Here is a 61,403-nt window from a genome sequence, read left to right as displayed (position 1 = left end):
GGCTGTTTTCTACAAGTGTGAAGTCTATTTCCAATGCACTGAGTGCAAGAGAAAAAGATCAGCTTTACAAACATAGAGAAGCGGTGATATTAGTTGAAATTAACATGGCAACCTCTGTGACGATTCTGTGGAATTCAGTTCAGAGGTGGTTGGCAATTGAAATCAATGGCAATTTGAGAGCAATGCCTATTTTTTCATGACACTATTGGCTTATTGGAGACATGCAACATTGGGCCCAGCTAATCAATAAAGTGCATTCGGAAAGTATTCAGGCCCCTCCACTTTTCCACATTTTGATACGTTACAGCCTTAACCTAAAATGGATTCAATATGTTTTTTCTCATCAAGCTACACACAATACCCCATAATGGCAAAGCGAAAACAGGATTTAAGAAAATGTTGCACATTTATTAAGCGAAAACTCAAATAATATATATATATCCCATTTAGCAGACGCTTTTGTCCAAAGAAAACTTTTACATATGGGTGGTCCCAGCAAATTGCAAGCGCCATGCTCTACCGACTGAGCCACACAGGACCACTTATTTACATACAGTGGGGCAAAAAAGTATTTAGTCAGCCACCAATTGTGCAAGTTCTCCCACTTAAAAAGATGAGAGGCCTGCAATTTTCATCATAGGTACACTTCAACTATGACAGACAAAATGAGGAAAAAGAAATCCAGATAATCACATTGTAGGATTTTTAATGAATTTATTTGCAAATTATGGTGGAAAATAAGTATTTGGTCAATAACAAAAGTTTATCTCAATACTTTGTTATATACCCTTTGTTGGCAATGACAGAGGTCAAACGTTTTCTGTAAGTCTTCACAAGGCTTTCACACACTGTTGCTGGTATTTTGGCCCATTCCTCCATGCAGATCTCCTCTGGAGCAGTGATGTTTTTGGGCTGTTGCTGGGCAACACGGACTTTCAACTCCCTCCAAAGATTTTCTATGGGGTTGAGATCTGGAGACTGGCTAGGCCACTCCAGGACCTTGAAATGCTTCTTACGAAGCCACTCCTTCGTTGCCCGGGCGGTGTGTTTGGGATCATTGTCATGCTGAAAGACCCAGCCACGTTTCATCTTCAATGCCCTTGCTGATGGAAGGTTTTCACTCAAAATTTCACGATACATGGCCCCATTCATTCTTTCCTTTACACGGATCAGTCGTCCTGGTCCCTTTGCAGAAAAACAGCCCCAAAGCATGATGTTTCCACCCCCATGCTTCACAGTAGGTATGGTGTTCTTTGGATGCAAATCAGCATTCTTTGTCCTCCAAACACGACAAGTTGAGTTTTTACCAAAAAGTTATATTTTGGTTTCATCTGACCATATGACATTCTCCCAATCTTCTTCTGGATCATCCAAATGCTCTCTAGCAAACTTCAGACGGGCCTGGACATGTACTGGCTTAAGCAGGGGGACCCGTCTGGCACTGCAGGATTTGAGTCCCTGGCGGCGTAGTGTGTTACTGATGGTAGGCTTTGTTACTTTGGTCCCAGCTCTCTGCAGGTCATTCACTATGTCCCCCCGTGTGGTTCTGGGATTTTTGCTCACCGTTCTTGTGATCATTTTGACCCCACGGGGTGAGATCTTGCATGGAGCCCCAGATCGAGGGAGATTATCAGTGGTCTTGTATGTCTTCCATTTCCTAATAACTGCTCACACAGTTGATTTCTTCAAACCAAGCTGCTTACCTATTGCAGATTCAGTCTTCCCAGCCTGGTGCAGGTCTACAATTTTGTTTCTGGTGTCCTTTGACAGTTCTTTGGTCTTGGCCATAGTGGAGTTTGGAGTGTGACTGTTTGAGGTTGTGGACAGGTGTCTTTTATACTGATAACAAGTTCAAACAGGTGCCATTAATACAGGTAACGAGTGGGGGACAGAGGAGCCTCTTAAAGAAGAATTTACAGGTCTGTGAGAGCCAGAAATCTTGCTTGTTTGTAGGTGACCAAATACTTATTTTCCACCATAATTTGCAAATAAATTAATTAAAAATCCTACAATGTGATTATCTGGATTTCTTTTTCCTCATTTTGTCTGTCATAGTTGAAGTGTACCTATGATGAAAATTACAGGCCTCTCATCTTTTTAAGTGGGAGAACTTGCACAATTGGTGGCTGACTAAATACGTTTTTGCCCCACTGTAAGTATGCAGACCCTATGCTATGAGACTCAAAATTGAGCTCGGGTGCATCCTGTTTCCATTGATCATCCTTGAGATGTTTCTTGATTGGAGTCCACCTGTGGTAAATTCCGTTGATTGGACATGATTTGGAACAGTGCACACCTGTCTATATAATGCTCTACAGTTCACAGTGCATATCAGAGCAAAAACCAAGCCATGAGGACAAAATAATTGTCCAAAGAGCCAAGACAGCCCAAGCATGGCTTTGGAACAAGTCTCTGAATGTACTTGAGTGGCCCAGCCATAGCCCGGACTTGAACCCGATCGAACATCTCTGGAGAGACCTGAAAATAGCTTTGCAGCGATGCTCCCCATACAACCTGACAGAGCTTGAGAGGATCTGCAGAGAAGAATGGGAGAATCTCCCCAAATACAGGTTTGCCAAGCTTGTAGCGTCATACCCAAGAAGACTCAAGGCTGTAATCAACAAACTACTGAGTAAAGGGTCTCAATACTTATGTAAATGTGATATTTCAGTTTTTAATTTTTGTATACATTTCAAAAAATCTGTTTTTGCTTGGTCATTATGGGATATTGTGTGTAGATTGATGTGGGATTTTTTTTTTTATATATTTTTTTAGAATAAGGCTGTGGCGTAACAAAATGTGGAAAAAGTAAAGGGGTCTGAATACTTTCCAAATGCACTGTGTATCCATTGGAAAATGTTATAAAGTCTCCCACATGAAAAAATACTATTGTGTATAATATGGTAGGAATTAGTGTAGTATTCACTGTAGTATATTTGCGGAGTGAATTCTGAAAAAACACTACAGCGAATACTGTAGTATTTAAAGTTTAGTACACTGATCAAAAATATACACTCAACAATTTCAAAGATGTTACAATTAAATCAGTCAATTGAAATAAATTCATTAGGCTCTAATCTATGGTTTTTACATGACTGGGAATACAGATGTGCATTTGTTGGTCACAAAAACCTTTAAAAAAAAGGTAGGGCATGGATCAGAAAATCAGTCAGTATCTGCTGTGACCACCATTTGCTTTATGGCGTGTGACAGATTTCCTTCGCATAGAGTTGATCAGGCTGATTGTGGCCTGTGGAATGTTGTCCCAGTCCTGTTCAATGCTGGATATTGGCGGAAACTGGAACACGCCATCATACATGTCGATCCAGAGCATCCCAAACATGCTCAATGGGCGACATCCCTGGTGAGTATGCAGACCATGGAAGAACTTGGAAATGTTCAGCTTCCAGGAATTGTGTACAGAACCTTGCAACTAGGGGCTGTGCAATATCATGCTGAAACATGTGGTGGTGGATGAATGGCACGACAATGGGCCTCAGAATATCGCCATGGTATCTCTGTGCATTCAAATTACAATTGATAAAATGCAATTGTGTTTGTTGTCCGTAGCTTATGACTGCCCATCCGCCACCATGCATCTGCTTACAACGTTGACATCAGCAAACTGCTCACCCACCCAACGCCATACACGCTACCATCTGCCTGGTACAGTTGAAACCGGAATTCATCCGTGAAGAGTAGACTTCAGTGACCCTCGAAGGTGAGCATTTGCCCAATGAAGTCGGTTACGACGCCAAACTGCAGTCAGGTCAAGACCCTGGTTAGGATGATAAGGTGAACTTCCTTGAGACGGTTTTTGACAGTATGTGCAGAAATTCTTTGGTTGTGCAAACCCACAGTTTCATCAGCTGTCCAGGTGGTTGGTCTCAGACCATCCCGCAGGTGAAGAAGAAGAATGTGGAGTTTCTGGGCTGGTGTCGTTACACCTGGTTTGTGAGGCCGATTGGATGTACTGCCAATTTCTCTAAAACGGCATTGGCTTATGGTAGATAAATAACCATTCAATTCTCTGGCAACAGCTCTGGTGGACATTACTGCAGTTAACATGTCAATTGCACACTCCCTCAAAACTTGAGACATCTGTTGCATTGTGTGACTAAACTGCACATTTTAGAGTGGCCTTTTATTGTCCCCAGCAGAAGGTACACCTGTGTAATGATCATGCTGTTTAATCAGCTTCTTGATATGCCACACCTGACAGGTGGATGAATTATTATCTTGGCAAAGGAGAAATGCTCACTAAATGGGATGAAAAACAAAATTGGGCACAAAATTTGAAAGAAATGCATTTGGAAATTTCTGGGATATTTTATTTCAGCTCATTAAACATGAGACCAACCCTTCATATGTTCTGTTCATATTTTTGTTCATGGTAGAAAAAAAAGAGCAACATATACTATAGTAATTACTGTAGTGTTTTTGCAGACTGTAGTATACAGTAGTATCCACTGTAGTGTTTTTGCAAACTGTAGTATACTGTAGTATTTATTGTAATTTTTTTGTTTTATCTTTGACAGAAGTGGGGGACTTTATACTTGAGGAAACCTACTGGAGAAATACTAAAATAGCACATTTTCCATAACCTGTAGGTAGATAGGTAGGTAGGTACAGTAGGTAGGACTGGGTTCTGAACAGAAAGTTCAGCAGTTCTGTTCTTTTCTCTAACCTGTAGAAACACAGCATGAGGGCATATTTGGCATGTAGGTTTCTCACTCACATGTGGCACAAATTGGGATATGGGGAGAGGAATGGGCAGGGTATATGCAAATTGAGAAGTGGCGAACCTATAGGCCTTCAGAGTGTGACAGGTTGGTGTCAACCTGTCACACACTGAAGGCCTACCGGTAGGGTAGGAAAGACGTTTAAATTTGATATCCAATTAAGGCAACATTGTAATGAAAACGTTTAGCCCGAAGTGTTAGTTAGTAGGCTATTTGTGATACGCAATTGATATCATGCACTGTTTGCATCTGGGGTGTAGACATGGATGGGCCTGGGTGGACAGAGGCCCACCCACTGGGGAGCCAGGCCCTGACAGATTGACGTGGTTTAAGCATTGTTGTACACTTAGACCATCAAATTGGTGTATTTTTTCTATAAACAAAAAAAAGTGTGTTGGAAAATATAGGATTTTTCACACAGGTTGCTGTTCCTGCGCAAATGTATGTCTTTGTCAAAAAAGAAACAGGAAAAAAGTATTTTTCAGACATGGTGCCTTTCCTTCGCTGGGCGGGCCATTTGGGAACTTTTTGGGGAAATGTTCCCACTTCTCCAGGCACCACGACTGCAAAGGGTCGATGGAAAGAAAGCAGTCACACACAGCATGATGTTAAAGGATAAGCAGTCCATAAACTCGGACATAATAAGCCAGGAGGTCCCAATCATAAGAATACAGAAACACAACATTAAGCATTTCCCAATCAAAATGTACAACTATTACTTCCCATTGCAAAAAAAAAAAACATTTCACGTTTAGCACACAAAGTAACCGGTGACCTAAAGTTTACAGTGGAACTGACAGTGTTTTAACTACTTTGCAGTGTTTCAGATTCAATGACTCAATATTCTGGACAAAAATGTATGTATGTAACTAAGGCTGGGAATGTCAACACAATAAAACTAGCAATGATCACAAGTCTGTCATAATGTGGTTAATAGGCTAGCATATCCATTTATAGCTAGCGCTCTGCTAGGATGATGTCATGCCATGGGAAGAGTGGTGAGTGACTGACGTTTTCCCCTCATATCATCTTTCGGTGGCTATTCACAGCTAGAGATGCAGGTTTAATTTGGTTAACTACTCCGATTTCATGGCACTCTCGTTTGAGTGTGCAATACAAATGATGAATTTACGAATGCGCAAAACACGCTGAATATGACCGGTGTCAGTAAACGTAGGCAAAAACAAGTTATAGTTAGTCAAGAATGCATGTTAAAAGTTAAAGTTACTCTAAATAACACCTAACCAGTTCTGCTACGGCGAGTAAAATGGTCAGAGTGAGGTGTCTCATTTGTGTCTGGAAGCAAGCTAGCCAGCTTTAGCCAGTTAACTTGGGTGCTTGGTTGGTATAAGCATGCATTGGCAGGCAAGCTGCAGAAGGACGAGGAGGCTACAATTCCCCACTGTTTGTCAGTGCAATTGTGACGGCCAACTAGCTGGAAAAGTTTGTTGTTCCTTCGTTAGATTTAAGCTCATCTTGCTCTGGCTATCATTAGTTATTGATCTTGTTGTTGTTGATATGCTCTCTCTCCCTCAGTTATGCACACCTTTCCATGGTTGTTTGATCAATTGGACTGTAAAGTTCCCAAATAGAAGAGGACTCCTATGGTGTTTACTAATGTGCAGAATCTATTCAGGTGTATTTTGTGACTTTTGGCGAATGCGTTCTAATGATCTCAAGTCGCTCTGTTGCAACTGCCTGTAAACACACAGTCCAGTTCAAAGTGAATGATGGTAGGCCCGTGCCGCAATTTGCTTGTTTGTTTAAAGGCCTACTATAGCTCTGATTGGGTATAGCGCACCGGTCTATGTAGACTCCTGGTCCTGGACAAGACAGATGTTTTTAATTCTGTTTTATTTACTGCAGTGTCTATTAATTGTCCAAACGCACAGCCGTGTGCACTATAGCCGTAATTCCCAAACATTTTAAGAATTTATGAAAATAATGAAAATGACCCCAAGTGGTTGCTTGTCAGAAAATGTTTTTTAAAAGTGTCATATTGTCCCTGGAGGCATATATGAACACATTTTCTATAAGATTTCAGGTTACTAAAATGCTTTCATTTCCACTTTAAATGTAACATTGTTTCACACACAAGTTATTTTCAAAGAGATGGCTAACAACCTTAAGCATGCTTCAATAAAAAAAACACAGTTCCACTCACAAGATGATGATAATTTGAAAATTAACTTGAAAAGGGAGAAGCTAAAAAATTAGCAACATCCTCTTTGATAATACATGCTGCAAACTTGACGACAACAAAAGCTAGCTGGGTTAACTACAGCTGGCTATTGCACAGTGGCCTGTTGGCCTTCAAGAAGGCAGAAGTTTCCATTAGTTTTTGTAAAAACGGTCCCACCCATTAAGTCAAAATGTGATTGGTTGATTCCACTGTCACTCCAACATTTTGCCCTAATACAGTTGAATGGCAGATGCTTGCTTCTGATGGCCTAGCCAATGGTTGACTTAGCTAGCTAGATTTATCTACCCAGAGACCAGAAAAGAAAAATCCTGATTGGATCTTTTTTTCTCTTGTGTTAACCCTTTCTTTTCCAACAAAAATGGAAGAGATTAAATCAGAACATCATTCAAAATAATAATATAAGTATCATATTTATTATATAAATCCTTAGCCCTTCTCTGAAGGCGTATAAGGACCATTGTTCCTCACTGTGTTTGGGTTAGTAATAATATGTAGAGTAGCTCTATTTTCCCTCAGTATGTCTTTTTACACCATTCTGAATGTCTAAAGAATCCATGTTGTTCTGAAACATGAATACAGAAATACTGGACATTTTGAACTGTTATTATGTTATTAGGTGATTTGACACATTTACAATAATGGCCTGGAATTGGACTCACATTTTTCTGGTCTTGGTCTTGACTCAGTATCGACCCCCCTCCGGTCTTTGTCTTGAATTGGTCTCGCTTTAGGTGGTCTCGAACACAACACTGGTAAGTACTGTAGTATTCTATAGTAAACTGTAGTATTTTTTTTTAATGTGGGTTAGGATGAAATCTATTTTATTGGAGAGATCAAGAGAGATTTAGTGAGACTCGACTTTGAATTGTTTAAAGCTCGGACTGAAAATGAAATCCAGGAAATCTGAATACCACTGAAGTTTGTGGGCAGAGAATATTTTCTTCCCTCTTCTGAGGCCAATATAAAGTAGAATACGGAATAGATGTCATATGAGGTTTGGGTTAAGCACAGGGAGAGGTAAACAGTAGTTTATATTTAGGCCAATAGATAAATTCCTTTGAAGTCTTCATAATATACATATTTTTTGGTATCATCAAAGAACACAAAAGCACAACCCCCATATAAACAAAGAAGAAAGTAAAGTTGAATTCATCAAGCTCTTGCTGGAGCAATCAACAATGGGTTCTTGTAATTCATAAAGGGCCTGATTCTGACTAAAGGAAATGATGCTTTTCTTATGCACGCCTTTCCTATGCACTTCTCAGTAGTTGGTATTCAGACTCACTTCATGAAGGTGCGTAACACGCTTTGCAGGCGTGGTTCTCATTCCATGGGGTATTCAGTTTTCATTCCATAGGGTTTTCAGTACATTTATCTTAAGCCAGACCTTTAAATACGGTGTACCTTTTAGTTTGAATTTTGTCAACACTCAGTGGAATATATTGAGAGACCAGTTCAGAATATTAGGGATCAGTGAAAGAAAGCCATCTAAATATACGCATATTCTTCTCTGTTTCAACACTAGTTGGTAGATACTCTGATATTGTACACTATTTAGGGTTAGGAAAGTATTTATGAAACATAAACAGGTTTGGAGAGCCTTCACACATGAAATAAAGAAAACATTGTCTTGATTCATGTGGGAAATTTCCACATTCAATTCTTGAAACCATGGAAATGTTGGAAGATTAGTGTACATAGAATTATAATAGGGAGAATAGTGCACAATTGCTTGCACTAACGATGGATCTGTGTGATGACACAGCCAAGTATTACGCCATGCATCGGGACCAAACTGTTACGGCTTGGTCTGCGCTCCGCTCCATAATGATTCAATTAGCCTACATTTCTTTATTCTATCAACTGTTACTAATTATCCCCTGACCTTATTCATGATTTCCTTGCGCATAAAGATGGTGGAATTATTAGGGAATGAATTCAAGGTCAGAATATGGAATGTCTGTAGACACACCACTGCCACACCTTCATTTATTCAAACTCCACCCAGAAACAAATAGCAGGTGAATAGCATGCTATTCTCATGCTTAAGTTCGAGGTCAGAATACGCATAGAGAGAAAAGTGCATAAAAAGGGAATTACGTTCCATTTATGTGCATTTAACTCAAAATGACTGCCTGACTGCCTGTTCACTGTGTTATTTAGAACTGCAATTGGATTAGAAACAGAAGCGATTTCCTTCCAAATAGATTTCTCTCTCCCAGAACAATTTAGAGAGATTATGGCAATGGCGTACAATGCATGTCCCTCCAATAAGTTCATAAAGAAATAGTGTCACTCAAACTTGGATATATTGTGTTAAACACACTTTTATTGTTTGGGTGCCTAATGAAACAGTGTCACCATTCATTTAGGGAGGGAGAAAGAGTAAATGGTCACATAAAAAAATATAAAATTAACAATGAAAAATGGTAACCCAGGGAAGGTCTGGTTCCCCGTGGCAACAACGACATACAGTTGAGACAGTGTCCAGACCCAGACGTGTATGTGTTTGGTTTCCACAGTCTATTATAATCTCAAACGATGAAGTCCTTTTTTAAATTTACTAGCCATGCATACAGTTGACAATTCCACATGTGTTGAGTCAGTGTCTTCCTAGGAGCTGGCACTTTCCATACAAAATATTTACACTACCGTTAATTATAATTGTTATTCATCATCATCATCATCATCACTATTATTAGCCTACTATGAATTTCAATACTCTGAATACATAAAGAGTGGGATGTTGAGACAACGTCGCATCCCATTTCATTGTGATACCCAACCAAAAAAATGATGAGTGATGACATCTTCATTCCTGAAAAGAAGACCGTTTCTAGAGACAAGAGTCTGTTGAGATATTCAAACACTGAAAGATGGAGTCCTCCTTGTCCCATCTGAATGAAACGGTTACAATATTCAGGAATCTGTTGTCAGAACTTCCTGAAACCAAAACAAATCACAGGATATGTGACAGACACCTCTGCTACACTTATCAAAACAAAATAGGAAGAAGAAGACAACATTGTTTCAAGAATGACACTGACTTTTCCACCATTTTCTTTCCATTCCTCAAAACAACTAAAAAGGAAATAAGGGGAAAAAATGGAGGCGCTTTCAAGTCACCTCTTTGGTTCTGTCCTAGTGATGTGCAACAACAAAAAACGTCCCCTTGGATGAAGGTAGGTAGGCCCTCTCTTTCTCTGTACAGGAAAATTTAGGACGCAAATCAATTACTCATCAATGTTTCAAACAAGTTGATCAGAGGGTTTATCTCCTCCCCTCTATCTGCCGCTCTGCGCTGTCATGGTAACTTAAAATGGAGAAAGAAGGCTCCAGCTTGATGTGCTCAGAGAAACTGGGTCATATCAACAAGACCAAAACAATGTCAAATAAACATTACCGAAGCCGATCGCAGAAAACATAGACTACAAAACCTGTAATTCTGCACGGACGACTCAAGACATATTTTTTTTCTCCGCCAGAGAAAACAGGATAACATAAGGCGAGTGCACTTTTCTTTAGTCCGGTTTCTCTTGCGCAAATCCTTTGCATTCCTCATTTCATTCTATTAATTATTAACATATCATTATTATCAATTACATCATGACTGATTTTATGCACCAATGAGTTAAAATCCACCACAGTTCTACCATGAGTTTATTAATCATCCATGTTGTTGGTGTGAGTATAATCCTCCTCTCGGTGTACAGTATCTTGGTGTATGCAGACTTCCTCTCTCCCCTGGCCCCTGGCGTCCCCTAGGCTCTGGGGCTATTGTATATTGCAGGAGGAGCAGCATGGGTCATCCTTGTCTGGCTGGGCGGCGTAGTCCATCTGCCGAACTATCTCGGCGAACAGTTCGTCCACCATGGTTTTGCTCTTGGCCGAGGTCTCCATAAAGGGGCAGCCCCACTCCTCGGCCAGAGCCTGGCCCTCGCTGGCCGACACCTCCCTCTCACTCTCCAGGTCCACCTTGTTCCCCACCAGGATCACTGGGACTTTCTCGTACCTGCAGACGACACACACAAACAGATGGAGAAAATGATCAGAAACCATCTTGTGACATGAATATATGGACAGTCGCTGACTGTCACGGCAGATCGGAATGACACATGAGGAGATGTGATTTGCTAAAATGTTTAACTGAGATTTAGGGGTTGCCGTCCATGAAGAGCTGACTAGTTGTAACTGTACCTGACATCCTCTCTGCACTCTCCTAAATGTACAGTTGATAGGCATAATTGCAATCTAGAATGAAAGCTTCATTGGCACATCAAGATGTTGTCAATAAATCATGCCAGTCATAAATAATTACATTAAATCCGTGTGGCACATTTCCCTGAAATATATAAACTAAAAGGCCTGGCAATCATAGTTCTAAGAGGTGGCTTGTCGAGGAAGAAATCTATACTGCCCACATGCTTTATTCCTATTACTATCAGTGACAACTCGAGAACTTAACAAGGCCAGCAGTCAACAGGAAGTGGGTAAAATCACCCACAATCCCTTAGGGGCAGGAAGAGACAATAATCCAGTGAGCTTTAAACTCTCTTCCAAATTGGTTGAGTGTTCCCACTGAGGAACTGGGCTACTTGCACAAGGGCCAGAAAGACAGTGTTACATCATATTTTTAATGAAGGACCTTAAGTCTTAAACGTTGTATAATACTAACACTCTCAATAAAGAGTACCACACATTTAATGGACATGATTCAAAATGTCTGCATTTATTGGTCAAGCCAAAGAATCTGTTTAATTGACAACATTTCAGTAAATTGGAGACTTGCCGGGAGGATCTGCTGATATTGGCGTGGTGCATCCAAGGAATTAGGCATCTCTATTTTGGACACGTCACAGAGAATAAGGGCTCCGCTTTTATTTCTTATCTGCAACTAGGAGCTCCCTCACTAGTGATAATATTAACCAGCACACACCCGCTATGAACCCCACTCAGAATGCCTCTCTTCTCATGTTATTGAGCACAAACAGATCACAGGAGAATCATGCTCCTTGACACCTTTCAGCATCAAAGGTTAGCCTCCCTGTCTGAAATATTCATGCCTCCTAAATTATTTAACACTATTTGACGGGGAAAAAACACCCGTCCTTGATCGCTATGGTAACAGGTACACAAGGACACTCATAGTGTTAGAGGATGGAGAGAATCAATGACTGTAATACTTTCTTAAGTAGAGGAAACTGAGCTTCTCACGGGGGCCACGGTCTGCAGGCTCCAGTGCTAAATAAGCTTAAACTGGCAAAGAATAAGGAGCTCAATTTGATCTGGTACTGAATATATTATCCAGAGTGAACTCTAATCTCTGCCATCCCCATTCTGTGGGCAAGCCAAGAACTACAGGGATAAAACAGTAGACAACAGGGGTCTGTGAGCTACTGGGTGTGACTGTGAAGCACAAGACAGTTGACTACCAGTTAGTTAGCCACCACACAGCCTTTCACAGTACAGCTGGAAAACAATAGCCTTTTCAACCCAAAACTTACAGTCCGTCTGTTGTTCAAACAGCTGAAGCAGCTGTCGACTGAGAAAAAATGGCATCGATAGCATTCCTGACTCCAACAATTCTTTGGAGGCCCCTGATAGCAATGGTGCTGTTTTGGAACACATCTTTGTGGCGAAAGTAAAAATATGCAGTCAAACTATACACTCCCTCTCCGTGCTCAATGAGGCCCTAATCATAGTGGTGGGCGTGTGGAATGGAGGGCCGGGACAGGCTCTGTGGTGGCTGTACTCGTTAAAGAGAAAACCCACATGGGACATAGAGTTTAGGGAGGTAATGACAGTCCCCTGCATGGGTGGCCGTTTCTATTTTAAACAGGGCTGTGGTCGCACGGCCGTCGCTACTAGCCCCCGCTCATACCGAGGCCTGGGGCCGCCGTCACGAGTTTGCATACTGCCCTGCCACCTCCAATTACAACCTGCTCTCCACACATTCATGGGAAGGCCCCCTTGGGTTGTGCCATGGCGGAGATCTTTGCGGGCTATACTCAGCTTTGTCTCAGGATGGTAAGTTGGTGGTTGAAGATATCCCTCTAGTGGTGTGGGGGCTGTGCTTTGGCAAAGTGGGTGGGGTTATATCCTTCCTGTTTGGCCCTGTCCGGGGGTGTCCTCGGATGGGGCCACAGTGTCACCTGACCCCTCCTGTCTCAGCCTCCAGTATTTATGCTGCAGTAGTTTATGTGTCGGGGGCTGGGGTCAGTTTGTTATATCTGGAGTACTTCTCCTGTCCTATTCGGTATCCTGTGTGAATTTAAGTGTGCATTCTCTAATTCTCTCCTTCTCTCTCTCGGAGTACCTGAGCCCTAGGACCATGCCCCAGGATTACCTGATATGATGACTCCTTGCTGTCCCCAGTCCACCTGGCCGTGCTGCTGCTCCAGTTTCAACTGTTCTACCTTATTATTATTCGACCATGCTGGTCATTTATGAACATTTGAACATCTTGGCCATGTTCTGTTATAATCTCCTGGCCATGTTCTGTTATAATCTCCACCCGGCACAGCCGGAAGAGGACTGGCCACCCCACATATGCTCTCTCTAATTCTCTTTCTTTCTCTCTCTCGGAGGACCTGAGCCCTAAGACCATGCCCCAGGACTACCTGACATGATGACTCCTTGCTGTCCCCAGTCCACCTGGCCGTGCTGCTGCTCCAGTTTCAACTGTTCTACCTTATTATTATTCGACCATGCTGGTCATTTATGAACATTTGAACATCTTGGCCATGTTCTGTTATAATCTCTACCCAGCACAGCCAGAAGAGGACTGGCCACCCCACATAGCCTGGTTCCTCTCTAGGTTTCTTCCTAGGTTTTGGCCTTTCTAGGGAGTTTTTCCTAACCACCGTGCTTCTACACCTGCATTGCTTGCTGTTTGGGGTTTTAGGCTGGGTTTCTGTACAGCACTTTGAGATATCAGCTGATGTACGAAGGGCTATATAAATAAATTTGATTTGATTTTGATTTGAAGGCATGCCCCATGAGGAACCCTGCGGCCCATTCATGGGAAGGCATGCCACATGAGGAACCCTGCGGCCCATTCATGGGAAGGCATGCCCCATGAGGAACCCTGCGGCCCATTCATGGGAAGGCATGCCCCATGAGGAACCCTGCGGCCCATTCATGGGAAGGCATGCCTCAAGAAGAACCCTGCAGGCCCATTCATGGGAAGGCATGCCCCATGAGGAAACCTGCGGCCCATTCATGGGAAGGCATGCCCCATGAGGAACCCTGCGGCCCATTCATGGGAAGGCATGCCCCATGAGGAACCCTGCGATTCCATGCCCCATGAGGAACCCTGCGGCCCATTCATGGGAAGGCATGCCCCATGAGGAACCCTGCGGCCCATTCATGGGAAGGCATGCCCCATGAGGAACCCTGCGGCCCATGGAACATGAGCAAGTTTGTGCGTCTGTGTGCACGGTAAGTGAGCATGTGTGCTTCTGTGTGTGCACTGAGACAAGAGCAAAATTAGCACTATTTCGGTTAGGGATTGAGCCTGGCTCTAAGACTCAGTGAGCTCTGATGGAAAATGATTTCTGATCCTCTGAAGAGCTTATAACACAGCCTCTGTCCTCGGTGCTATTGTCACAGCTGTCTGCTTCTCAGCGCTCTGAAATGAAAATTAAATCCTATAGCAATGGGACTCACTGTAAAATCCACATGAAAACCACCCCAAAGAACCCCAGATGATCGTGACGGATGATGAGCTAGAGAAGAGAGCAGTGACGGGAGAGAAGAAGTCAAATGGAAACATATCCAGCCATCCATTCTATTCAATAACAAAATAACAGACTTGATAGGCTACCTAACTGTCTCACAGCAGAACAGCCACTCTGACTCCGTCATGCAGGAGGAGTGCAGGCAGCACAAAGAAAAAAAAAACTTGTCATCTGGTGCCAAAGGAGGAGAGGGGCTATAAATAGCTGTAATAACAGAGGGGAGACCTGCAATCTCAGGAGGTGTGTGAGGACGGCTGCCACGGATACCAGAGCCTCACAGGGACTTCGCATGAAGGGTGTTGGGCACATTGGCCATTCGGAGTCTGGGCCTGGTGCTGGGCGCAGGAAGTGAGGATGGGAGTGGGCAGAGAAGGTCCAGGGTAGCTTAGCTTATCCTCAACTGAGGTTTGAGCCCGTCGGTTACGCATTCTCCACTCGGAAGTCGTGAGCAGTAGTCATCAACACATATCAGCGGCCCAGCATGCCAACATTCCCTCCCACTGTCTGTATGTCTGTCTGTCAGTCTGACTACAAGCATGTGGCTGAAACATTCTCGACTCAAAAACAACCAGCACATTTCTCCTAGACACCCCTATGTATAATGCACGATGCATCCACTGATAGAGATCTGGGCCTAGCTGAGGGAGGCAGGGAAGCAGAGTGGGAGCTGCCTGGTGGTATCTGGGCCTGGCCGCTGGGTTTATCGTGCCCTACCTGAGAGACAGTCAGCCAGCCTGGCCTACATGGTGAAAGAGGTCTAGCCAGGTCCCCCCACAGTGAGATGGAGTCTGTCCTGAGTCTCCTGTACCTCAGGCTGATGGTGTATCTGTGTCTCAGTGAGTCCACACACTGCTGAGGGCTGGGTCTGACTGGAGCTGACTCGGGAGGCTGGATAAAGCTGAGTCAGGGGTATAAATTAGCTCCACCACAGTCCGAGGGAGAAGACGTTTAAACACATCTCCAGCTCCTGATCTCAGGAAGGCTGCATCGTCCTAATGTCAGGATGTGCCAAAAGGATCCCTCTGCTATTTGGGAGGATGACTCATAAATGACAAAAGCAGACAACAGCTGAGATATTACTTTGGGCTCCTTGAAACAATCTCCTTGGATCCTTCCGACTGTCTCAAGGAAGCAAAAGGATATCCACTCCTTCCCGTTTCCTGTAAAGCTTCCCTGATACTATTCTCAGAATATGACAAGACGAGTTTGTCAAAAACAGAAAACATTCCAGTTAGAAATGAAGGGAGTGACAAATGCGAGACATGCATTATTGTCATTGCTAGATTGGAGATATTAGACAGCCCACTTATGCCCCTGTCTGCAGACTGCAGTTTTATGGGTGATATGGTGCTTTTCTGCAGAGGACAAAAATACACCCACATTAGGACCCCCTCAAACATTCGGTCATGGTCTGATGAATGAGCTTGTTCCTCTTCCTGGAGGAAGAGGGCGAAGAAATTAACCAAACAATCCTACAAATTATATGAAATATCATCATCACGAAATCTGAAATGAACACTGACTGTGTTTAATCTGAAATCCCCCCCCCCCCCCCCCCATGCTGGCTGAAGAGAGGGGAGAGGAGAAGTGCAGTAGCTAAGATTAGATTGGGCTAATTTATGGGTTTTATAAATAGAAACTGGGGCTCAGAGTGACACAGTCAGTCAGTTTCACCCTCTCTTCCCTGACCTCTGGGTCTACATGAAGATTACAGTGGCTCACGCTATGGAGCATGAGCCCATGTACATCATAATGAAAGTGAATGAAGCTCTCTTCAGCTCTCCATGGACACGCACATGAAGATTGCCTGCATCCTATATCTAGTATCACCCATTTACCACAAACAGTGGCAGGATAACCGTCTGTAATTGGAAATTGTCACCAATAAAACGTATTAAACGCAGCAAACACATGACTTTTTATTTGGTAAAACACGTCCTCGTCCTGTGGCTCTATCACTTATTTTCAGGATACGCAGAAATGTAAGCTTAAAACAACAGAAAGAAGAAATGTGTGCTTGAGGCTGCTTGTTTCTCTGTTGCTCTAGTCATCGCATGTTCTTTTCTCTCCCCCTCAGTCGTAATCAACAATAACAGCTTCAGCATCAAACATTAATGTCACTCTTAACAACAGTGCAATTATGTATATTGTCACTCTGCTACACACTGCCTGGCTGCCAATGCAGACTGGCATTATTTTTGATTGCCTTGCCCTTTATGCTCGGAGTAGCTCTGCTTGATGATGCTCAAGCCAGGCTTAGACAAATAGACAAAGAAAGAGTTCCCTGCGTAAGTATTTATAAAAGGCCCTGCTGCACGTGATCTGGGTGAAACAAATATGTGGGGGGTCTTGACAGGGGGAACATTGCTATTGAAATTCACATGAAAATGATGCATCTGTGGGTTTTTGACAAGTTGACTTTCTATCAAATAGGATAGTCCCCCATCTAATCACACGGGTGTTATAGAAATGTGCAGCCTGCAGGACAGAATTCATGGCATGTTAGTCTGTGACTTTGAGCAAGGGCTTTGACAATAACATAAAGATAAAGACCAAAGTAATTCACCCGAATGCTGTGCAAGGAGAAATTAGGACTAGGCTTGGGTCGTATAGCGTATATACCATATACCGGGGTATTTTAAAATAGCCACGGGATGTTTTTTCAATAACATCAATACCGAAGGACACTATTTCCTTTTCTTTCCCGCTACTTTTTTAAGTAAACACCTGCAGTCAACTTGTGCAATGTGTTAAGAGATACAGAAGATCGCATATTTCACTTTACCTGTCACATCATTTTTCATTATAGCAGTTACTAGTGGTACCCAGTCACGTGGTGTTTGCTCACAAGCACACAACAACGAGAGATCGCAGCCTTGTAAATCACTCACTGTTGTCCAGCATGCTCCAGGTGATCTAGTTACAGTATGGAAGTCACAGCTAAATGTTTGCCAGCTAGATCTTATATAACTATTAAGTTAACAGTCTAAAATGTGCTAAATGCTCTGCAATTGTGCGTTCGGTTTGCTAATTTAGTAGCTAGTTAGCTACCTAGCTAAGTGGTTAGCTTCTTCCAAAATCACACTTCGCTTGGCGGTAACAGCAGAGAATTCCCTCCTTGATCAAGTGCCTTAATGTTTAATATTTGTTCTGTGTGTGTAGCAAACTTTGAGTAGTTTTTTTGTTGTTACTTGTATACCTTTATGAGCTGGGATGTCTGTCCTGCAAATAGTTTTGGTCAGAGAATGTATAACATTTTTTGCAATTTGCTCATTATCATCTAGTTAGCATTCTCTTTGGGATTTTACATGTTCTTGTTAGCATTGCTAATCATCAGATTACAAAGGCTCAGAGGGGTTTGAAAATAGCGCCCCGTGTGTTCAGTGCCGGTATTATCAAACATCCCGGTATGGCACACGGTCGGTATGAAGATATGACAATCTGGATACTGCCAAAGCCTAATTAGGACACTATTGGACAACCATATACCCAAGGTAATTTTAACCAATCGACATTCGGCACATGGCAAACTCCTTTAAGGTTGTCCTGATTGGTATGTTCTGCAGTACTAGATCACTGCAACATAGGATAAGTCTCGCCTTCCACCATGGAAATACTGTGCGAACTACATAACCCTCTGTGATAGTCTCATTCTGACCCTGTGACCACAGCATAGGCTAAAAAGATGATGGCCCTCAAACCATCAAACCATCACGGTCACCTAATAATCCCCAGTTTACAATTGGCTCATTCATCCCTCTCCTTTCCCCTGTAACTATTCCCCAGGTCGTTGCTGTAAATGAGAACGTGTTCTCAGTCAACTTACCTCGTAAAATAACGGATAAATAAATAAGAATAAAAAACAATGTCACCCAGTAGGTAAATCATCCCCGTTCCTCCTCCCTTGCCATGCTCTTCATCATATCTGGGTGCACTGGCACATCCTGTGCCACCCATCAGTCAGCATCACCTGTGCATGGCTAACTGTTGCTGAAGCAAGGTGATGAGCCCCCCGGCCATCATGGGGGGGCAGGGGGCGAGTGGAACTAATAATTTGCCCCAGTGCCTTCTGTTACTGCCGCCCTGTGCCACTGACAGGTGGAAGACACTGATGCGCCCTGACAGGTCTCGGGACAGGCGCGACACACACCAGCGCCTCTGACCTGGGCGGGCGCCGGGACGGCTCCTGTGTGAGACAGTAACGAGGACAGGAGAGGCTAAGTGAACAGCAGTGACAGCTGCATAATCCACAGGGCAGCGTGGAGCCCTGGAGGAGAGACATTGGGCATTGGGCCTCCTCGGCCATGGAGCCCTGGAGGAGAGACATTGGGAATTGGGCCTCCTTGGCCATGGAGCCCTGGAGGAGAGACATTGGGCATTGGGCCTCCTTGGCCATGAAGCCCTGGAGGAGAGACATTGGGCATTGGGTCTCCTCCTTGGATGAGAGACCATGGGCCTCCTTGCCCTGGAGGAGGGACATTGGGCATTGGGCCTCCTTGGCCATGGAGCCCTGGAGGAGGGACATTGGGCATTGGGCCTCCTTGGCCATGGAGCCCTGGAGGAGGGACATTGGGCATTGGGCCTCCTTGGCCATGAAGCCCTGGAGGAGAGACATTGGGCATTGGGCCTCCTTGGCCATGGAGCCCTGGAGGAGGGACATTGGGCATTAGGCCTCCTTGGCCATGGAGCCCTGGAGGAGGGACATTGGGCATTGGACCTCCTTGGCCATGGGGTCCTGAGAAGTCAAGGCTGCTGGCTGGGCTATGCGCCAGAGCCCCATCCCACTTTCACCCCTCTGCAGGTTGGGAGGGTGTAGTGACATTTAGCAGTGCCCTAAAACGTATTTTAATATATTCTTCACTCTTATTAATACAGTCTTAAATATTGTTATACTCTTCAGTAAAACAACTGACTTGACTGCTCTAAATCATTCAACTAGACTCTTTGACAGCATTATCTTCCTTTACAAAATTATGGTACATTTCCTGGTTTACTGCTTGGACCTGAATGTAAGTGTAGACAGCTCTAGTGTAAACCACCAGTGGATTGTAAGTTTGTAAACATTTACCTAAGTGAAGAGAGCATGTTTTTTTAAACCCTAAACAAAGAGTGGACAGTCAACACCATCTGTGGATACGGTGTTCTTCGTTTTAGTGGTGCCGTCATACCTGCAGATAGATAGCGTCAGAGGAGGCCATGGGAAGAGCTGGCCATGGCTACGGTCTGGTCTAGACTCCCCAGCACTCCAACTGAACCGCTACACTACCCACATTAACTGTAAACACACTGTTCAACTTCAGAGAACATGGTTCCCATGCTCTTCTCTTCAAAATGTTTGGGATGGGAGAGATTTAGTCACCACTGGGTCCCCACAATCTCAGAGGTAGGACTGGAGGACATCGCACTAGCCCATCAACCGTAACTCCATAGTACGATCATTAAAGTAGAAATTGCAATACGGTACATGTGTGCTCGCTACCCTTTACTGTTGTTAAACCTGTGTAATAACATTGCAAATACCCAGTAACAACCTTTTATTCACGTGTTGTTGTTGCTTAGTAATGGAGAGCAGAGGTTTTTGTTACACAAGAAGAAATGCAATATAATTACAAAGTCATAACATGTTGATAAATGTGTAATTACAGCGTGATTACACACTGTATAGGGGAAACTATCATGCAAAGTGTTTATCGTGATTTATTGTACATGTCGCCATAAACGTGCATTGCCTTTGTTCCTGTGGGGCTGTGATGAGGTATTGGATAGTCTGACAGTATAATAGGTAACATGGGTGTCTAAAGGCATCCGCATGCTCCCCAGCCAAAACAGTTCGGAAGAGGGCGTTCATAATGTTATTAGGACATTTTGTGACGTTTTTGTTCGTTTTGGACTTCGGGTAGGGTTTTTTCGGGCTGTTCGGGCACTCAGCATTATTTCTGGATACAAGCCGAAGTCTAAGCCCCTTCGTGGAAGATTGGTCAACAGTAGGGATTCTTCAATAAAGTCTTTGTTGTCGTTCCACAACAGACGACCTGTTTTCATGCAAAAATAAAATATTGAGAAATACTGCACCAAAACATCTCAGAAGTAAAATTTTCCCCGGGAAAAACGTCAAAATGAAAGACAGATTTCTTCAGTTATCTTAGGTTAATTCGGACTGTTTTGAGGAAGTGTATACTGGCTACGGCATCTCAAAACGGGCAAAACAGTACCGCTTTTTTCTTGTTTTTCAAGCAAAGGTCTTTTAAGGGAGTATTGCGAGAACACTCGTTCACATGCTGACGCCTTTAGGGAATTGACACCAGACTTGAGGAGAGAGGAGGCAGTCCCTAGGTGTGTGTCTGATTCCACACACCACAGCTGGCCCACACCTGGTGCACACACACCCTAGGGGATGACGCCCCGCCAGCTAGGCAGCATCGCTCCCTCCCCTCCAGATTCCCTCACATACCTCTCCCTGTACTCACATTTTTATGGGGGAAACACATGCTGACCTCATTCTTTCATCTGGAGTCGTACATTTATTTGAATGGCTTTAAATGCAATCCAAACTCCAAGCGATCGTGAATTTTTTGAAACAAACACACACAAGATAGCTAGGAAAAGGAACGTATGAATTGGTAAGATAGCCAGGAAAAGGAACTTTTGTGAATTGGTAAGATGGCCAGGAAGAAGAAGAACTGAATTGGTAATGACGATAGTAAATATTAGAGAGAATGCAATTTCAGCTACAGAGATTTCTACTTATTTGAAGTCAGATCACTTGAGAGGCCATGTTCATACGGAGCGATGGATGGCGCTGTGCAACATGTCAATGGGAGGATCCAACTGAAAGGTTGAGGAGTAATTTGGTAGTTTTGTGTTGTTAATCTATTGCTCCATTGTGAGGTTTCTCAGTGAGCAGAGAGCCTTGTCTCTCTGTGGCTCATCAGACTTCCTCCATTCACCCAGGCAGATACACTGACACCTCCAATGAGTGATGAACCCACACTGTCACAGCTCAGTGTATAGTGGAGTCCCACTTCACATCAACTCTAGAAGAGGGAGTCACAAACATGTGAATGTAGCCAAGGTTTGACGATAATATAGCATTTATATGGCTGAGTGTGGGGTCTTAACCAGGTCACCAGGTCTTGAGTGTGAATGACTCATTCATGTTGTCACTTTTTAAATCTGCCATAAATTAGGCCACTGCACACTCGACCTATATGAATTACTTTGGTATGCTAAGGGATAACCAAGATGTCTGGATAGCATGTCACATTGTTGTAACTTGATTCTAAACATGTTAGGACAATGCTGGGACAATGAGAGATGCGGCCACTAAAGATGACCTCATGTCTGGAGCATCCCTATAATAACAGTGCTTATCATACGTATCATTCCTGTTTGTTCTGTTTTTTTCTTCCTTTCCAAACAGATTGCATGTTTCCAATTAAAAACATCACTTCCTCTCTTCAGAAACCGACTTCTCAGTGTGCTCCTCCAAATTTAGCAACTCCTGCCAGCCCCCCTTGCTTTAGCTGTATTTTGAGGGTTTGTCTGTCTATTAGAATCAGGCCTTTGTTTCTCTCCGCAGAGTCACTGGAGCTGTGAATCCTGGGTATTCCAGCTGTCTGTTTCACTGGGGTTGCAGCATCTAAGCTCAGCCAGCATACAGTCTTGTGGACAGCCCATCAAACACACAGAACAGAGCTGCATCCAAGGTAGCCAGACAGATAGTGTCTATCTCTCCACTGTAATAAAGTGCAGGGGAAAGCTGGTCTCACATCTACTGATGGACAAGGCCTGATGTGGTACAGTAGTACAGTAGAGTCTAACTGAGGAGAAATAGCACAATGGCCTTGAAACTAAAATGGCTGTAGAGCTACAGGCAAAAATAGCAGATGACCAACCAACCATATGTCTCCTATCATGCTGAATAAGACACAGGCATGCCGTAAAGACAACGCTGAATATATCATTTATATTGTTTGAAGAACCCAGTTGCATTGCCTTTAGAGAGATGGATATCGGCTAGTGTTGGATGATACAGGACCACTTGGTTGGATTTAGCAGTAGTAGGCCTATGCAGGGTCAGAATGCTTGATTAGGCTAAAGTAGGCACTGTGCCTGTGTGTGGTGTATCAACACAGGACACATCCTCAAAATGATTGTTATGTGAGTGTAGATTCTGCACAAAGGTGCTTCTTCATATATTGTGTAGTAGGCCTACCATTACATAGATCAATTGTGTTTTCTGTCAATGGGGTATATGATAGGAGTCAGATTAGATGTGCTCGTGGGAAAATGCAAGCAGGAATTATCATCCACGTCTATGTATGTTTACAATGAGACGTTGCAGTTCTGACATAGGCCTACTGTAGGCCTTCCATAATACACGGATTTGATCCAAAATCACTCACCTTTTCACTCTGATGATCTGGTCCCTCATGGGTTTGATGTCTTGGAAGCTCTGCTGGTTGACAAGACTGTAGACCAGTATGAAGCCTTGGCCATTTTTTATGTAAAGGTCCCGCATGGATGCGAACTGTTCGGTACCAGCAGTGTCAAGAATCTCCAGAACAGAGGGTGAGGAATCCACCTCGATTTCTTTGCGGTAAAAATCTTCTATGGTCGGGTCGTACTTCTCAATAAACGTCCCGGTCACAAACTGAACAGTGAGGGCGGATTTCCCGACCCCACCGCTGCCGAGGACCACCACTTTGTACTCGCGCATTGCTCCCTTGTTATTTGATGATTTCAAGAGATTGTCGAAAGCTATCACTCTCCGCGCGACATAGAATAAAATATATCCGTGCAAATGGCATTCATTCGTGTCCCATTTTGAACGGATATAAAAAATACAGCCTTGTTTACCACCGCTCGGCAATGGCAAATAAAACGCTGAGCACAAAGACTCGCTGCCCGAAGATGGATTTCATTGTAGAAATTCCCACAGGCACACCAGACATTGATTACTAGGCTATGCGCATCGAAACGACTGCAATTTTTTTAATGTGCATTAAAAGGTATCAAAACGCTGGACAATGTGAAACGTGTGGTTTTTCATCTGCTTAGCTCACCATTCTATGCATCACAAAAAAACAAAACTTGCTCCAGCGAAGACATTGGAGAAAAGGACGGTTCCTGATGGATTCTGCAAGACTTGCGCGTTTTATCTCAATAAATGTTGATAAATAAATAAATACAAATTTAAGAGTTAAGCCTATTAATATAAGTTTCCTTGCTTTTCCACCATATCTTTCGTCTCCCCGTTCCTTATGCGTTCACGAATACAATCCTGACCGCCATACTCTCGGGTGGAGACCCACCGCCGCCGTGTAATCAACCGGTCCCCTCTCGGCTTCCGTACCAACGAAAATGAGACGGGTCTTTCCCACCAGACAGATGTGCAAGGAGTCCAATGGCTACCAATATTTGCTGTTAACCTCACTCATGACTATCTGAATGCCATACGGAAACAGCCAGTAAAATAAAGGGTTGGATTTCCGTTCATGTGCAAAATTTCCCATCATTCGGTAACCGAAGTGACATCCTCTGAGCGCTCACCCAATCACAGAAGCAGCTTGAGGATGTGTATCCAAGAGGAGGAAAGTGCGCGCAGATGCTGTTGCTATGGTAACGCTGCCAGCAGTGTAGCAGCATCACTTGCATAAGGAGAGTATAAAAGCAGATTATAAACTAGCCTGGTTGCCTTCTCTGGTTAGCTATTAGATTCCACGCCTCTCTTTGGCAAATGATAAGAGTGGCAAGGTGGTGGTATATTAGTTGAAGACTGGTACCCAGACTACTTATAAACTGTCATTTAAACAAACAGCAACACAATGTGCGATCAGAGGAACCTCTTCTAGCAAAATAACTTATTGGACTAGACTGTATAGGCCTATACATAACAAGACACAACGATGTGTATGAGTCAATGTCTTTGCAATATATGCTTGTGTTATCAGATGCAGATGTGCATAAACAGACTATTCAATAAAAATTGAATATATTCAAAAATTGAATATTTTTTTTGCAACAATTTACCATATTCATAACAAAATATCCAATAATTCATGATATTTCCAAAGAATGGGATAAGACTAAAACTAACACGTGCATTGCATTCCTGAGATGGTGCTTTTTTATTATGTAGGCCTTTGAAATCATGTCCTCTGCATATATAAATCACCAAAACAAAGGCATCACAAACTTGGCATTTACTTAAACTTTTATTTGTTGTTTTTTTTACATTAGATTTTACACAAAACAAAACTACTGTATATATATATATATATATATATATATATATCATAAAAGAGCACATAATTATGCACAAATAAAACATAAAAAAATTGCCACATGAACAGATTCAAAATGAGTAAGGGTTTGTACTTTTCCCCTCTGTTAAAGAGTACGGCATTACCGATGGAACCATATGTGGCACTGGCACAGCAGTTTAAACACAACTCTGCAGTAACTGTACCACAGCCATTTAGAATGGCACCCGCCAGTTTTCTCATCATCAAGCTTTTCTCAGTAAAGTGTTTGACTGCACTCTTTACAATCTACCATTTTGGCCTCAAAATGAAAATGTCTGTAGTGAGAATTAAAACAGCATATTTCACTAATTGCAATAGACTAAATACAATCCTTATATTTAATGAACCCTAACACATAACAACTTAAGAACAATACATCAAAGGTAAGGCAATGTTCACTAATAAGTTTGTCTGCTCAGTTTACCAACTGTTCAGAAAGTGCTTACCCACAGGGCACACACTGGTTAAATCCCCGTTGTTTCCACATAATTTCAACAAAATTACGTTGAACCAACATGGAATATACGTTCAATTGAAGTCTGTGCCCAGTGGGTAGGAATCATGTTACCATTGGGTCAGTAAAAGTGAACACATTCTGACTTTTCAACTCTGATTGGGTGGTCTAAAACTTTGATTGGGTGGTCTAAAATCTCAACTAACTTTCAGGTACAGCTGTATCTAGCTATAATAACATTGGAAACATTTAGCAGAACTTGAGTTGAAATTACCATTAAAATTAACATCCGTTTTCAAAGAGCATTTTTTGTTGTTGTGAAAGATGCCTTCGGTGAACAATTGAAATAATTTAAGAGTATCACTGCCAGACTAGCCATACCCATGACTACATGTTTAACATACTTTTTCTGCAGTGTAAAAATAACTTTATTCTGGGAACAAAGTGCAATTCTAAACAGCTGAACAACCATCAAAACACATCTTTTTGAGTTTCCCCTTGCCTTTATGAGTCTAGGGATGCTTTGTAAGAGAACTTTAGAGAGCTCATTTTTGGTAGAATAGATTAGAGCATGTATTTAGGGACATTTAAGTGTCATGGGTAGGCTGTCAAATGCAAAAGGAATATACTACTGTAATACAAAGGCATTATGATACTGAAAATATTGTTGTATATAATTTTGCCATAAAATAGGAAATGTTCAGATTCTGGCAATACAATCTAGTGTGTTACAGTGCTCTAGAAAACGTAACAATTACATCATTTACAAAAATACAGAGCTTCTGTCATTGCAACTTTAGGTTGCCACAGAGACAAATTAATATAGTTATGAAATTATACCGTACTACAATGAAAAGTAAATTTACTTAAATGTTATTTTTTTTGGTAGACTGTGACCTATACAATAAACTGTTTTTATACATAATAAAAGCAATTCTACAGCCTTGCTCGTACTGCAGTGTGTTGTCCTGTATAGGTGACAAGGCAGTGACAAGGATGAGATGTGGAAGCTTGCCATTGGTAGCTCCAACATTCCATCCCTGGTCACAGACGGCTTTTCATAGGCTAACGTGACAGGACAGGTCATTTGAATAACCGCCAGCAGAGCAAAACTCAGCTTAATAAATTACATTCATTTTAAAATAGAATACAACATTGTTCTATAACTAATGTTAAACAAATAAGTAAATTCCATATATTTCCATCAAACAGAACATAAAAATTAACTTTTCTGAAAAGAAAATGAAAAGTAATGAAATAGGACAAAGATGGTAAGAACATGGGTCATTTTAGTTTTCTGTGGATTGTCTGAGTTGATCAAACACCATGACAATATCACGATACTGATGAGATTTTTTACACATACTGATTTCACTCACACAGAAAATGAAAAGGGAGAATGAAAGACTGTGGGAAAGATTTAGTTTGCACCTGTGTGAAGTTTTTAACGGTTATTTTCAAGAGCAAATAAAACATAAAAGGTTAAGCAAAATGTAAAATAATGTTACATGTTGATCATTGTAAATAGTTCCATGTTCCTAGCTTAGTTTGGCCTTTTATATCCTACTGTAAATAACTGGTGTAGACTTTGCACAGGTGCATTGGTGGGTCAATCTGTCTGTGTTTGTAAGTGCAGTTTGTATATACAATGAAGCTTTGACAAAAACACATGTAGAGTTATATGAGTTTCATTGCACAATGTGATTAGTTATGTGACTACGTCCTACTACTAAAACATTTACTGTGATACATTCTACTCGAAAGACGTTAGACAGACTATGATAACAACGCATTTAACACGAGGATATGGTTGTAAAGACAGTTGTATATAAAGACAAATGAGTTACCAACATAGAACCACAACACATATCCGGTTCTCCAAACTCATCTCCAATCACTTTTTAGTTGCAAACTACTTTCAACTCATTAAGAATTAAGCTAAACCATTTTACACAATGAACAATCACTGAACTTCATGCCAAAGCAGCCATGTTCCGATCTGCCAGATATTGAAACTTGAAAGTAAATGAAAGGTTAAAGCACTAAAACTAACCCAGTGTACAAAGACTACCAATGCACTGAATTCACCTCACACAAACAGTTGTTCATTGTATTTATCGAGGCCATGGAGTACGTTGAGAAACTGCAGGGTTTTCTACTCAAATTTGAATATTTCTCACACAGAGCCTTTTCAAGATGCTTGTTATGTACATTACTTTAGGCACTTCTACAGTTCAAATAAGACAGGATTAATAAGTGACCTCGAGCCACCGCAAAGTTTCCTTGCACGTGTACGTCAGCCTTTTTAACAAAGGATCACCACGTCTTTCCTTTTGAAGTCTTATCATTCTGCTCCCTCTTTAATGTCTGTGGCCTCTGCACTTTGACCACCTAACCCCTCACATGTCTGTGACAGCTTGGCAGACACTCACTCAGCTTTTCAGTTCCTCTAAGGTGGCTTATTTTCAGCCCACCCATCACTCTGCTAGGTCATTGGCACAACATCTGGTATATGGTGTTTATTTGATGGATGCCAAGACGAGGCTCAACTAAAACCTTGACCGAAGAGACATAGAGAAAACAGTGCACCACAGACAGACACTTGGAAACCGTGGTAGCTAGATTCCGTTCTCATTTCTGGAATTAGTGGCTGATTATATCACTGCCATAAGGTACATTAATTCATTTTCTGCTATTATCATTGGGTTTGCTGAGGCTCACTCAATTGGTTATTCCTCCGTAGAGAGGCCAAGGCACACCAGGAGGGGGAGCAGTGATCCTGTACTCAGAGAATAACCACAAGGTAAACAACAACATGCTATCCTCTGTCACATTCGTCCTTTACAAGAGCAAGAAGGACACTCACAAGCCAAATGCAATTTGTATACGGTGTATAAACAAGAGCGCTTTCCAATGGTGTTTGTTTTAAATACAAGCAATCAAGCACTTAGATGCACAATCATTTTCTGCTAAAAAAATTACATTTGAATTAGATGAGTGTTGTGCACTTTTAACAAAACATTAAAAAGGAAATAAAAGTCATCGTTGAATACCTTTACGATTAAATCTTCAATCTCCAATCATGTGTGTATACATATAATAAATCAGTCATTTACATATCAGTAACGATATTAGTCCTAGCAATACAGGTATATAATTTGTATATTTTAACATAGCTCAATGTTCTACATTTCCTCAGTAATCTTCTTCTCATCATGCAGGTTGCTGTAGTTCTCGTGTGGAGCAAAAGTAGTATTTACAGAAGGGCTGTTTAGGGCCTCTAAGGGGAGCGTCTTGACACTCTGTTCCTTTCTTGTAGGTTACTTGAGGATGATCTGTTTTAGAAGCAGAGATTGAGAAAGACATCATGTTACTCAATGGTGGCATTCACAATGAACATGACCGATTGCCCTTAGGTCCAAGCAACAGTGCCAGTACATTCTTGGATGACAAACACAATACAATATAGTGTTGTTGAAGAGTCATGGCGGTAAATGATTAAAGAATAAGGGTTCTTATTTGCAGAAGTAGAACAGTCGCAAAACTGTGACCAGTATAATCATATAATGCTGAAGAAACAAAGAAACTATTAAAAATACATTTGAATCCCACATGTAAAACAAAGAGAATTTGGTTGATGTTAGGAACCTTTCAGATAAGACTCAGAGCTGAGGCAGTGGTCTACATACCAAAGTTATTGCTAAAGCTAAAATGCTGCAAATCTCAATGACAAAAACAAACTGAAATAGTACACTATGCATTCCATGTTAATACCTGGGAGAAATAAAAGACAAATAAATCAAGCAGAATAAGCTGCAGGAGAAGGCTAGTGGTCGGCAAGTATGTTTTTCCCGACCCAAACCACAGCCCCCTCCTCTCCTGCTGGAAAGAAAGAAGCACATCACCTGACCTGCCCCCCAGGTAGAAGAGTCTAAAAGGGGCAACAGAGGGCAGTCACAGGCACAAAGCTGTCACAAAATCACACACATCCATAAAGACATACAGTATGACCTTCCTGTGATAATAACAGCCATGTATGAGCTTCATTGGTCTTTCATTCATTCAGTTGATCTCTTTAGTCTGAGGTGCTAATTTAGGCTGCTTCAAATCAATATATTTAGTTTTCTTCTTTCCCTTGCTTGACAGAATTATAGTAACGCCTGAATTAAATTAGGGGCACTTGAAACTAAATAAAGCAAAAACATGCAAAAAACAATGAAGGAAATTATGCAACACAACACAACTACTATTTGCAGATGGGGGATCTCTAAATAAGTGCTTTCTGTCATTACTATATTTAATACAGCATCTACAAGAATGATAGTTAAGCTTGCTAATAAAGGCAGCAGGCAGGAGAGAAATATGCTATGATGATAACGGTCTCCTGCTGCCATGACGAGCACTTATTTAGAGCTCAGGGATTCATGAAAGAAAGCTTTAAAAGGAGCAAACCTGATTGGCTGGTGCTGTTGCTGCGTAGGGGACACTTGTGGCAGGAGTAGTTGCTGCAGAGACAGTAGCAGGCGTAGCACTGTACATCATGGGTACTTTTTCAGGAAGGGAACCATGGAAGCAATGAACAGGTAGGTGGAGCATTATGGTAACCATAGCAACGTTTTTTTTTTTGTCTATATATTTTTTTGCATGGTGAATACAGTAAAACATTAGTAGCAAGCCATCATTAGGTTAGACCAGCAGATGGCATGCAATCACAGCGCAAAGCAAGAAAGCATTGGATAAATAATAGAGGAAAGCTGATTTAGTTTAGGAAATTTGTCCGATATTTGTCCGATTCCCAGAGAAGATTGTCATTTGATACTAAAGGTGTCCAATTACGACATTCAAAAAGTATGTTTTACATACCCTACAGTATCTCATCATTAGAATGGCAATTTTCACCGTCGTGTTAGAAATAAGTTCCTTATTTTATACAAATAAAGGACACGTCATTTGATGTATTTGATCTTTAGGAAAGACCAAGACACTTTAGATAACATCTCTGGGAAACGAATCAAATGTCCTATTCCACAGAGCAGCAAAGAACTATAAATATCAACCAGCAGTGATGTCCTGTGTTTTGAATATCTGTATTATTTACAACGGTGAGAATATCACTGCAGAGAACAAAGGACATTCAAAAAAACAAATGAAATCCAAAGTAGGTCAATGGGTGATGATGAAGAGTATAAATTGAAGCCTTGAGCTTTGTCAGGGACATGGCTAACAGAAAAAAATGCCGAAACATACTATAAAATACACTTTCTCACATGTGATTTCAAATGTGCCGGTACCTAACATATATAAACCACCCTTACCCCCTGACCCAGAGACTGTTTATCCAAGGGCACATTGGAATAACAAGAATCTTTTAAATGAACAGCGAGAGCATTTCACCCATATTCTCCATTCATTACAGGTGATATCAGAAAAAAAGAAGCAAGGGACCTACCAATGCCGGTAGCAGGAGACATGCAAAACACTGACCCTGTGTGATTATGCAGTGGAAAGTGAGTAGAGGACAATAAGGGAGGAAAAACAGGTTAGCTAGAGTTTTCAGCATGCTTTTACACATTCTAAACCAAATACAAGCAAGACATGAACCTCTCAATGGAAACCAAGTTTTTTTTGTTTTGTTGCTTGGTGAGCACACACAGAAACAAGCCCATGAGAAACGATGTGTCTTAGGGAGTGTAGTGTGTGGGTGTACGTGTAGAGTGTGGATAGATTACTGTTTTCCAAGGAGGGAGGCACATGCTGAATAAAATAGCTCTAATCGACTGACATGGGCATCAGCGCTAGGGCAACCAGGCAGTACAGTAGTTAACTCAGCAGTGAGACAAAGCATCTAACAAGAGTGCATAGTGGCTGTTGCTGTTTGATTATGGCTGTCAGAGGAAGGCCATGTTGAGAGAAAGAGCTAATGGTATAATAATCCAGTGTCCTACTTAGCCATGTACTGTATCACAGCAATGTAGGCCAATGGCCTGAATTTAATAGATTTGATTAAAGCAGGTCTCCTTCAACTAACCTGGATGATGTAATCTGGAAGCACTGATATATCTGCCTGCCAGGACATTGAGCTATTAAGTATGTGACAGCGGCATCAAACGTGCATCATTTTCAAAAATGAACAGCTCAAATTACAAGGTGCTGCATTAAATCATCATAGCTAGCTAGCTACATAGGGCCACGAGGAAAGCACAAAAGAAAACAAGGAAAGACACCTGACTGACAATACGCTACTTTTTAGGCTACATGATAAATAACCAACCAAACATTATCAGGGAGGGAATTACAAAGGACAAGTCATATAGGGGCAGTTGGCCTACTCAGAGCTGGGCTGTACCTGGGGGATAGAACGCAGACGTCTGCTGGAGCTGTGCATTGGCCAGAGCCTGCTGGTAGTGCAACATACTGGGGTTGAAGAAGGAGCTGGCCCCGTTGCTCTTCTCCAGTGCTTGTCTCTTTGGTAGGGGCTGCAGGCAACCATGGGGGAACGCCTGCCGAGTACAAACGACACGTTAACACAACCAAAACACTTATCAGTAGTTCTATTATAAACATCCACTGGCTATGAGCTTTATATGTAGATTATAGTACAATCATTGCCAAACAGTAGAGCAAAACTGTATACAACTACTACATGACAAAATAAAGGTATTTATGATGAAATTAGTAAATGGCTAAAACTTCATACTGTTAATTTAAACACATTTTAAATAGCTATTCAATTACTGAAAGATAACTGATGGTGAAGGATTTTGTACACATACTAGATGAGTCTTAAGAGGTTGTAAAAACAAAAATGCCAAATTAAATTATGTGAGTTGCTACAGTACAATTAATAGCTACATGCAAAGCAAAAGGTGAAAGGTCAAAGTACCAGGTCTACAGTTGCCTCGAGGGGTCGCTTCATTGCTTTGGCAGTCGACTGAGTCTTTTAATAGCAGGCAGCGAGCACATGATGGCAGTGGGCCAATGGGATTCAAGCGTATTAACATACAGGTAACAGCAAGCAGAGGTGCGTCATGGGGACAGCATTGCATTGTGGATAGGTGAGAAGGAGAAAACAAAACAAAATAATCGGAATGCAGTTTACCACCACATACAAAACAATAGGCATGCACAATAAACAAAATTAACTGATTCAAGGAAATATACGACTGACTCCTGAATTAGTATGTAAGCGTCTACTATACTCGTTAATAGCTTAATCTAATAGGATTTACAATTACAACAATACTGTGCAACAACATTGGGACTAAGGTTATTTGCTATGTAGGAAACACAACAGTAGTTAATCAATAGTTGTTCATCATTATCAATACATTATCAATTTGAATATACAGTGTGGACTACTAAATAAATGTTGTAATAATGCATTCATTGACCTACAATTGCTTTAAAGGACCAGAATTGTACATGACACACGTCAATATGAAATGGAGACAGAAGGTAACGCTAAAGGGCATTAGCTAGGCTACTGTGAGAGGTCATCCTTGGGAAATGTATCTCTACCGAGAGCTAGGCGTGATTCATGTCATCTTGTGCGTTTTAATGACATACTAAATAGGGAGCAGAGAGAGAATGTTATAACCACTGCATTGATGATAACCTATACACAGAATGTGGAGCTCTGTTTATTATGATATTAGGCATCGAATTTGCCATTTTTGTTTCTTGGCACATATGTCACAAGAACACATTTTCCTGTTCAAAGTATACCTTCACTACACTACAAAATCCCTCAGCATTACAGACGTATCAAGGCCCTAACGTATTTACCAACTCTCTAGCAATAATATCACTGTAAAACCATGCAAAAAATGACCACACAACTGATGATAAAAATACATGGAGGAATGGAAAGTAGCAGAGCTAGGGTGGAAGATACAGCACATTCTAAGAAAGGCCATGCATGTTGTTGTTTTTTAAGTGCAAAAATAAAAGTCTAAATGTGCTATTACGGGAATTGCGTACATTTGATTTGAGTAATGTTAAATGTTGAATCAGCTGTTCGAAGGTTGCTGGTGAATCTATGGACGTTTTTCTTAACCCATAGTAATTAGCAGATCCTTTATTCTTAGACTTGTTGGAAGTTTAAGATAAAGGCAAAACCAACAGTAGGCAATAGATGGCAATGAAACAAGACAGTAGCTATAGAAACAGGGTTAACTTTGCAGTAGCTGGCAATTTGAAAATATATTTTCAAATACATGGGAAGCAAAAGGAGAGGGCCAAAGCGAATCTTTAGTTAAACAGCTAGCTAGGTAAAGGTTAGCGTCACATGTCACATAAGGAGATATACAGTGGGGTCCGAAATTATTGAAACCCTTGATAAAGATGAGCAAAAATGACTATAAAATAAATAATTCAAATACTGAGCTACACTGTATGCTCAAAAAGTATAGGCATTCTATTGTTTTACACTAATGCTCAGAAAAAAATGTATTTAGTTTAACAATTAATACATTTTTTTTCTCAAAAAGGTAGGGGTAAAAATGATTGACACCCCTGTTTTCAGTACCATTCAAAACCTCACCTTGCCAGGGTAATGACACTGAGCCTCTTTCAGAAAATGTTTTATGAGTTGCAGAACATATGGTAGGGATAACCATTCCTCCACAGAAAGATCTTACAGATCATTGATATCCTTTGTCTGAGCTTATGTGCTGCCCTGTTTCCAGTTCGGAGACTGAGATGGCCATTGCAAAATGTTCATTTTGTGGTCAATTAACAACTTTTGTCGATTTGAATGTGTGCTTGGGGTTTTTGTCTTACTGTAAGATCTACTTGCGGCCAAGTTTCAGCATCCTAGCAGAGGCAACCAGATTTTTGGCAAAAATATCCTGTTACTCGGTAAAGTTTATAATGCCGATGACCTTTACAAGGGCCCCAGGACCAGTGGAAGCAAAATAGCCCCATAACATCAAAGATCCACCACCATATTTTGCAGTAGGTATGGGGCTATTTTCTGCTCATGTACTCTCATTTCAACGCCTAACCCACCACTGGTGTGCGTGGTCACAAATGTAGCAAATGTAAATGCCTGGAGTTTGCTAAATGACATCGGCACTTGGATTGGAACCGGTGCTTTGGTCAGATGACATGAAAATGGAGCTCTTTGGCCATGCATACCAACAAGCCAATAACCCCAAGCACACATGAAAATGGAGCTCTTTGGCCATGCATACCAGCAAGCCAATAACCCCAAACACACATGAAAATGGAGCTCTTTGGCCATGCATACCAACAAGCCAATAACCCCAAGCACACATGAAAATGGAGCTCTTTGGCCATGCACATCAGCAAGCCAATAACCCCAAGCACACATGAAAATGGAGCTCTTTGGCCATGCATACCAGCAAGCCAATAACCCCAAGCACACATGAAAATGGAGCTCTTTGGCCATGCATACCAACAAGCCAATAACCCCAAGCACACATGAAAATGGAGCTCTTTGGCCATGCATACCAGCAAGCCAATAACCCCAAGCACACATGAAAATGGAGCTCTTTGGCCATGCATACCAACAAGCCAATAACCCCAAGCACACATGAAAATGGAGCTCTTTGGCCATGCACATCAGCAAGCCAATAACCCCAAGCACACATGAAAATGGAGCTCTTTGGCCATGCATACCAGCAAGCCAATAACCCAAAGCACACATGAAAATGGAGCTCTTTGGCCATGCATACCAACAAGCCAATAACCCCAAGCACACATGAAAATGGAGCTTTTTGGCCATGCATACCAACAAGCCAATAACCCCAAGCACACATGAAAATGGAGCTCTTTGGCCACGCATACCAGCAAGCCAATAACCCCAAGCACACATGAAAATGGAGCTCTTTGGCCATGCATACCAGCAAGCCAATAACCCCAAGCACACATGAAAATGGAGCTCTTTGGCCATGCATACCAGCAAGCCAATAACCCCAAGCACACATGAAAATGGAGCTCTTTGGCCATGCATACCAGCAAGCCAATAACCCCAAGCACACATGAAAATGGAGCTCTTTGGCCATGCATACCAGCAAGCCAATAACCCCAAGCACACATGAAAATCCACAAAGAAATGGTTAATTGGCCACAAAATCCACATTTTTTCAGTCTCCGGACTTGAACCCTATTGAAAACCTGCGGTGCAGTCCATAAGCGCAGACAAATGATATCAAGGATCTGGAAGGATTCTGTAAGAAGGAATGGTCTAAGATCACTCCCAATGTGTTTTCTTAAACAATTTAGAAAAAGGCTCAGTTCCGTTATCCTGGCAAGGTGAGGTATTGAAAGAAATTGAAAACAGGGTTGTCAATCATTTTGACCTCTACCTTTTTGAGAGAAAACAAATTATTACTTGTTAAACAAAATCTCTTTCTCTGAGCAATTGTATTAGTATAGAATAATATAATTTCCCAATATTTTTAGCATAGAATATAGCTCAGTGTTTGAATGACTTTTGCGCATCTTTATTAAGGATGTCAATAATTTCGGACCCCATAGTACGCAAATGAATGGTTATGCTATGTGACTGTTTAAAGGCAACTTGAGGGCTACTGCATCCTGGGCAACTGTCATTTCGAGTCTTAAGAGCGTATATTAGATGTAACAGTCTTTAATGTTTAATGAAGCTACTTAATACATAAAAAATAAAGCGGTGCTCCACATTCTATGATGTTGGTTAATCAATCAACTCAGGGTAATGGAATAGGATTAAGATAGTAAGCCTACTGCTGTGAATGTAGAATACATTGTATTGAAAATAAATAGGACAAGTTGCCCTTAAGTAAGAAGTACAGTAGCTATACTAGCCAATAGTGTGTGTTCTAAGCTGCTGTCCACGCGTCTGGAGGGAAGCATCTTACCATGGCTGCAGCTGCTGCCTGGGCTGCCACGGCCGATTGGTTGACCTGGTGTTGAGAGGCTTTGATTTTGGCCTGTAAGTGTGCAGGGGGGTGGAAGTACTTGCACTTCTCCCTGGAGCAGCGCGACTTGATGTAGTCCATGCAGACGGTGACCGTGTTGTCGCTGGTGTCGATCATGGGGCTGTCGCTGGGGTGGGCGAAGCGGCAGTCAGTCTCGCCTCGCGCACAGTTCCCCCGCTGGAACTCGCGACACACCTACAGCACGACAACCACACAGGGAGGGAGGTTGAGGACGGTAGAGCACCCTGGCAATGGACCCTGTTTGACCCACTCAACGGGTATTCCATGACGAATGTATATATACAGCATATATCAGACAATAATATGTCCTTGATCTTGTTTGTGTGAAAGTGACTCGATACCTCCAGTTTGTCGGTGCGCAGCAGCTTCTGTGAGGGGGAAGAGGAGGACGAGTTGGAGCTCTGGATTGTGACACCGGGGCTTCCAGGGACCATCACTGGGGTACTGGGGAGCATCTCGGTGGGCATCAGGCTCATCCCATGGCTCATAGAGGTCATGGGTGTAAGATATGGAGAGTAGCTGAGACCAGGGCTTGTACCAAGCCCCTGGTTCATATTGAACGTAGGCTGTGAAATAGAAGGGACAACAGTCAGTAAAAACACTACTACACACCTGAAATGAAGGATCTGAGTTTTGTGTATAATAAACTGTACTTACTACTGAATATGAGTAACTTACTACAGGCTGCATGCTCGTGCCTGGGATCATGAAGTGCATCTGCTGGGCCAGCATGGCTGCTGCCGTCTTCTGCTGGATGAGGTTGTTGCGGCCGTTAATCTCTAGCTGGGTTTTTAAATGCGAAGGTGGATGAAGGTACTTACAGTTTTCTCTTGAACATCGACCCTAGAGTAAGAACACAAAAAAAGCCAACTATTAGATAAAGAAAAATTCCCTGAACCTTTTACTGCAGTGGGCTAAATCAGGGTCACACAAGTGTTCCTAGGTAGTCTTAAACAAATCTACTTTGAAACAAAAGTATACACCTCTCACACATGGTTATGGGCTTAAAAAAAGAAGACATCTGTACCATGTCAAATATAGAGTTCAAATGTATTACATTTTGAGTTTGCGTCCCAATATTACACTTCATATACATCACAGAAGACTGAAATATAACAAAATTGTTTGACATAGAAATACCAGATTTTCAGCTTAAAAAAAAATCTTTGTTAATTATGAAAAATATTAATAACATTCCCCCCATGAGGCCACTAGGTCATTTGACTGCAGGAAAGGGCTACCCTAAGCCTAACATGAGTATGCACAGGTTTATTTGATTATAAATATGTAGGCCTATTCTTCATAAATGAAGCATTAATACTGGACAGGGTCACTAGAATTCATTGACAACCAAGGAAAGCATCAAAGACATCCAGTACAAAATGACACAAAAGACCACTGCTGGAAGGAACATGGCCTTCATGAAAGTTTCTTCTTGAGGGTCAACAATTTCCATGTCCTGACCGTGCATTACCCCACTCCTCTCAGACCAAGACCATTCAGCTCACAGGACAGGACACCGCGATAACAGGGGAACACAATCACGGTGACATGAATCACGCCTTCACACTCAATATCTTTTTCTGTGGGGACAGGTAGTGAGGTCGTTTTGATCATGCTATTGTTATGGCATAGAGGCAGTACGATTGACGGAGAGGATAACATTGTTCCCTATGACAAAAGCACACAGGGGATGGATGCCCGCAGTGTAATGGAACAGAAAACTGTTTGAAACACTTTTTTGTCAGAAGTGCTTCATAAATGCTTCTATGATCAGGAGGTAATCCACAGACACACTATGAGTCATTTATGAGAATAATAACGTACAAAGTTGATAGATAGGCCAAAACATTAAATTGAGCAGGAAATCAGTGCCTACAGCCTACACATTAAGAGGTGGTCACTGATCAAGTAAGCCTAGTAGTAGGCTCGTGTTCAATAGGCTAATTTTACCTAATGAAGGATGGTTGTGTAGGATGATGAACAGAGGACAAGAAAGCTAGCTGTGACCCATTGCACTATTGCTAACTAGCCATAGGCTTTAAACCTACCAGCTAAAAGAGGCTTACGGGAAAAGCTGAATGGCCAGAAAATGTCTCTGAGCTTGCCAATGTAGGGAATCTCTTCACACTGACATCCCATCCTCTTTGTTATGGAACAGTAGAATCCAAAGTCCATTCACAACAATTTAGATGTCAGCCTGATAGCGTCCTCTACTCCGCTCTGCTCACTTGACCCGGCAGTGATTTTTAGCCCGACCTCAAACCCATTGCAAAAAAAAAAATTCACACAAGTAGAGTAGCTCACTTCTGAGTAGCAGGGACCTGAAATAGACAGCAATCTGAACTTGAATTACACTAAAGAATATTTTGCTGGCAAATCATTAAAGCAGTGATATCACTGTCAGTCAAAAGAGTGAATTAATGAGAGATTAGCTGTCTATGTCCTACATATTCAAATGAGGAAATCCTTCAATAATTCATGTCAATGGAACTAATTTCATAAACAGATTAGAGCTACTGAACTCATTTGTGACTCTCCCCTGAGATTTATATCAATTATTACCAGGGAACGCCCATATGGACTGCCACATAAGGGAATGACAAACCCTTTTGGAAAGTTGCCATATATCAAAGTCAGGGTGTGGATCAGGGTTAAAGTCGAGCTATTGCGTAATGCAATTTGGCCTGACCTCTTTGCCTACCAGTCCTGATCGATTGTGGCTCCCAGACGAGATCATTCGAATAACAACATTTAGCTAAAGTAAAACACAGCATAGTCTACTGCAAACTCTGCATTTCCTGTGCTAACTGAGTCATGCTGCTTATTCAATGAATGGGAAGCAGACAGTGCTTTTGTCAGCTTTCGCTGTGGACACACACACACACACACACACACACACACACACACACACACACACACACACACACACACACACACACACACACACACACACACACACACACACACACACACACACACACACACACACACACACTTCCATTATATCAATGGAAGTCTATTCCACATTAATGAGACGCAGATGAACTGTTTATTCAGCCAACAAAAGAGCTAAAACACAGTTCTGTGTTCTTCATTAACAAAGGTTCCAAGTCCTTTAGGGATGCATGAGTTCAAATTGGCTTTCTTACCCAGGCCCCTCATCTACGTGTCTTCCATTCATGGCAAATGAGAGGGTCTGAATTATTTAGAGATGTGAAGAGCATACATGCAGCTGTGACAAACAACACAGGCTCCCTGTTCACCGCTCACAAAACACAGCCATGCATCTAGTCTCTGAAGAAGAGATAATGTCATCAGTTTGACAAATAGGATTTTTTAATCACTCACACCCACAGCATCTTCAATAGATACTTTTGAACAATCAGTATAAACGGAGTAGGCAGGTACACTTAAAGAGATCTGTGGAACTACAACCATTAGCCCAATTCCTTCGCCTTGAAGGTAGGTACAGTAATAGCCTTTATTCCTAGGTGCACAACTCAAAAAGAGCTTTAGTCTGTACTCTGGCCTGTCCCAGATAGCTCATGTTATCTATCAACTTAAGGCTCTATTTAAGCCACAATATCCTGATACCCCAGCCTTGTACTCAGTTCTTTCTGCTGGCTGCTATAAGGTTCTGGTCGCCCCAGACATCCTGGAGTCTGATGCCAGGCCAGGAAGCTGGCAAAGTGGTAACAATTGCTTTCTGACAAGAGAGCAGAACCCACACACTGGTCTCTTATCTGCGCTTAAAGGAGCGTAATATCCTTCTCAGGTGTGAGAGGATGATAGTTGTTCCTTGGCCAGAATTGGAGACCGCCAGACATCAGAATGGTTTAAGGTTTACAGAGAGCTGCAGGTAGCCTAGCTCGAAGTGTTGGGTTTAAGTCTCGAATCACAGGTTAGGCTATTTCAGAGGCTATTTCACGTGACAACATTTAACGACAGTAACCTATATGAAGACTAGAAATTATCCCAACAAAATAGTGAGACATAGAAATGGGATCTACACTTATACTCTTTGTGCAATTCACAATCAGCAGTTAGAATGTTCTATGGCTCTATAGAGTAATGGGCTGATTCATTAGCGTAGCACTTAAATGAAGGAAAATGCTTTGTGTCGGTGTAACGTTCCGTTTCGAACGCAGCCAGAGGAGGTGTGAATACTGCAGCAGGATAAAAGGATCATTGTTCAGTGAGTGTTAAATGCCTCATGGGAATGGTTGTGGTGGGAGAGCTGCATTTTGTCCTCCAAGCATGTGGAGTCGTTTGGTTGAGAGCTCATCGATGTGTCAGGTAGCCTAAGTTGACACAATGAGAAACAATAATGGGAAATCCTCCACTGGCTCCATAAGTTCTGTTTATATCCGTTTGTGGGACACTTATCTGGAGCTGATCGGATTTATATTTAATAAAAGACAACATTTGGGACAACATTTCAAAGTCAACATGTAGGCCTATTTAGAATGGTCTGTGTTTCACTTTCACAATCTCTCTCACATGGCTACTCCTTGTCAATAAACACACAGCCTCAGACCATTCATTGTTTACTTACCTCATATTCCCCGGGGTAATTAAGTAGCCCATTTGTGTCTCCTCTAATAATCCTACAGATGGGCTATAACAAAAACTGCTGAGAAACTAGAAATTAATATGCTAATATACATAGCTGAGCTGTTGTCTCTTAAGCCTGGCTTTCCACTGCAGCGAGAGTGCTAATTCCAAACACACACACACACACACACACACACACACACACACACACACACACACACACACACACACACGCACTCTCCCCTTTCCCTCCTCCTGTTTTCCTGCTCTCCCACATCATATCATCTGCAGTGAGCTCCTGCAGCTAGGCCACACGCTCACCCACCCAGCTCTCACACTAACCCAATACTGCACAGCCCACAGCCTAACCCACATCAGGGGGGGGCAAAGGCCCACAGCGCACTGTGTGCCACTTCAGCAAACATCAACAGCAACCTACACCACCAACTGCCATACACCGTAATGTAAAAGAGCACGAGAGGCTCTTGCTGCTTCACTGAATCTGATCTTGAGCTGCAGAGCAGCTTCCTATCAGCTATTCTCTGGCTGCTATAGCCCTGCTCAGCTCCAGCTCTCTCTCCAGGTGGTAGTGGTGAGGGCTTTGATGTCATGAACAGGATGCTGGATGAGCCTGGAATGTGAAAACCGTGTGAGTGTAGCACCTGAACCAACAATCACCAACTGTTCATACTCACATGCATGAAGGCATCTGCACTCTTAAAAACCCTGAAGGGTTCTGCGGCTGTCCCCACAGGAGAACCCTTGGAAGAACCCTTTTGGTTCCACATAGAATCCTTTTCACATAGGGTTCTACATGGAACCAAAAAGAGTCTACCTGGAACCAAAAAGGGTTCTCCTATGGGGACAGCCGCAGAATGCACAACATGCTGGCTTGTGGAGTCTAAATATGGTTCCAACTCCTCACTAATCAGCCAGATGTTGAACCCATTATTTACACTTGAACTTAGGATATGTCCATTCTCATTGTGGTTTAATGTAATGAAAGGTCTGGTATAATTTTCAGCTTTTCTGAAGAAGGCATATTGATCCTCTGAGTGCCTAAAACGAACATCTTACCATAAACTATTTTACACACATAGAGTGGAGAGTGGAATAGGCACAATGTTATCCAAGATCCATTTACAAGTGTGTGTGCCGTATTCCTTTCCAAGAAATGCTTTAATTGACACGAATAATATTGACGTGAATATACATTATTCAGGTTAAGAGGAAATGTTGAATCAATAATCAGTGCTTAGGCTAGTAGGGAGTATAAATAACCAATGATAATGACGTTAGCAGCACAGAAAGGTCTTTAGGAGACGCATGCAAATGGTAAGCATACCATACTAGCCTATAGATTTATGTAAATTGAGTGAGTATAGGGAACAGAGGAGGTACTGTCGATGTCTGGGGGAATTCTGGGTCTGAAGCCATTAGGCTTAATACTCTAGTGTTTTCATCTGTACAATGCATGGCCTTTCATGGCATTTAGATCTTCTGCTCATGTATTTCCTGGTCCTCAACACACTAAAAGGGAGCACATGGTTCTATGGGGCACGGCAGGCTCAGCTGCTGTTTAAACACTAACAAAACTGCCGTGAATGAGGGGGGAATACAGGAAATCAGAAATAATGACCCTGGGTGATGAACAGGAGCATCAATTCACTTTACTTCTCAAAGGAAGGTGGAGCAGGTGCCGACTGCTGAGGGAACGGGGTGAATAGGGGTGTGGGTGTGATGTAGCCCCCCCTCATTAGAAGAAAGGAGTGTAGAGATCTCATGTACTGTAGCTCTGATCTCTTCATGAGGTGTAGAGTAGTTCTCTCTGCCCGTCTTTGGTTCTGTTACTTTCACCTGGTGGGTTGGTGTGACAGCCGTGTTCCTACTGTGAAATGTTAAGCATTGGTGGAGTTCCATTCCCTTTCACACGTGGACTCGACCCCTGGTCCACCCCCCTGTTGGCCTTGGCTCTAGCCCTCAATGCACAGCTGTTCTAGAAGAATGGCAATGGTGGAGGCCTTCTTAATACAAGAGGGCAGTGCTGGATTTACAGGGGTAGAAAAAACTTATAAAAGTTATACCACTGTTTAGAAATAATTCCAGCTCTATTAACAGAATAGGATTTACACCGGCTTTAGAGAATTTAATTTCACAATGATGCATTATTCATGTTTCACCCACCTAATGCCAAAGTCACCCTTAATATGAGGCAGATGTTCAGTGATCAATTTACATAATATAATATTAATATGTCATATCACACATTGTCTCAGGTTACATTGTGAGAGGAGAATAAATAGTTGCCTTCAATGTTAGGCTATTTGGAAGAGATATCACAGAATAACAAGAGAAGATTTGATGTTTTCCATTGGAGTAGCCTAAACCCTCCACATCAAAAACAGGAAACACAATACATGATCTACCGGCTAATAAAAGTACAAGCTCACGAAACAGAGTGGCCATTTTTGTGATGTACTGTATCTGGTGGCAGCTCGGTTCATAAATCTTTGTTAGAGCGGCAGCAGACATGGAGCGGATAAATTAGACTAATCCCAGTATAACAGCATGTGCTGTGCTATGCTGGCCACCCCACCCACACACTGAATGTTAAACACCACGCAATAAACAAAACAGCCCGAAATGCTGGGGAGTGGCCTGAGCACAAAAGATACAATTCATATTTGCTCCTCAGTACTGTTTGGGATACAGGTTAAGGGGATTAAAAGTGATTCTGAGGACAGTGTGTGTTTTGTCTTTTTGACATGTTATAAGCCTATAAGCTTTTGTCCCGTACCCAGAAGCAGAATAAACATTTGTATTGCTCACCATACTTCACCATTCTGGTGTCAGCCTTGTTTAACCACCTGAAACATGAAGTCTTCAAGTCTCATTTCCTCCCAAATGTGTCAGGAGGGAATTAGGACTAGATTCAGTTTCACACTCTGAGCTATGTTGACAGCCATTCAGTAGGCATGGAATGCGTGTTCCATTAATATTCCTGCTGCTGCTTTCAATATCTCTCAGGGATGTCATCTAGGGCTGATTGATATGGCCAAAAAAATAATATTTCGAGTTTTTCAAAATTATGGTCAATTTACGATATAATGCTTTCTCTAAATAATCTTTATTGTACAATTAAAATATAAAATACACTGCATGTAAAACAATCAGCAATAATGTAATGAATTTAGAACTTGTGAAATTATAAGCAAAATATAGCCTTCCACAATAATAAGACCTACTGATATTTTAATTATTTCATCAAAATAGTTTAACCTGCTTTAAAAAAAAAAATCCATGATCTGGATTTTAAGTTAGTCTATGAAAATGCCCTTTTTGTTACAAATTTAACCAGAACCACGCATAATGCACTTTCACTAATAATGACTAACTTCTTGTAGCGTTCTCTGGAGTGATGAATTACGCTTCACCATCTGGCAGTCCGACGGACTAATCTGGATTTGGTGGATGCCAAGAGAACGCTACCTGCCCCAATGCATAGTGCCAACTGTAAAGTTTGTTGGTGGAAGAATAATGGTCTGGGCTGTTTTAATGGTTCAGGCCCCTTAGTTCCAGTGAGGGGAAATCTTAATGCTATAGCATACAATGACATTCTAGATGATTCTGTGCTTCCAACATTTTGGCAACAGTTTGGGGAAGGCCCTTTTCTGTTTCAACGTGACAATGCAAAGCGAGGTCCATACAGATATGGTTTGTCGAGATCGGTGTGGAAGAACTTGACTGGCCTGCACAGACCTCAACCCCATCGAACACATTTTGGATGAATTGGAAGGCCGACTGCAAGCCAGGCCTAATCGCCCAACATCAGTGCCCGACCTCACTAACGCTCTTGTGGCTGAATGGAAGCAAGTCCCTGCAGCATTGTTCCAACATCTAGTGGAAGGTATTCACAGAAGAGTGGAGGCTGTTGTAGAAGGGACCAACTCCATATTAATACCCATGATTTACCCATGATTTTGGAATGAGTTGTTCGATGAGCAGGCAAGCAGGTGTCCACATACTTTTGGGCATGTGGTGTATTTCAAGTTTAGCAAACTTGGATCTATTTGCTAGTTAACAAGGCAGAACAGTTAAATTGTTATGAACACACCCTTCTCTCCAATTCCAATTGTTTGTACAGCGTGCTAGCCTATCCACTTTGTTCAGATGTTGAAATCAAGTGACCTACTTTATTTCTCAGAATGAGAATGAGTTGCCAATTGCTTATACAATTGTGTTTTATGCTTATTGCACATTTATAAAACACAGACTAGACAGCGAGTATAGCGGTACGTGGTATCGCAATGCCATTCGCCAGAATTAATGTTCATTGATACTCCTGTTTTAGTAGGGTCCGTGCAATCCGGGATTATTGGGATGTCACTACCCCATTGAAGTTGACATTTAAAATGGTTAAGGTTAGGGTTAAGTAAGTGTTATGGTTAAGATAAGGTTGGGTTTTTGGGCAGGGATGTGCCAAGGATCCAGGAATTGCAATGACCATTTTAGTAGGCTCTGCTCTTCGCACAATCTGAGGAATTGAGACATAAAAAGGGTATAGTTAAAGTTTTTATCTGTATCAAAAGAGGTCTTAGGTGATGGACACCCCCACCTTGGTGGTGTAGAGCAATGTTGGAATTTTTAAGACAATTTTCTACAATTCTACAAATTGGAGCTCCATGGAGCTGAGAAATGTTTGAGGTTTTAAAGCACATTTCCTGCAAATCTACATATTTTGCCATGGAGCTAAGAGAAGAGAAAAAAATGTTATAAAACAAATTTTCTGAAATTCTATACATTTTGCCATAGCTCATGCTATGTTATTTTGCTCAAATATAATATCAAAATCTATACTGCTAAATGTATTGTTTTTGGAATTTTCAATTCTCCCTGACTTTTGGTGATTGTTTTGATAGTTCTCAAAGATGATATTATTTAAAACTATATCTGCATTATCTTTTCTACATAATTTATAGCAGGTTTCAATCATTTAAGTCAACATTGAAAGCATCCCCCCAAATATATATATTTTTACACTGTTTGGACTTAGGCGAACTGAAAAAACTCTTAGGCGGCCAGTCCAAGGATTTCAATGGCAGAATAATCCCTGAATTAGAAAGGTTCTCCTCTACTACAGTAAAATAATGTATCAATGTGTTTCAGTGTCCTATATGACGATTCTGTCAACAAATGGGGCGGGTCAATGCAATAGTCCGCTGGCCATTTGATTAATTGTTCAGCAGTCTTATGGCTTGAGGGTAAAAGCTGTTAAGGAGCCTTTTGGTCCTAGACTTGGAGCTCCGGTACCGCTTGCCGTGCGGTAGCAGAGAAAACAGTCTATGACTTGGGTGACTGGAGTCTCTGACAATTTTATGGGCTTTCCTCTGACACCGCCAAATATGTAGGTCCTAGATTGCATGAAGCTTGGCCCCAGTGATCTACTGGGCCATACGTACTACCCTCTGTAGCACCTTATGATCAGATGCTGAGCAGTTGCCATACCAGGTGGTGATGCCACCGGTCAGGATGCTCTCAATGGTGCAGCTGTAGAACTTTTGGAGGATCTGGGGACCCATGCCAAATCTTTTCAGTCTCCTGAGGGGGAAAGGTGTTGTCGTGCCATCTTCACGGCTGTCTTGGTGTGTTTGGACCATGATAGATTGTTGGTGATGTGGACACCAAGGAACTTGAAACTCTCGACCCGCTCCACTGCAGCCCCGTTGATGTTAATGGGGGCCTGTTCGGCCTGCATTTTCCTGTAGTCCACAATCAGCTCCTTTGTCTTGCTCACATTGATGGAGAGCTTGTTGTCCTGGCACCATACTGCCAGTTCTCTGACCTCCTCCCTATAGGCTGTCTCATTGTTGTCGGAAGTCCAGGATCCAGTTGCAGAGGGAGGTGTTTAGTCCCAGGGTCCTTAGCTTAGTGATGAGCTTTGTGGGCACAATGGTGTTGAACGCTGTGCTGTAGTCATTGAACAGCATTCTCAAATACTGCCCTTCGCTTCCTTGGGCACAATGACTACTATGGAGCTTATTAAGGAGTTAACTCATAGGCTGTCTGCCATCCCTGAGAACCCTGCTTACCTCCTCCGGAGAGATGTTCTGGAGATCCTGGTACCTGTCGGGGCTTTCTTTCTCAGTGCTCGCTTATTTTTGAGCTACAGCCATCTTTGTTCCCTTCGGACCGATCGAAGATAGCGTGTGTTATTACGCTAATGTCGGGAAAGGCGCTCTCCTGGGCTACGGCTGTTTGGGAGGAACAATCCACCCTCTGTTGTCATCTGGAGGAATTCATGGTGGAGGTGAGAAAGGTATTTGAGTCTCTGGAATTCGGGAGCGAGGCGGCCAGTAAACCTCTTGATTTAACTCAACTCCCATAGTGTGGCAGACTACGAGGTTGATTTTCGCTCGTTGGCCACCAAGAGTTCCTGGAATCCGGAGTCTCTCTTCGATACCTTTCTTCACAGATTATCCGAGGTGGTGAAGGATGAGGTCGGAGAATTGCAGTTGGATCTTGACTCCCTCATCACCCTCACCATTAAAATTGATGGACGCTTAAGGGAACGTAGGAGTGAGAGGAGGCCTGGCCTCGGCTATGGCTCGCTCACTTTTAAAGGAATCCGGAAGTTCCTGAAGGCAGTTTTCCCGAGAGGATTAGAAGCCACCTGAGCTCCCTCGTGAATTATCAACGATGGTTGAGTTGGATTCTCCTGAGCCTATGCAATTAGGAAGGGCTAGGTTATCGGTTGGGTAACGCTCACGTAGGTTGAATTCCAACTGTTGTCTGTACTGTGGAGGGGCAGGACATTACATACCTACCTGCTCTGTTAGGAAACCTTTGTGTCTGGTGGGTACAAGTACTTTGGTGAGTCAGACTGGGAGTTCCCTAATTCCCATCACCCGCACACCTTTCTTTGTGCTTGTGCTGTGGGGAGACCAATCTAAGTCTCTGAGTGCTTATTGACTCTGGGGTGGATGAAAGTTTTATGCATACTACTATTGCTTCTGAGCTCGGTATTCCCATTCAACCGCTCTCGGTTCCCATGGATGCCAGTGCACTGGACGGCCGCTCAATAGGTGGAGTCACGGATTTCCAGTAACCACAGTGAGACCATACAGTTCCTCCTCATTGCATCTCCCTATGTTCCTGTTGTCTTGGGATTTAACTGGCTTCAAACACATAACCCTGTTATTGACTGGACCACAAGCTCCATCATGGGTTGGAGCCCATTTTGCCATTCCCACTGTCTTCAAGCAGCACAGCCTTTCCCCAGACGTCTACCTCAGGGCGTCAGCAAGGCTTTGGATGTTTCTGTAATTTCCACTGAGTACCAGTGGGATCTTCACTCAGGCACCACACCACCTCGGGGTCGACTATATTATCTATACGGGCCGGAGACCAAGACTATGGAGGAGTACATAGAGGAGTCTCTGGCTACTGGGGCTGTCTGTCCGTCTGCATCTCCTGCAGACGCAGGGTTTTTCTTTGTGGAGAAGAAGGACAAGACCCTGTGTCAGTGCATTGACTACCGGGGACTGAATGACATTACTGTCAAAAATCGTTACCCACTACCACTTTGGCATTTGAACCTCTCCAGGGGGCCACCATTTTTCCCAAGTTGGACCTTCGGAATGCCTACCACCTGGTTCAGATACACGAAGGGGATGAGTGGAAGACAGCCTTCAACCGTTTGGACTCACCAACACCCCTGCTGTCTTTCAGGCTTTGGTAAACAATGTGCTCCGGGACATGCTCAACCGTTTTGTGTTCGTCTACCTTGATGACATCGTTTTTTTCCCGGTCTACCCAAGAACATGTTCTACACGGGCAGGCCCTTCAGCGCCTCCTGGAGAACCAACTGTTTGTGAAAGCTGAGAAGTGTGAGTTCCACCGCTCTACAATCGCTTTTCTAGGATATGTCATTGCTGAGGGTAATGTCCAGATGGATCCTGGAACGGTGAAAGCAGTGGTGGATTGGCATCAACCTACGTCCAGGGTGCAGTTGCAACGTTTCCTAGGATTTGCAAACTTCATTCGGGTTTACAGCACCCTGACGGCGCTCCTCTCGGCACTCACTTCTCCCAAAGTACCGTTCAGAGGGTCTCCTGCTGTCAACAAAGCCTTTGTGGACCTGAAGCATCGGTTCACAACAGCACCCATCCTCATCCATCCGGATCGCATCAATTTGTGGTTGAGGTGGATGTTGGAGTTGGGGGTATCCTGCCCCAGCGATCTGCCCAGGACCAAAAGCTTCATCCCCGTGCCCTTCCTGTCTCATCGTCTCAATTCTGCAGAGAGGAACTACGATGTAGGCAACCGAGAACTCCTGGTGGTCAAGATGGCATTGGAAGAGTGGAGGCACTGGCTGGAAGGAGCAGAACAGCCATTCTTGGTCTGGACTGACCATAAAAATCTGGAATATCTCCTTACAGCAAGCGCCTTAACTCCAGGCAGGCCCGGTGGACTCTGTTGTTTACCAGATTCAACTTCACCATTATCTACCGCCCATGGTCCAAAAATGTGAAGCCTGACACTCTCTCTCACCTATACAGTTCCTCTGCCACACCCTCGGTCACCGAAACCATTCTCCCCAACTCATGCCTAGCAACCACTGTGAATTGGGGTATTGAGACCCTGGTTCACAAGGCAAAATGCTCCCAGCCTTGACATGAAAGGGGCCCGGCTAACCGGTTGTTTGTCCCCAACTCAGTCGGTCCCGGGTCCTGGAATGGGATCATTCTTCCAGGCTAACCTGTCATCCTGGTTCCCACCGTACCCTAGCCTTCCCTCGACAACGTTTTTGGTGGCCCACAATGGTTCCTGACGTCTCTGCCTTCGTTGCCGCATGCACGGTGTGCGCCCACAACAAGACTCCATGGCAAGTTCCTTCTGGCCTTCTTCAGCCACTACCGGTCCCTCCTCATCCCTGGTCCCATATCTCTCTGGACTTTGTCACTGGGCTTCCCCCATCTGATGGCAACACCGTAATTCTGACAGTGGTGGATCTGTTTTCTAAGGCCGCTCATTTCATCCCTCTCCCTAAACTACCCTCTGTCAAGGAAGGCCCAGCTCATGGTGCAGCACGTCTTCCAGATCCATGGTCTCCCAGTGGACATGGTTTCCGACCGGGGTCCTCAATTCTCATCTCAGTTTTGGAAGGCGTTCTGACCTCTTATTGGGGCATCGGCCAGTCTATCCTCCGGATTCCATCACCAATCGAACGGACAATTGGAGCGAGCAAATCAGGACCTGGAGACCACCTTAAGATGCCTGGTCTCAACTAGAGGTTGACCGATTAATTAGGGCTGATTTCAAGTTTTCATAACAATCGTAAATTGGACGCTGATTTTTCTTTTTACACCTTTATTTAACAAGGCAAGTCAGTTAAGAACACATTCTTATTTTCAATGACGGCCTAGGAACGGTGGGTTAACTGCCTTGTTCAGGGGCAGAACGATTCAATCTTACGGTTAACTAGTCCAACTAGTCCAACGCTCTAACCACCTGCCTCACGAGGAGCCTGCCTGTTACGCAAATGCAGTAAGAAGCCAAGGTAAGTTGCTCGCTAGCAATAAACTTATCTTGTAAAAAACAATCAATCAATCATAATCACTAGTTATAACTACACATGGTTGATGATATTACTAGTTTATCTAGCGTGTCCTGCGTTGCATTTAATCGATGCGGTGCGCATTCGCGAAAAAGGACTGTCGTTGCTCCAATGTGTACCTAACCATAAACATAAATGCCCTTCTTAAAATCAATACACAGAAGTCCAGGTTAGCAGGCAATATTAACCAGGTGAAATTGTGTCACTTCTCTTGCGTTCATTGCACGCAGAGTCAGGGTATATGCAACAGTTTGGGCCACTTGGCTCATTGCAAACTAATTTGCCAGAATATTACGTAAATATGACATAACATCGAAGGTTGTGCAATGTAACAGCAATATTTAGACTTTGGGATGCCATCCGTTAGATAAAATACAGAACGGTTCCGTATTTCACTGAAAGAATAAACGTTTTGTTTTGAAAATGATAGTTTCTGGATTCGACCATATTAATGATCTGAGGCTCGTATTTCTGTGTGTTATTATGTTATGATTAAGTCAATGATTTGAGCAGTCTGACTGAGCGATGGTAGGCACCAGCAGGCTCGTAAGCATTCATTCAAACAGCACTTTCGTGCGTTTTGCCAGCTGCTCTTCACTGTGCTTCAAGCATTGAGCTGTTTATGACTTCAAGCCTATCAACTGTCGAGATTAGGCTGATGTAACCGATGTGAAATGGCTAGCTAGTTAGCGGGTTGCGCGCTAATAGCGTTTCAAACGTTACTCGCTCTGAGACTTGGAGTAGTTGTTCCCCTTGCTCTGCATGGGTAACGCTGCTTTGAGGGTGGCTGTTGTCGATGTGTTCCTGGTTCGAGCCCAGGTAGGAGCGAGGAAAGGGATGGAAGCTATACTGTTACACTGGCAACACTAAAGTGCCTATAAAAACATCCAATAGTCAAAGGTATATGAAATACAAATCGTATAGAGAGAAATAGTCCTATAATTATAATTGTTTTCCCCAGTGTATTTATCCCTGTGTTTCCTGTCTCTCTGTGCCAGTTCGTCTTGTATGTTCCCAAGTCAACCAGCATTTTTTCCCCTTCCCCTGCTTTTTGCTATTCTCCTTTTCCTAATCCTCCCGGTTTTGACCCTTGCCTGTTTCTGGACTGTACCCACCTGCCTGACTGTTCTGCCTGCCTTGACAATGAGCCTGTCTGCCACTCTGTACCTCCTGGACTCTGAACTGGTTTTGACCTTTTGCCTGTCCACGACCATTCTCTTGCCTACTCCTTTTGGATCATTAAACATCTTAAACTCCAACCATCTGCCTCCTGTGTCTGCATCTGGGTCTCGCCTTGTGTAATGATAAAGTGTGAAAAATATATATTTTTGCTCACGTATGATGGGGGTCCCTGGGTCGCCGGTTTGCCTGGGAGGGGGTCCATGGGCAAGAAAAGGTTGAAAACCCCTGCAGTTGACAATGAACGCATGGCCTAGATTTCATGTTTCCAGAAAGTGCCATAGCTAGGCTATTTGGCATATGGTGATTACACCTAGTAGGCTAAACATGTAGGCTAACCTAGGTAAGGCCCAACGAATTAAGTATCCATCCAACTGAATTTGATATTTCCTACTCACTGCCTTTGCATCAAGTGGTGATAATGTAGTGCTGAGCTGAGCTCCTAATCAGCTGAGCTCCTAATCATATGTGATAGCCCACATAATGTCTCACCCTACTTCTCTGTAAGCTAGGAAGCTATTGAGCTTAGCTCCAGGCATCAGCAGCACTGTTCTCTTCACTGCTCTCTCTGTCTTCAGAGGCTTCCTCTGACCCAGCTTCAGCACAGTCTCCTGGGACCAGCCCACAGGAAACAGCTCCTCTCAGCCATATCATGAATGACAGCCAAGCCCCAGCCAGTCAGCCAACACAGCAGTGTTGGTTTAGGCCGAGAGCAGTGGGAGAGACAGGGCCTGACGCCCATCCCTATTTCTGGGGAGGAAATCGGCAGGTCAGTAAGGCAAAGGACAGCTTCTCATGCAGACGATTCGGATAAGATGGGGGAAATCTGTGGACAACACAATTTTCTGTCTGCCTTTCCTCGTCAATTTGCAGCCAGTCATGAGAAAGTAGTTACTGTCATGCATTTGTTGCTGCTGGGGAAAGTGGAATCACATGCACAAAATGAGGTTAGGCATGTTAGGGCAGGAGGGTGAATCAGGAGAACAGACCTGTGACATGCATAAGAGATGCTGCCTCACCAGTTGTTCAGACTTAAGCCTAAGCTCCAGTCAGTGTTTTATTGAAACAGTTCACCTCCAAAAGTACTTTAGCTAGAGGTTGATAAGGGGTACTTATGAAAACAACAGAACAAATCCACAAGCTGAACAAACACGGTTTTTGTTCATATGATATTACATCAAAACTGTAAAAGTGGGCCAACATGGCTAGCCTATCATTCAGTTTACTAAAGAACACATCAATATGTTTTAGGGAAAATGTGGGCTAAATCACAGCGGAAACCACTGTCAAAGTTGAGCCAATAGGAATGTCAGTTACAGACAACACTCGAGGAACTCTTCTTAGACAAGAGGCTATTCAGCAGAACGAATCGTGACATAATCACATGACTGAGGCATTTGTATATTTTCTAACCAGTCTCTTCCCATCCCCCTTCCATCAGCTAACAACAGAGCCTCTCTCATTCTCTCTCCTGCGTGCTCTGAACAGTCCATATAGAAATCATAGGCCTACATGTTTTAGGCTGAGATGTATCACTTAATATCATCACAGATAGTGGTTGATGCAAGCACATGGAAATCCTGATTATGAATCAATATTTCACTTGAACTGCAGCAGGAAATCAATTCACCTTAGAAATGAACAAGTTAGCATGCATTACAGTATCCCCTTTCAGGACAGAGGCTGGACAGACACAGTTGCTATAGTGATGTGTAGAACAGAAGTGATGACATTGAGCCTAGTGTCATTAAAATCAGTTGAAGTGCAGTCTATGAAACCCTATAGTCTAAAAAAACCTCATTACAAGAGCAACTGTGACATAACAATAGAGACAATATTGGGTGAAATGAAGCGTGTGTGGGTGGGTTGAGCCAGAGAGGATTTTAATCCTGTTTGCCGAGGGCATTAATGTATCCTAGCCCACCACAATATTTCAGAATAAACAACTGAAAAGTTAAGCAAATCATTTATTTTTGGAGCAAGAGTATTACACTCAATATACTGCCCCTAGTTGTAAAGCCTCTTCCACATTCACCTCAAACTAAAATCCATTGCATGTCTCTGTTCTGAAGGAACCTATGAGTCTTGAGCAGCCTTTCCCCCCCAGGTTCTAATCACCAGCCTCGTGGTGTGATGGCTCCAGTCTCCGAGGGCCCAGTAAGTAGGCTAAGACATTAGATGCATGGTTGGTAGATACAAGCCTTGGAGGACAAGCAGCTCAATGACTGCACTGTTCTGGAAGGAGCTTGGGCAACAGTGTGTGACTCTTTCTAAGATTAATGGCTGGGCAACTAGTGAGGCCCTAAATGTCCTGCCATCCATAGCAATAACAAAAAGTAACTTGCAACACTATCGCCGTCTCCATTAACGGCTTGAGGTGAAAATTCAATGGGCAAAATCAAAAGCAACCCATTTTCACCCACTCAATAAAGGACTCAAACCTATAGAGGCACTTTGGAAAAATAGGTTCTTTGTATCAATTCCTCTTGATGGTTGTCGGAGCACCAGCCTTGACCGATAGGGACCAGGCCCTTTGGCCAGCTGAGATAAGGAGATGATTAAACATAAGAATAATCCATGGGGGGAGGGGCAGTGAGAGCTTCTCTGTGGATTAACCCAGGCCCAGCCACAGACAGCCAGGGCCACTGAGGTGAGAGGGAGAATGCATCAGCAGTAATCCCACTGGAAGCCAGCACTAGGCTATAGTTTATATACACCCCATGGGGGATGTCAATTGTAGATTAGAATAAACAGAAAAAAACAGTACCTGGCACTGGGATGTCTAGTGGGAATTAAACAGTGGGAATTAGCATTAAACAATGCTACCTAATATACCTAATATACCTAATATAATGTTTACATACCCTACATTATTCATCTCATATGTATACGTATATACTGTACTCTATATCATCTACTGCATCTTTATGTAATACATGTATCACTAGCCACTTTAACTATGCCACTTTGTTTACATACTCATCTCATGTATATACTGTACTCGATACCATCTACTGTATCTTGCCTATGCTGCTCTGTACCATCACTCATTCATATATCTTTATGTACATATTCTTTATCCCCTAACACTTGTGTGTATAAGACAGTAGTTTTGGAATTGTTAGTTAGATTACTTGTTGGTTATTACTGCATTGTCGGAACTAGATGCACAAGCATTTCGCTGCATTTGCATTAACATCTGCTAACCATGTGTATGTGACAAATAAAATTTGATTTGATTTGGGATGAGAGAAATCGCAAACTGCAGAGGTTTTCTGTCTCTATTTCCTAACAATAAACAATTTAGTATCTCTTTATCTGTGTTGGCTCCTAGGTCGGCCTAACACAGTTCTCCCAGCACACAAGGCAAAGAATCATGAATCTAACAGAAGAATGGTGCATGACATTGCTTACCTTTAGCGAGTCAAAGCAGGCAATAACTCTTCCGTTTTCAACCTGGCAGCTCTTTGGTGGGTGTGCAAATTTGCATTCCTCATCACTCCGTGAGCAAGTTCCTCTCTGAAACTGCCGACAAACTTCCAATGTCAGCCATTTTGTGTCTCTTATCGAAGATATATTCAGAGCCATGTTAAGAGGTTCCAATTGAACGCTGCAAGTTCAATATATCGGTTGACTCTAACTCAAAAATGGCCTCACGTAAAAAAGTTCACAACTTTTGGCTCTGTTTTATTTGTGTTTGAAAAGTTCTCAAATCATGTAGCAACTAGACAGGCCCTCGCATCATAAACCGGGAGGAAGGCTAATCGATTAATGATCAATCACTCATCAATCAGATTGCACCTATGGCAGACCTCTGAAAAGGTTGAGGGGCTTGCTCTGTGACACCCCCAAGTGTCTCTCCTCCTCCACTGACAAGAACACTCTCAACAATAGTATTTCAAGGCAATGGAGCGCGTTGATAGAATATTAACGAAGATGTGCTTGGTATTGACTTTGCCAACTTCTAATTTGTCAGCTCTTTGTGCTTTGACAGTTCTCCTCTCCACAATAATGCTTTCCTCTTGGATTTCTTAGTCACTGGAGTTGTTCAGAAATGAATTGGAGGCTACTGAAGATTTGCAGCTGAGGTATCCCCTGTCACAGCTCAGACCTGGCCTTAAAGGGAGCGTTGGCTTTCCATGCACATATGGACCACAGAGCAGGTTCAAGTTGGAGATGTTGTCTGAAAGGCACTTTCTGTTGGTGATCTGGAAGATAGGAAAGAGTTAGGTTAGCCTAGTTCTTTTATAAATAATGTATGTTAGTGCTCTTGTTATTACTATACTATTAGCCTACTTTCATTTTATACTGCTCGAGTTGCTATGGGCTCTTTTCACAAACTGAGGCATGGCAACAGCATAGCTTGGGTTAAAAATATCATGATGAATTGTGTCAAGCAATCAAATGTGTTTTAAAAAATGATGTAGGCTACTCTATGATAGGACCATACAGTATGAGTAAACCACCTCCATTACATCCCATCTAATGGACATACACATCCATCTATATGAACAAAATAATTGTGAAAATCATAAAAAAATAATCATCCACTCAAGGCAGGATCTAATTTCCTTTTCTCCCAAAGGACTTTTGACTTCTATGGAAAGATACGTAATGAATAGGCTAATATCAATTGAGACCTTTTGCAATTAGCCTAGTCCTAACTCATGTTCAGATCTGGTAAAAGGCAAGCCCATTTGGGGAAAGTGAATACAAAAAGGTGTATGAAATGTAATTTGTCCTCCTGAAATAATACCTGTCAACTCTACATATCAATTGCACAATACCATTAATGACATAATTACAGTCGACATCAGTTAGTCTACAATAAGAGCTAAATAAACAGGATGAGTAGAGGGAGGCATGCAAATTTGCAAACGCCAAAATTACATAAGGGCTATTCTTAAAAGGCTTACTATGTCGGACAATATAATATGATCCTTAATGACAGCCTGGGTAAATGTGCGTCTAGGATAACGCTGATGAGGCATGATAGATTATAGGACACAGGTAGGGAGGTGCCTATAACACTCCTGTGACCTCTCCATTAGTCCAGTTCCCCCCTCAAACTGCTACACTGTCATTTGAGGTGGTGGGGTATTGTTCCCGTGGGATATTGTTGGCCTACGCCATAGTCCTGTGCTAAAATCCTATGAGCTAGGCTATTGCAAATGTCAGCCTGTGACGTGGGCCTGTGTCTTAATCGACAGCCACCCGCACAGCAGCCTTCTTCCTACAATCAGAGTGATATATTTGACTGATTAATGCTTCTGACCTTGAATCTGTATTCGGCCTTCGGTTTATGAAATTTTAATTCCATGCACTCTATGTTCGGCACTGTATTTATCCCCGGACAGCCTTTCTATTCAGACAGACAAGTCCAATACGACCACATTATAAATATGCATGGCGGGAGCCAGAGCTGCTGGGGGTACACTAGGAGAAGGACCCCAAACAGTGTGAAGGCCTTGGGGACTGAGTCTAATAATAACATGCAGCGATATCAATTTTGTTGACATCCTGGATGGAAGGACAGAATTCAATTTTAGCCTCAATGTCAGCATGATGCAATGTGGCATTCAACAATTGAAGGGGGACAGAGAGGTTAAGCCTACAGTACAGGGCATGTCTGCCATTCATTTTTACATTGTCCTACACCCACATTTCTGACTCTATTATGTAAGCTTAGACTACTGAATGCATTGTATTACGCTACATCATAAACAAAGGGTTGAAGATAAATTAAATTGATACCTAGGCTACCTACAAGTCCAGTTAATGACTAAAGTGCAGCAACAATATCGTTTAAATTCTAGCTGATGGCCTTGGGGGAAAAAGTAGGACATCACGTCAAAGAAAAAAAAAACAATTTAATTCAACATCCTTTTCTCCAAGGTCAGAAATGCATGTAATTGGGGTAATTGTGATGTCTGGTACTTTGTGAAGCAACTTTAAATAACTTGTAATTAATAAATTAGAAGGTAAACTTGCACATCTCTCATGAGAGGTATTATTCTATTGTAAACAGGAGTCCTACAATCTTCTGTATTTTCTGTATAAATTTCGTAAAAGTGAGCATGGTTTTGTTGTTATTGGCAAAACATATCAGGGCAACAGAAATATAGAAATGCAACACTATCACTCAATAGTTTGCCCTTTAGCTTAGTGTGGGAGGCTCTGTACTGCAACACTTGTGAATTCAGTAACAAGGTTGTCAATGTGAGAGAGAGAGAGAGAGAGAGAGAGAGAGAGAGAGAGAGAGAGAGAGAGAGAGAGAGAGAGAGAGAGAGAGAGAGAGAGAGAGAGAGAGAGAGAGAGAGAGAGACTCATCCTGTTTTGCAGTAGCCCTGGTTTTGATTCTTGTTTATACTTATTCCCTATAAATCAGTTATATGCCCTAAAGGCAGCTGTAAAATGCAAATTAAGGGAGAGCCTTGAATAATCCCATGGCCCAGAGGAGGTTACTTTGGTGAAAAAATAGCCTACATTTCCTACAGACTGAACTCATCATGAAAATGTTGTTTCCAATTTGACATGTGAGAGGTCTTGGCAAATGTATCATTACTTTCGTTAAGGGAGTTAAATTATTAGCTGTGTATACAAATGAAAATAGGTCTAGGTCAATCTATAGATGCGGTAAAGAGGTCAACGGAACTCGACCAAAACAGTGGAAATGCCATGGAAATGCATGGGAGAAAGATGCCGTGAGGGGAAAGATGCCGAATCTCAATACCCCCCCTGCAAAATTAGCCTACATTTAGGTTATTGTTTATATATGTTATATTATACTGTGATTAAATTACGATTCATTGTTCCAAACATATTGCTCACCATATCTCTTCTGCAGAAGGACAAGAGAGAGCCTTGAGAGAACAAGTTTTGATCAGTCATGGAATTAAATGTGCTGAAAACAAATTGGCTATATATTTAAAAAAGATCAAGGACAAGCTATGAAGGAAAAATAATGGAGTACAACCAACTAGCACAAAAATAATATTGCAATATTGTCAAAAAGATACAATAAATCATTCCAAAAAATATCCTGATATGTAACTGTATGGCCTTTTTCCTGTATCTCTACCTCGTTATCGCATCTATGGATTCATGGCCTAGTTTGGTCAGTGTTAACCCTGACATTCTGTTTTGTTCGCCTGGGATGAACAACCAGCTCTAGGGCCTAACAGTTACACAGGTTACTATTGTAAACTATCCAGCTTTCAGCCATGGGCAATGCAAGCAGCAATTTATTGAATCAGAAAGCATATGCACTTCATATTCTAATAGTCTTCAACTACCAACTGAACTGGCACGACCTTAATTATCTTCTTCATGTTAGTTACTAAGGCTCAATTTGCGCTGCTGTATGAGAAAATCTGCAGTACTTATCTACAGCAGTCTCGCCACCAGTGAGACCAAACAAATGTGAGAGGAAAATAGATCCTTCCTATCAGTGTGCGCTGTAATTTAGTTGGGATTCAGGGGGGAAAAAACATGTAGCCTATAACTTCCAAAACAGTTGGGAATAGCACAGGCTGGAACTACTGGTTTTGAGTCAAAATAGAAAAAGAAATGGTTATTCATGCAGGGCTGTAAAGTATGGAATTGAATGTTGCAACGTTAATATGGAACATACAACATAAACATTTCATAGCCTAGCTTCAAAAATGTGTCAATAGGATAGTACAGAAGAAAACTGTCCCCGGGCCCAAACTCAAACTTTGAATTGGGAAGGGGGATTAGGAAGACCTTTCCATTTTTCTATTTGTGACAGACCCTCTCAAGTTACTTTCCTTGGTGTTTTTTTTATGTGTTAGATTTGATGAAGAGTTAACACCTGGTGCATCAGAGAATAAATCATGGTTATGAGATGTTGGCCCCCAGTCCTCCAGAGCCATGTACTTAAAGAAAACACTCTTATGAACCTTGTGCAAACACACACACTTTTGGAAGTCATTCAGACATACGACAGACAGACGGGGTAAGTGGTGAAACGCCACAGGAAATTGCAGAGCAGGCGTAAAGGGAGCACCTTGTTCTTTGCTGGCAGTGTGGGAGAAGTAAACTCTCAACATTAGCCAGCTAAATGTACATATTAAAGAGGAACAGCCAACCAAAAGCAAATAGAAGAAGCAGTAACTGCAAGAGGAGCATGATCAGTGAAGCAGATTCTAACCACCTCTACGAGTGAAGTCCCCTATCTCTCCCTCTCACCGCATGGTATGCAGCATAATGCAGCAAATTCCTTTATGAACTAGTCAGGAAACAGAGCAGCCAAGGGAAAAAATCCTCTTACCTCATGCAGTGCTGGAGCTCCTCAGTCTCTCTAACATCCACCACAGAGTCTGTGTAGGTAGTCCGACTTCTTCTAATTACTTTCTGTCTAAAGATAATCACCATGTGTATATTTTTCATTCCCTTCTCAGTGCTGTGTGCTCAGGCCCATGCCTAGACAGGGATTTTCTTTCCACGACAGTGGAGGAAAAGACTGTCTGCTTAACTCTCTAGCTGAAACATTTCCAGCCACCCCCTTCCTGCCTGCTCCTCCGCCTCCAGGAAGACCCTCCCAGCCCTCTCTGGCCAATAGCAGATCAGGCACGGATTTGCTGTGTACTGGCTGCAAAGCTCAGACAGACAGACAACCAGGCTAGCTGCAGATACTCTAATGCAAACCTGCATGCTCTGCTATTTCAGATCATCTTGACCCAAGTCTTAACATAATTCCTCCTTTGGTTTGGAATTATTATTGTTCACTGTTATAAACAAATTAATATAATCATGTACAGATGAACAAAATAGTGGAAGTGTAATAACACATAAGAGCCTACTTTCTCCACTATGCTGTCTCGAGAGGACAAAAATTGTTATAATGATTGCACTGAAAATTGCATAAAGATAAGCAAACAATTTGACATTACACATTATGAAAACAAGCTAGCTATCTTTCTCTCTATTTAACCTGTTTCTTTAAAAATAAGGTATCACAATAAAGGTCGTTCCCCCTTCTTTGAATCTGAATTTAAAAAAGCAAGTGACATCAAAGTAACTTGTAATGTGATCTGAGCTTATAGCTAGCTATCTACACTGTACCAACAATAAACAAGTAACTTGGCTGAAGTCTTGGGAGCTAACGTTCACAGTAGCCAGCCATCAGTAGGTAGTAAGCAAATAGGCTACGGCTGGCTATATAACGTTAGCCAACGTTAGCAAAGTCCGTGAACGAGCCACCATCATAGCTAGCTAGCTAGCTACTGCAGCTGGAACTTTGATAGCTAGCACACGCTAACATGAAAACAAAGATTTTATATTATATGTACAAGATAATCGAGTGACCGCTCTAACAATGAAAATGTCTTCAAAGATGGAATGCAGGCGGGAGGCAATGTCATATAGGACCATTCTAGCCAATGAGGGCAGATACGCGTGTGAACAACAGGCACAACTCCAAAATAAAGTCGTTTTTTAACTTGACGAAATGCCACGTGCGTCCACTTTTATAACGCTGCATTCGTAACAACCTAACCATTAAGAAACGTATATTCGATCAAATAAAACCCACGAAGCAAATTAGCACTCATTTTTTTGTTGTTGACCGAATTCGACACTCTCATTGACCACCGTACCTAAATTTCTTACTTCATGGTCTTGTCTCCGTGGATACAT

The 61,403-nt window shown here is 42.4% G+C and overlaps 2 protein-coding genes across 23 annotated transcripts; both read right to left on the bottom strand.

Annotated features, from left to right (window-relative positions):
• Nucleotides 1-9,252: 9,252 nt before the first annotated feature.
• On the bottom strand, nucleotides 9,253-23,602 carry LOC135519442 (ras-related protein Rap-2a). Its single transcript, XM_064944677.1, has 2 exons — nucleotides 23,090-23,602; nucleotides 9,253-10,957 (listed from the first exon to the last, which is right to left on the bottom strand). Exons 1-2 carry the CDS (start codon nucleotides 23,401-23,403, stop codon nucleotides 10,720-10,722), a joined length of 552 nt encoding a protein of 183 aa, XP_064800749.1. The 5' UTR covers nucleotides 23,404-23,602; the 3' UTR covers nucleotides 9,253-10,719.
• Nucleotides 23,603-24,879: 1,277 nt separating this feature from the next.
• LOC135519439 (muscleblind-like protein 2a) lies at nucleotides 24,880-60,559 on the bottom strand. Of its 22 annotated transcripts, XM_064944656.1 has the most exons (11): nucleotides 60,037-60,559; nucleotides 55,158-55,951; nucleotides 37,049-37,234; nucleotides 36,733-36,957; nucleotides 36,311-36,565; nucleotides 32,329-32,382; nucleotides 31,792-31,945; nucleotides 31,474-31,509; nucleotides 30,895-30,930; nucleotides 29,898-29,992; nucleotides 28,679-28,780 (listed from the first exon to the last, which is right to left on the bottom strand). In XM_064944656.1, the coding sequence occupies exons 2-11, from the start codon at nucleotides 55,329-55,331 to the stop codon at nucleotides 28,766-28,768; spliced, it is 1,230 nt and encodes a 409-aa protein (XP_064800728.1). In that variant the 5' UTR covers nucleotides 55,332-55,951; nucleotides 60,037-60,559; the 3' UTR covers nucleotides 28,679-28,765. The 22 variants fall into 22 exon arrangements, with proteins under 22 accessions (XP_064800727.1, XP_064800729.1, XP_064800732.1 ...); XM_064944655.1 differs by lacking the exon at nucleotides 29,898-29,992 and having other exon boundaries at nucleotides 24,880-28,780; nucleotides 60,037-60,556; XM_064944659.1 differs by lacking the exon at nucleotides 31,474-31,509 and having other exon boundaries at nucleotides 60,037-60,558.
• Nucleotides 60,560-61,403: the final 844 nt, after the last annotated feature.

This window comes from Oncorhynchus masou, chromosome 29, assembly GCF_036934945.1.
Source record: "Oncorhynchus masou masou isolate Uvic2021 chromosome 29, UVic_Omas_1.1, whole genome shotgun sequence".
NCBI classification, from domain to species: Eukaryota; Metazoa; Chordata; class Actinopteri; order Salmoniformes; family Salmonidae; genus Oncorhynchus; species Oncorhynchus masou.
This window is presented reverse-complemented; position numbering and strand designations above follow the sequence as displayed.

Coding starts and splice junctions, on each gene's coding strand:
- LOC135519439 (XM_064944655.1), bottom strand. CDS start 55,331: ATGGCTCTGAATATATCTTCGATAAGAGACACAAAATGGCTGACATTG. Junction 32,383..36,310: donor AGGCAGCAGCTGCAGCCATG/GTAAGATGCTTC, acceptor TGCTATTAAAAG/ACTCAGTCGACTGCCAAAGC. Junction 31,946..32,328: donor TCGAGGCAACTGTAGACCTG/GTACTTTGACCT, acceptor TGTACTCGGCAG/GCGTTCCCCCATGGTTGCCT.
- LOC135519442 (XM_064944677.1), bottom strand. CDS start 23,403: ATGCGCGAGTACAAAGTGGTGGTCCTCGGCAGCGGTGGGGTCGGGAAA. Junction 10,958..23,089: donor CAGATCATCAGAGTGAAAAG/GTGAGTGATTTT, acceptor TGTCGTCTGCAG/GTACGAGAAAGTCCCAGTGA.